At 39.1% G+C, this 72,089-nt stretch overlaps 1 non-coding gene across 1 annotated transcript; it reads left to right on the plus strand.

Moving 5' to 3' along the window:
• The first annotated feature begins 54,133 nt into the window (after positions 1–54,133).
• Positions 54,134–54,269, plus strand: LOC128116136 (small nucleolar RNA SNORA16B/SNORA16A family). The gene has a single exon (XR_008220392.1). It is a non-coding gene; the product is annotated as a small nucleolar RNA SNORA16B/SNORA16A family (small nucleolar RNA).
• The last annotated feature ends 17,820 nt before the right edge of the window (positions 54,270–72,089 follow it).

The following is a 72,089-nucleotide window of genomic DNA, read 5'->3' on the forward strand; positions in this document are numbered from 1 at the left end:
AATAGCACAACAGTCTAGAAAACACTCCCGATGAAGTCTGTACCTCTAGACAAATTCTGTACCTGATCATCAAGCTTGTAAATGTAGGTACAGTACCTTGATAAACACATGCTTAGAGACAGCTCCTGATAGCCAGGGTACTAGGCATGGAAAGTCACACACAATAATTTTTAAAAACTAAGATAATTAGCATTTAAATGTCCAAAGCAACAGTGAATTAGACACAAATTGCTACAGGGCACAGCTTACTTACCACAAAATTAACAGCCAAAAAAGTGACCCATGATGTCTCACACCCTCCAGCATACACTCTTAATTAATGGAAGCTTATTTGCCTCTTTCCTTCATATCCAGAAGAGAGGGAATAATATTTTCTTAAGCAGTTCTATTTATTTTTGTCAAAACTGATACAGGCAAGAGAAATTAACAGCTAGCTTGGACAATAATTTATTCACAGTGAGGAAAATATCCCAAGTAATCATTTTGGAATTCCTACTATGTTATCAAAAAAAAAAAAGGAGAAAAATTCAGTTCCATTCCTCTTTACAAATCCATTTATCTGTGGCACTAAGGAAAACAATGAAGTGCTCTATTAAGGCGGATAAATCTGGGTGTCCCTTGGAGATAATAGAGCCTCAAGGGGAAATAAAACTGGGCAAGAAAATGGGATCACTTTTATATCCAAATTTTAAAATGGCTGGCTAAAGGGTAACCAGTGGTTATAATGCAATGATTCTCTGTAAAGCCTATTGAGGCAATCTTCAATGTCTCGGGGAGTTAATCTGAGCTGTGGGCATCTCATTAATAGGAAGATAAGAAGGTATCCACCGAGCAACGTGCCTGTCTACTTGTCAGGCAAAGTGATGCCACTAGAAACTTTACCTAATAGACACATATACTCATAGCACATAGACACTGGGAAATATTGGGGGTTGGAAAAGAAGTGATTGGAGACTATGATGTACAGAACACAGAAGGCAGGCCAGCTCTTCCCAGAGAATACTAAGGCAAAAAATAACATGGTATGATTAAGATAAATCTTGCCTTTGTGTAGTTGGGAATCCCAGTAATAAGACAAGAAGATACCGGGCAGCATGTAGTCTTTTTATTTAGTGTGCACACGAGCTCACGTGTGTGTGTTTGTGTGTGTATGTGTGTGTCTGTTATAACAACACATGCAATCCTATATATACACATACACATAACATATACATATGCTATATAGTATATATTACACAAGGTATGAATAGGAAGAAGAGGCATGAGATTTACCAGCAGGTTAAGTATTAGGTTATGTTTACGGACACATGTTGATTCTCTCCTACCTGGCATTCCATCCTCTTACCTGACTGGTAGTCTACCTCCATCATATTAAAGCACAGAATGCTGATGATGTGAGCTATACATGACCCACCTTATTGTTATCTTGATAAAAGTATAGTGAAATCACTCTCGAGATTAAGAATATAGGCCTAAATGTATGTTTCTGTATGTATGCATGAGAGTGCATGTGCACATGTGAATGTATCCACAAACATGAGTAATCAAGACAAACATTTGTAAGGATGACCGATTCATGGGTGATCAGGAGACAAATGTGCATGACGATCTTTCAAGTAATTTTGTTCCACGGTTCCTCCAAATATATGTACTCCATCCATTAAAATGGTTCATTTTTGCATTGTACAGGCTGAAGTAAGGTTAAGAGTTTGGCTAACACTATTAGGCAGGAGGTTAGCTTTGGGATAGAGCTACCAATGCCTACTACACCAAAGCAGGACATAAAGAACAGGAGGTGACAATGGTCTACCATAGCTGAATCAGTTCAATCCAGCTTTACGTACAAGGAAGCATGGATGAGGAGTTTTCACCCATCCCTCTAGTGAATGCTTCATACATAAATGCCACTGCATAACCTTGCATCTTATGTATAAGCTTGTAATAGATCAATTTAGAGTAAAATAGGCTCCCAAGAAAAGCACATCCCCTTCTTGGAAGGGCTAGTCTGGAAACACCTCATGGAAAGGACAAAGTGAGTAACAGAGACTTAATTCCATGCCTCCTGGGAGGAGGCCCTTTAAGGCCTGGGTTGGCCCTCTCTTTGTCTAACGTGTATGTGTTCTTCCTTTCTTGCACTAATGGAACTCCTGGTTGCTTGCTCTGCTCCCATGCACTATCTGTATTCTTCTCTTTCAAGAACACCCAAACCAAAACTGTGGCTGAATCAGGACTAGATTAAATGGGAGACCTTATCATAACAATAATAGTTACTCAGAGAGAATATCTTCCCTGTTAAGGAGGCAGGGAGGATCACAGGGAGTGCAGCCCCATAACTGGGAGCTGCAGGGTTCTTTATCAGCAGCCAAGTCGAATTAATTTTGTAATATATACTTTTATAAGCACATTATGAAGTAATTTACAAAATGTTCCATGCATCCATCTTCTTTATCACATTTAATCCTCAGAGCATATTTATAAGTGTGGTTTTATTCATTTTGCAGACAAAGAAAGAAAACCTCAAAATATAGGGTATCACTTTAAATCCTTATCCAACTTATTAATGATAAAAACAAAAAATGGGACGGTGCTATTTTGATTTTTAATCTGTTTATTTCTGGTAATCCTAAAAATATTGATCAGGAGGTATACATGCTGGCTTTGAATTTGACTCTGGATCACTGCTTAGCTTTAAATCAGCCATGAACCCATTCCTTGATTCTTTCTATTTTGAAAAAGTGAAACAGGAAGTTGATAAACTGTTCATGTTTGCTTGGCTTTCAAGTATGCATTCGGAACGCTATGTCCTAACAAATAGAATAATAATAATCATTATAATAACAATAACCAAACCTTCAAATCTGACATTTCACTTTCTATTTTGTTCAGAAGCAATGTACATTCTCTGATACAAACCCATGGCTAAAATGAAGGATATTAAGCTCCAATGGGTAGTTGCAAGACACTACTAGTTGGCTAAGGATTAAACAGTCAATATCAACTTTTAATTAAGCTCATGCAACTTGAAAAATGTCACGAGTCCCTGTCTCTCCAGCTCAGATAAGCATGGAATGCAGACATCCTTATATATGGTGTTGAGCTCACTTTCTGGTTGTTCTCAACAAGTTATTTTGTCAATGAGAAAACAGTAGAAATAGGATTAAGGAGAAGAGAAAATAATGACATGTATTCTTTCCTTTCTTCCTTCCTTCCTTTCTTTCTTTTTCTTTTTTCTTTTCTTTTTTTTCAGACAGGGTTTCTCTGTATAGTTTTGGTGCCTGTCCTGGAACTCACTCTGTAGACCAGGCTGACCTTGAACTCACATAGATCCACCTGCCTCTGCCTCCTGACTGCTGGGACTGAAGGTGTGCACCACTACCACCCAGCTCGACACCTATTCTTAGATGGTAAATTTTTATGATATATAAGACATGGGTGTGTTTAAAAAGCTTTTAGGATGAGTACTGATCAAAAATAGTTTTTCTATTGATCTGAAGTCAGTTTGTCAGGAAAGACTAACAAACTTCTAAAACAGAGTAGAAATAATCCAGTACATTAGTTGTAAGTGTTTAAAGTTCTTGGAATTTATTTTTAAGAAGACCAAGGAGCTAGGAAATGGGCATTTATAAACAAATGACTATTGAGTAATGTCACGTTGCAGGGCAAAGAATTCTTCCCTTTTAGAGTCAGGCACCTCTCTAAAGTTATCCCTAGAAACACATTTTTTTCCAGTCCAGATGGCTCTGGGAATTTCTGTATGCTGTGACTCTGTGGCTTTTCTTGGTGTGTCTACCCACACTCTTTCTGGGCCTTCAAAAGGATGACACATGAGAAGTCCCTTAAGAGATGAAGAATTGCTAATGCTTCATATTGAGGTTATAAGCTATGTATAAGCCATGCTGGAAAACGTATTTTAATTTACTTCTTTATATTTTCTGCCAATTAAGGCTTTAATCATGAATATCTAAATTTCTTCAACGATCATGGTGCCGGAAGACTCATGGACCACAAATGGTCAGGGGCTATAAGCCCGCAAGAATTAGGGATGGGAGACTGAGCGCGTTCCAGGATACTGTTGACCTCAGTATCATCATCTGTGTCCATCATAGGTTTAGAACATGGTTGTGTTTGACACAGAGTCCCCATTCTACATGAGGGCTAATCTCTTGAAAGTCCTTCTCAGGGAAATTTCTTCAAAGTTTTTTCAGTCTCTATCTGGTTTCCTCCCCTTCCACTTTCTGCTTGGTGACCTTTGTCAGAAATGGTCTCAGCACACCACCGATGTCCTCACTGCTAAAGTTACGAACTTCTAAACCTTCTAAACCTTCTACCTTACTAGACCCATTTGTTCCACTCAAGAGTGTATTGTTCTTATTTTGCTCTATGATAATGACAAGGATGAACTAATAGCTCATACCTGTCCTAATATAATAGATTCTATGTAATTCCTGGTGAAATATTATGGAATTGGAGTTAAGTTGGATCCCTTTGCACAGAGAGACCCCATTCTAGATATGCTCTGTTATAGTTGCTTACTGACCTCACATCCCATCTGTGCTGGTGTTGAGGCGGAAAGGCTTTGGAGTGGCACAGAATCTCCAGATATCATTCTCAAAGAAGCAAAGACAAATTCATCAGGCCACAAGGTATGGACATTCCATTATGCTTCTCTAAGTTGAAATATGTGCAGAGGCCTCCCACCTGCCTTCCTCAGCTTCTTCTTAGAATGCTGCATAACCACACATGGAAAGCAGATACAGCCAAGGCCACCAAGGCACTGCATTCCACACACCTCTCTTCAATTCTGGGGAGTAAATGCCAGGGAGGTTGGCCTGGAATGACTTAATGAAGCTCAAGGAAAACGAGAAACTGTTCATTTTGCTGATGTTGAGGAGCCCTCCACAGAAAAGAATATAATAATGGATCCATTATCAAAGCAAAACAACTGTGTTGCTTGGTCTAGAAAATGCTAACAGCCAGAGCTCTAGCTTAGAAAGTCATACTGTCTCCACACACACAGTTCCAAGGATGCTCTGGGGCCTCCCTAGATCATTAGGGAGGTTTCTTTGTACTTTTCATTAGCACGGGTAATTACTTGCTAATGTGTCTGTTATAGTATGTTTCAATTGGCTTCACATTTTCTCTTCATCTCCAATGGCATTTACTGGAAATACCTTCAAGTCCAAGGGAAGGAAAGTTTCACCGTATCTATTTCTTTTTCAAGGCATCACTTATCCAGGATTTTATTATATAGCGCCTCTACATTCCCACAGCAATGTGGGCATGTGATTTTCTTCCTCAGTCCTTTCCTCATCTCTTGCTTCCTATGTGTGTGTGGTGTATGTACTTGTTAGTGTGTGTGTACATGTGTGTGGGTAAGAGTGCAGGGGTGTGTAGATTGACTGTGCCTATCTATTCTATCCTTGATCATTATACAATTTTTAGTTTTGGAGACAGAGTTTCTCAGTAAACTAGAAGCTCATCAATTTGGCTACATCGGCTGGCCAATGATCCTCAGGGGTCATCGTGTTTATGCACTCTCCTGTGGTTGATATATTGTGTACCCCAATAAACTTGTCTGGGGGTCAGAGAACAGAACAACCATAATATTAAAAATAGAGGTTAGGCAGTGGTAGCACATGCCTTTAATCCTGGCATTCCAGAGGCAGAGATCCATCTGGATCTCTGTGAGTTCAAGGCCACACTGGAAACAGCCAGGCATGGTGACTCATGCCTTTAATCCCAGGAAGTGATGGCAGGAAGCAGAAAGGTATGTGAGGCATGAGGACCAGGAACTAGAGCTGGTTAAGCTTTTAGGCTTTTAGCAGCAGTTCAGCTGAGATCCATTTGGATGAGGACACAGAGGTTTCCAGGCTGAGGAAACAGGTTCAGCTGAGGAACTGACAAGGTGAGGTAGCTGTGGCTTGTTCTGTCTCTCTGATCTTTCAGAATTTACCCCAATACCTGGGTTTGTTTTTATTAATAAGATCTTTTAAGATTCGTGCTACACTCCCCCACTGTCCACAATGCAGGGATTACAAGCATGCACCTCCAGGCCTGGACTTTTAATTCTGGGTTTAAATTTCAGGTCCTCAGGTTTGCATGATCGGTAATATACTGACTGAATCATCTTGTCTACCAATTAAAATTTTATATTTACTTGTTTATTGGGGGACACACATGTGTCATGGTACCACATGGCAGTCAGAGGGCAGCTTGTAGGAGTTAGTTCTCTCCTTCTACCATGCAGGTGCTGAGGGTTGAAGTCATTTGGTCAGGCTAAGGAGCAAGAACCTGTACTTATTGGACCATCTCTCTGAGCCAGGCTTTACCTTTTTTTTTTTTTTAAGAAAAAAATTATTCAGTGAAAATCATTTTGCTTAAGTCATCACGCATATCACTTTTGGGTTATCAGATAGGTATTTTGAGAGATTTATCCACTAAAGAGTTAATATTCTGGCCCAGAACACATATGACAGTAACGTGTCCAGTAATGCTCAGCTCTCAAAATACTCAATTCGGACAACCATAAAAACTTCATTTGATCACACAGGCAGTCGCATGGCCTGTTCTAGGGCCTTTATGAGTATTTACCCTATTGATTTTTTTACAAGAATGTGGCCAGATTAATATTATCACCTCTTTTTCACAAATAATAATATGGGGTCAGAGATGTTCAATTTTTCCCCAAGACCCTATAGTTAATAATAGAAAATGAACATATTTAGGTATGTCTAACTGAAAAGTCTTCGCCTTTTTTTTTTTTCTTTTTCCTGTGAGAGATCATTTCCACCTCCACACCTCTCTGGCTGATGTGTGAACTGAGGGGCTCACTGTTCATCTGGAGGGCAGTAGTAGGGGGCAGGGTACAAGGTGAGGTGAGATGCTAATAAACAAGAAGTAAGAACTCTGGATACACAGTTCAGGGCAGTTAAAAAAAATCTGATGAGTTCAAAGAAATAAGAGAATTTTGAGGTCTAAGGTAGCCAAAAATGAAGAGCTGGGGGTGGAGGGAAGTGTTGAGCATATTTGGCTTTGTGATAAAGATAAAGGTGAACATGTTGAATGCACTCATGAAAGAATAATAATGGAGAAATACTTTCTCATGCCAATTGTTTACCAAACCTTTGATCTTTCTAAAAATGACTGCAGAATTACCTTCAGGCACGGATAAAAAATGTTTATCAGTGCATGGTGGTTTGAATGTGATGCCCCAACCCCCCCCCCCCAATAATTTAGGGCATTTGAACACTTGATCCCCAACTGATGGCTGTTTTGGAGGCTTAGGAGGTGTGGTTTTGGAGGAGGTATGTCACTAGGGGAGGCCTCTGAGGCTTTAAAAGCCCCTTGCCATCTCCAGGGCCTCTCTCTGCTTCCTGTTTGTGGCTTGAGATAGGAAGGCTCTACCACGGCTCTAGTTGCCTACCTAGTACCTCTGCCCCTCTATCATGGACCCTACAAGTGTAAACCTAGTGGGAATTCTAGAACCATAAACCCAAAATGAACCCTCCTTATGATAAATGGCTCCAGTCATGGTGTTTTATTATAGCTATAGAAAAGTAACTAAGATGTGGTGTTAGGAATAATTACTCCATGATTGTCTTTGTATCTCATTCTCTAAACATGATTGCATTCTGGAATCACTCTGGAGGTTTTAAATAGTTTTTTGTTTAACCCTGAACACAATATATAAGATTCTCTAAAGTGGGCATGGTGGTGACACATGGCTGTTCATCCCAGCACTAGGGAGGTAGAGGAAGGAGGATCAAGAATTGAAGACAGTCTTCTACATAGTAAGTTTGAGGCCAACTTGGGCTCCATGAGACCCTGTTTCAAAACCATCAATAACCACCAATATAAAGTGTAGGAGTGGGAACCTAGCCCCAAGCATCAGGAATCCTAAAGCACCCCTGTTGACTCCAATGTAAGATAATACTTTGAGATGCAGTGATGCTCGCTCTTCAGCACAACAGCATGAGGGCCCTGTGGCTCAGGCTATACCATGCTACGAAGAACACAATTACTTTAAAAGGAAAGTTGGCTTTTATGCAAACTATACTCTATGAATCATAAGTACTACAATATATTAGAATGGAGTGTCAAAACAACTGGTCCCATTGACAAAGAAACATAAAATGCTGAGTCAATATCCTATGCCGTTTTTGTAATCATTTTTTAAATTTAGGTTTTTCAGCATCTTTAAAGTTCTTGTGTGCTGAATTATAGCTCTCAAAAATTCTAGTGTGAAATAATAATGCTTTCTAAATTTATTTTGCTATATGCATTTCAAATAGTGATTTCCTGATTTTCTTTATGAGAGTTCACACCTACATACAAGGAAATCTAAATGTATCCATTCCCATTTCCCCCTCCAATTTCCCACATATCTCCTCTAAAAAGGCCCTCTGCAAACATGTATTTTAAAAAAAAATAACATCCATAAGTCCAAATAGTATTGCCTATATGTGCATAGTTCTGGGGCCACCACTGGTCAATATAACTTTTAAATATTTATATTTGTACCCATATACCTAGGCATATACCTAGGCTACTCTCAACTTTGCTCAGCAAATTCTCTTTTTGAAGTCTGTAACAGTCGATACTGAAACACAGAACTTGTCCAAGAGCTAAGATAAACAGCAGGAGAGTTCAGCCCTGAATGGGGCCATCTTTATTATCCCCTCAACCAAGGCTCAGAGAATGATGATGAAGAGAAGGTAGAAAGAATGTAAGAGCCAGAAAAATCACAACACTTCTACAAGAGTGTTGTGAATCGCTGTCTTCTGGTCCTAAAGAGGCTAGAGCATTCAGGAACTCATAACTTGTGTGGTTACCTACATCCCATCAAGCCAGCCAAACTTCCTGCAGAGAGGGGGAGCTTCTCGCCAGGCCTCATACCTTACCTAGGAGCTATTCAGACTTGAGAGCAGCTGGGAGAGAGCCAATCACTCTTTTAAGCGTGGGGCTACTAGTTCCTATGAACTAGTGTTTAATAGAATGCATTCTAAGTTATAATCATTCGAAGGATTTTAAGGTCGTCTATGAGATTGTTGGAATGCATCAAAAATTTTTAAAATTTTTTTCCACACAAAATACTATGGTTTTATCGTAGGGAAAATTATTATTTGTAGTGCTTAATTTTCTTAAACATGTAGTAATTGAGAAGGCTACAAATCAAATCAAGTCTTATGAGTCTGATACACACACACACACACACACACGCACACACACACACACACACACACACACACACACATACACGGTATAGCATCTTCTGTGGATTTTTATGATAAACTGCCCTGACACTCTCAGGTCATCCTATGGAGTAGTTATTATCCTGTAGCAGTATGGACCATTGCCAAGGTCTTTGATTCTTTGAGGCTGGTAAATCTTGGGACTATGTTTTGCCATTTAAAAATTATCTAAAGGCTAGAAAGGTGACTCAGCAGTTAAGAGCACTTGCTGATATTTAAAGAGTACTAGAGTGTGGCTCATGATACTACAGCTCACAATTTCCTGTAACCAGCTCCGGGGGATCTGACACCCTCTTTGAGCCTCTGTGGGCACTTGCCCACATTCCCATACACCAACAGACATGCACACACATACACATGCATAAAGTAAATTCAAAAATTAAGAAAAAACTAACATGCCTACATTTAAGGTACACTTAAATCAGTGGTTCCCAACCTGTGGGTGTCGCATATTGGATATCCTGCATATCAGATATTCACGTTACGATTTATAACAGTAGCAACATTTCAGTTGTGAAGTAGCAATGAAACAATTTTATGCAACACGAGGAACCATATTAAAGGGTCACAGCATTAGGAAGGCTGAGAACCACTGGCTCAGTATGTGCCTCACAGAAGAATCGCCTCCAAGTGCCCTCCTTTCAGACCCTCTTTCCTTCTCCTAAGGAGCTCTCACGTCTACCCTTTCTTCACGTTTCCTGCATCTTTTCCCATGCTTTAGGTAGTATAATCGGAGGGGACCAACTCTGGTGACAGCGACTCCTTCTCTTTATTTTTGAATGATTGAGTGGCTGTGCAGGGTTCTGTGGGGATATGCATGAAAGCTTAATTATATTTCCTGCCTTGCTGAGTGAATGTTGCATAGAGAGATGGCTCTGCCTGTGGTGTAAAACATCATAGCGATCGCATCACTTCCCCCTGCATTTGCACAGGGCTGATAATCAGCTCTCCACACAAACAGGCAGTCAGATGAAGCCAGTTATCTGCGAAGGTGTCCCTGTCCTGTTAGCATCTGTATCTATCTTGACTTCGCGCTCTCATAGCAAACTGAGAAACAGTCTGAGTAAACTCCAGTTTCTCCCTGATGGGGAAAAAGCAAGGATTCTGCCTCCAAGTACTCGGTAGTGCAACTATATCATTTTTCAAGAGTCAGGAAAGATCCGGCTACTCCTAGGAGCAGCTCTGGGAGATAAGTCGAACTTATGCTTTTAAATGCCCAGGCTATAAGCATATTCCCAATTTTTTATTTTCAGTTTGAAAACCCTTAATATGCACGAAGTGCTTCCTTCCTTCGGACAATACTCATTCACTGAGCACTGTTTCCCCGCACGGTGACAATCACTGCAGACAGAAAATGGGCGTATGAAAGTTGCCGTTATGTGAACAAGCTGGAGTACTGCTGTTAGATAAAGCGTAGATTTTTAATGAGCAAGGTTGCTTGCTTGTATTCTGCATATGAAGTAGAGAAGGAGAGATTTCTGCCCACCCCGCTCTGGTTCTCACCTCTGGTACTGATCAGGGGAAGCTAATGGATAAGTGACCCTGAGTTTGAAAATAAAAGAATGGTGTTTTAAAAGTATGCTCCCTTTCATTCTACAAACATTTACCAAGCAGTAAACCTCTGCGTTTTATGTATTTCATGTCTGATACTATGCTAAATAAAACAAAATACCTTTCTTTTAAGAGTAGAAACACAGCTAATCAGATCCTGATAGAAGCTATTCAGAGGGCAGCGGGACCATCAGAAGTAGATCCACATTCAAATACTCATATGTTTATGCAATTTCCAGGTATTCCATAGGGGGAGAGTGGTACATTGCACATGGAATCAAATTAAGGGCGGTGGGGGGGGGAATGAAAGCCCTCTGATCTGCTGCTACTTAAATTAGTGCGGCTTCTTCTATCACAGAAGGAACTGCCATCATTTCTATTCAGTTGTGTGCTCTCCAGCCTCCTTAATACAGCTTCAGGGATTAAATGTTTCCCAGTAGACAATGCAGGTGTCACTTCTGAGAAACGTGCACACTCTGTTAGCACTAAAGGTGGCAGGCAATTCTGAAACTATAATTGGAGCTTTTCTTCTCCATTCCAGTTGCATGATTTCTCTTTCTCTTCAGTGACTTCCCTAAGTTTATAAATGAATACAAAGGCTCAGCCTCATGCTGTAGCAAGGATATTTGCTTAATCCCTTTAGCTGTCTGTAAAGCAGGAATAATACACTCTATCAACTCATCAGTTCTCTCTCTCTCTCTCTCTCTCTCTCTCTCTCTCTCTCTCTCTGTGTGTGTGTGTGTGTGTGTGTGTGTGCACGTGTGTGCGTGTCTGTTCACACACTTGTATGAGCATAATACAGAAAATACATCCTAAAAGCACACTCTTATTCAGTTAAGATATAAATAATCCAACAGACTCCTTGGGGCTGGTTAGTCCCACTGCCTGTGTGCATGCGCACGTGGCCTCTTCCCCTTTGTCGTTTTAGGTTTACGGAGGTTTATACTTAAGAAAGTATGTGATATGCGATTCTAGAATCTGCCTTAACCCAATTCAAATTCTGGGTGGTGTTAGCTCATTTGTTTCTCATTAAGTTCTTTATTAACAGCCAAATCCCTTGATTATTACACTTCTCTGAACTTTCTTGTTAATCTTACTTACAAGTCACATAATGCCTGAATACATTTCTGTGAAATGTTGTTGAGATAAAAGAGCTGGCAGTGACAGTAATTAACTTCTAAATAAATATTAAAATGAGAGGCCATGGTGAATATCTCTCAGTGCAAGGGAGACACGACTAAGTTCCTGGGATAGCAAGCGGCCAGCTGGACACCGTTGGAGCTGAGGACAGCCCCGTCCCCGATTTAGAAGATGCGCCTTTATATGCTAGTTAGCCTGTGCAATCGCTTCTCTTCGTTCTCAGTTTTAGCTAAAACACATATTTTATACTTTGATTTTCACACATTTGGCCACTTAGCCATATGTTCTCCTGTCCCATTCGCCACAGTTGTCTTGCATCTAGAAATTCTTTTTAAGGTGGGGAAGAAATCTGCAGGCTCCTTCTTCCCACCTCCCACCTCATCATGGTAGATCCTTGCACACAGCCGGCTGCAAACCGAAAACCCAATTGGTGCTCCACATGTCTGTGTTGAGTGGAGGTTCATTTGCTCACAGGATATTCATCTCCAATCTGTCAGATCAAAACTGTGAAAGCGCCGTGTGATTGGCTGAGACGGTGCCACGAGAACGCAAAAATCACACCAGCACAAGTGTGAAGTCTAGCATCCTACTGACAGGGTTGAAATATTAACTCTGACCCTGATTAAAAATGACTTTGGGCACACAGTCTCTTCGTCTGAATGCCTAACACATGAAATATGCAAAATGAAGTGCTCCTGTGATGGGGACATTTCCCTTATTAAATGGCATAATACAAATAACTCCCTTTCCTGGTAGAGTTTGACAGCTGGTCAACTACACACAGCTCCAATAATCCTCATGAGTAATCCAGGCATTCAGATAACAACTTTCCAAGTTGTGACACATCAGGGAAAATAAGAGCAACTTCTAGAAGGTTGATTGACCACAATGTCAGCTTGATTCTCTGCTAGCAATGTCAAGAGTTAAAAGCCTAAAGTTGTTTTTCGAGGGCACCTTCGTTTAGCCCCACAAGAGTCAGTGAGCTGTTTTTCTTCAGCTCTCCTAATACCCTCTGCTTACCTCCCAAAGACATATATGGAAGATGGCTTGCTATCAACCTGCTTGTCATTGGTTTTATTACTCAGGTGATAACCGGGGGTGTCAGGGAGTAAACGCCAGAATTCTGTGACAGAGGACGTCCATTCAAACACAAAACAAAACAACAAACAAACAACACCAGCTTCTCTTGCATAGGTCCGATCAAGAATACTGAGCATATATGAAAACAAAATGTCAAGCTTAAAGACACTGTAAATATGGATAAGAGATAGAGGGGACGAAGGTCAGGTGGAGCACATGACTCCCTAGATGCACTGTAGAAATGTCTGTTTGGTGACATTGTTATGTTTGCTTGTTCGATCCTACAGGTGGTGGAGAATAAGGCAAGAGTGTTTATAGCAGAAGTCTGTCTTCTTCCTGATGTATTGTTTGGACCTTACATGTCAGGTGGTTTAAGAAAAATCTGCCTATAAAGCTGAACTCGCTCAAATTGTGCGTGTGTGTGTGTGTGTGTGTGCGCGCGCGCGTGTGTGTGTGTGTGTGTGTGTGTGTTATTTAACGCTGTAGTACTGAATATCAGGCAAATAGCATTGGCCAAGGGTCACAGGGCTTCCTCTGTCGTATTGAGTAATAGCTTAATTAATTTAAACAGGGAGACCCTGAAGCAAGTAAGCACATAGATTGATGAGTGTACCGAGCTCATCGCATGTTGGGGCAACGGGGCACACTGCTATGGAGAGGACATTGTGCTGGCTGTGAGGTCACCCCAGATTCAGTCCTGGAAGTGCCACTCAGCACTGGAAGGCAGAACAGGAGATCTCAAAGGGTGCCCTGGCGCAGCAGCCTCTGTGTCTCCTGGGAATATCTTAGAAACACAGATTTCCAGGCCTCATTCGAGACCAGCAAGTTAAGGCACGCTGAAGATGGGGCCCAGAAAATTGTTTCAAAGCTTGCTACATGATTCTGATACACAATTCAGCTTGAAAATCCACAGGAGGATGAGGACACTAGGGAGTTGACACAGAATGCTCTGGGGTTGCATGGTCTTTGCAGACCCTTGTGTGTTCCACCAAGTTAGAGATTTTCAGCCACAGGGAACCCATCCTTAATATTTACCTCCCAGCCTTGCATGTCTTTGCATTTAAATACAGCCCCACAAAGTGACAGGCAATCAGAGGTGAGCAGGTTTTATGGAGCACCTTCTGAGATCCTAGGGAACAACATGTTTATCCTGGTGACACCATTGTTGAGGTGTCTGGTGTTAGCACATTCTGGAAGATAGCAAGGCTTTTTTCTTTTCTTTTTTTCGGGAAGGCGTCAAGGAGCGACTGTCCAAGCTCACTATAAAAATAAAGGTGCTGATGTTGTTACGGCTGTTCTTCTCCTACCTGGCTTACAAATCTATAGTTTTGGGACCTTAAATGAATCCTGATAGTAACTAGTCTCCCAGAGACTCAAATGGTCCCACAAGGAGACTTAACCGTATTTGAACCCTTTGTACTTCGGCAAAGAGAAGGGCATACTTTAAATGCAGAAGTCACTTAGTTTGGAAGCCAGTACTGAGGTGAAAGAGCCAGGAAGCGTCTCTCCACTCCGCCATGTCATCTTCAGTGAGACGCCTTTGTGGGGTAGTGTAGCAACCAGCCTCCTGCACCGACACCTTCCACCTCACAGCTCTGCTCTGCCCTTGTCTGGGATTTCTTTCTCCATTCCCTTTCCAATCTTGTTTCTCTAAATTCAAATACTTCCCCCGTCCTAACCTGCAATTTTTATGTGCAACCGTTTATAATTTTTCATTTTCCTCCCAACATTTGTCTTTCATTTGTGTCACAGTCCTTACCTTCCCTCATTTTCTTGACCACAATTTCCTTTAATCTTGTTTATCATTTATTCTGTAAATGTGCCTTGCCATCACCTTATATAAGATATCATTTCTGTGATGGCAGCAGGACAATCATTCAGAAAATATTGCTTCTTCATCTCTTTCACCATCCTCCACGTATTATTCCATCATAATGCTGATTAATCTGAACTCAGCACTATTAAAAGCAGCACTCCATCTATAGAATGGGAAAAAATGCTATTTGTAGATCATTTGGCAGTGACACACACTCTTAAAATAAAGAATTAAATGTGCTCGAAATTGAATTAGAGAGGTGCCTTTCAATGGAGTAACATTTTATTTTTAGGTTCTTTGTAATTTTTCTCATTTTTCATGGTCTGCTCACTCCATCCTTCAATTTCACCAAATAAGTCTGTATAGATGGTAAAAGAGTCCATTGTGCTCTGTACAAATAATTAAAATTCATTCATTCTGCAAGCTCTTGTGTTATGCTTTCTGCTAAGTGATGGGCTACTAACAGAGTGACAGACCAGGGCAAAAAAAGAAAGAAGTTTCCTGATGCCCTCTATCATTAACCTCTTCTTGTTCTCTATCTGTCTCTCTCTCTCCTCTGTCTGTCTGTCTTACTTGGTTTATTGCATATATTACAGAACACAGTGTGATGTTTCAATAAAATTATACAAAGTGAATTGATGACAGCAATCAATCACAGAAATTGACATATCCTTTTCAAGTGTGTGAAGTGTGTGTGAGAGAGAGAGAGAGAGAGAGAGAGAGAGAGAGAGAGAGAGAGAGAGAGATAAGTAGCTGGAAGTAAGCTGTAAAAATAAAACCAGCAAACTTCTAGAACATTATCCAACATCCTAAACTTTGGGCTTTTCTATTGTTAGACTTATCTTCCAGCACTGTGTGACTTTCAGCCAGCACTTCCCAAATCTATCCTAGTCACTACCATTCATCTCCAAGTTTCCATGTATTCAAATTTTACAGATTTTGTATATAAATAAGATTATGTTGTGTTTCCCTTTCAATGCTTGACAAAGTGTTTCCCTAGCACAGCCATGTTAACTTACTTATCTATGTCTATTAATATCAGTAATAATGTGTGTGTGTGTGTGTTGTTGTTGACAAACATTGGAATGTCCTCTATATAGAGATTGTGGGTAAAATGGCAATAAAATAAGGGCAAAAACATGTGTTTGAATTACCTGTTTTATTTTCTTTGTTTATATACTCAGATTACTATATAACTGGATCGCATTATGATGTTTCCACTTTCCCTTCACTGTCTGGGTGAACATGGATGGCAACTGACCTCCAGAGATCTCAGTTTGGTTCTTTAAATGTTATCTATCAATCTCTGGACACAAATAGCATAAAACATAAGCTATGGCACTTGTGTTAAGGTTTTATGTCAATTCCCTATTAAAAATGGCCACGTGGAGACAAGAAATCCCCCTTAGCATGTACTGTGTCCTCCTCATTTGCTCCCTAGCTCGCTCACTATGTGTTTTTCAGTGCATTGTACTACTTAAAGCAGCTCAGATGCAATCCAGGGCTCTTTAATTTCCATCAACAATCACATCCAGTCAGTCGATAACTCCTATGGATCCTGCTACTTACCTTTTCCACTAATCTATTTCTTCTTTTTCATTATAGCTGTAATTACTTTAGTTGCCTAATCCTTCTATATACAAGATTACCAAGGTGGCTTCTTAATCCTTGTCTCACCTTCAGTCCTGCAAAAATCCAATCCGTTTACGTTCACAAAATAAACAGGATGCAGTATGATCGTTTGGTGTGGCAAGTATGAAATTTTCATTTCCCCTTCCAGTCATTCAGTAGCTCCCTTTTCTTGCTTTCAAAATCAAATCTGAAGATGTTAAGAAAAGTCTATGGAGACCTTTCTTACTAATTGCTATTTACATGATACTTTGGTGCCCTCTGAATCTATCTGCCATGTTTCATCCCACTTCTGGCACTTCATTTTCTCCCTCTGTCTTTTTGAAGTACCTTCTCCCATTCTCCTTCTTCCTATTCCTGGTTTACTGTGCTAGGCTGTACTCATTGCAGATTGACTGTTACATTCCATGGGGATGATCTCTAAGACACCCTCCCTCCTGCGGATGTTATTGCTGTGGCAGCTGCCGCTTGTTGTGTTCCTACTAATATGGGGGTCTAGATACTCATGGAAACACCCTTCTCCTTGACTCTGAACTCCATCTGGTCCTGTCCATCATTGTCTCTTGAGTGTCTGTCATCATCCCTGAAAACATCTGTTTTATACATGGATTATTTACAATCATCTAAATGAAAGTGAGACATGGTTTTGTCTTTAAGGAGCTTAAGATAAATAATGTTGACAAACCATTGTGGAGTGAGGCTCAGTGTTCTTTAAATAGTTCTGCCTCAAAAGTGAGCAAGTAGGAGGCCCTTTATGTATGAGTTCAATCCATTATCATATCAAACATTAGAGATTGTTTCATATAATACAAAGATAATATAAAAGCTGAAACTGAAGCCGGGCTGTGGTGGCACACACCTTTAATCCCAGCACTTGGGAGGCAGGGCAAGGCAGATCTCTGTGAGTTCGAGGCCAGCCACCAAAATTACACAGAGAAACCCTGTCTCAAAAAACAAAACAACAACAACAACAACAACAACAAAAACTGAAACAGGTTTAAACTCTGGGGTAGTTCTTTGGTTTTTCCTTATGATCAATATCCATACATAAGGTTCAATATTCAGACTCTAAACAGTGGTTCTACAGTTTATGTACAATATATGGTTAATATCTATTCGTTGGAGAAAGGAGATGAGAAAGGAAGGGAAAGTAGAAGAAATGAAACAAGGATGGGAAAGGGAAGACAGAAGAGGAGTGCTATGCAAGTAAGAATTCATGTCTTGCACAGGGAATATGGGTGATGGGTTAAGTTTTGGCTTACAAGGCTGGTAGACAGTATATTCCTGGGAAGAAACTAGGATGGACAAGGAGAAACCTAAAAGACTCATAGTAAAAAAAACAGTTGATTGGTTTTCTTATCTACTCCATACTTTTCCTTTGAATTCCAAATAACATCAAGAAAATGGTCAGGTACCCCTTTCTTGATGTTTCATGAACACGGTCTTAACATATTCAAGCCCCATCTTTCCCCAACCCTTAAGTCTTTTTTGGGTTGCAGTCTACCTAACTTACTGTCCATTTCATCTTCCTAGTTTATCAGGACATTGACTCAGAAATCATTAACTTCTCTCTTAATTTCACAACACATATTCCATCCTTCACAAAAACAAAAAAAAAAAAAACCCAACTATTTTTGTTTTTAAGTGTAATATAAAGTTGTAGTCTCCCCACCCCTTTCTAAATTCCCAGTGCTGCCTCCAACTCTGAATAAAGGAGCCATCCCTGAGGTACCCTCTCAATTCATAGCCAGGAGAAAATCACGAAACATGTAAGTCATACCTCCTCCATCCACTATCCAGAACCTTTCACAGACTCCGACCTCATGAAGACCAATTATCGACATCCATACTGTAGTCTATATGACTTGGCATGATCTGAGCCCCAGTAGTTCAGAGTTTTCATTGCATGTCACCTTTTGTGGTGGTTTGAATGAGAACGTCCCTCATTTATTTGAATACTTTGGTCCAGTTGGAAGAACTCCTTCAGAAGGAGGTGTGGCCTTGTTGGAGGAGATACATCACTGAGGACAGGATTTGAGATTTCAAAAGCCCTTGACATTCCCAGTGTCTTGGTGTTTGCTTACACGTGAAGATGCAAACAGTCATCTCTGAATCTAGTGCCATGCTGCGTGAGTGCTGCCAAGCTTCCTGCAATGATGGTCATGGACCTTAACCCTCTAAAAACTCGAAGCCTCAATTAGATGCCTTGATCAGCATGTCTTATCCTAGGAACAGAAAATGAACTAAGACACCCTTAGGCTACATTTGACTGTTACACTGCCCTCCTTACCCATGTCAAGCACATTGGCTATTCCAGACTGCTTATTCTGAGCCTTCCCTTCAACTCAGTAATTGCATTTTGTTGTCAGGCTTTTTTGAGAACATGTCTCCTGTCCCTGGAGTCTTTGCTCAGATTTCATATTAATGAGACCCCCACTAGTCATCCTAGGTAATGTTGCCTTCCATAGTTCCTAGACACCTTCAGCCTTCTATGCCTTTTCTTTTTCCTTTTTTTTTTTTTTTTCCGAGACAGGGTTTCTCTGTAACTTTGCGTCTTTCCTGGAACTCACAGAGATCTGCCTGGCTCTGCCTCCCGAGTGCTGGGACTAAAGGCATGCGCCACCACCGCCTGGCCCTTTTCTTTTTCTTAGTACATTGTATTTACAATATGCCACCTCCTTCTTCTACAATTATGTCCATTATTTATTTTCTGCCCACTATAGGTAGGATAGAAGATATTCCTCACCAGGGAGACAGTTTCCCAGTGGCATGTGCTAAGGTTACACATGGAATTCTGATGTCAGAAGAGCCTGAATGTGAATTTTAGGATACTTAGCACTTTGAGGTGTGGGTGGCAGGGAGGTTATTTGTTTTATACCTTTTTGTTCCATTAGTTTTGTTGGTAGTGGTGATAGGGTTACACATGAGTGTGTGTGTGTGTGTCTGTCTGTCTGTCTGAACACTGTTAGATAGATGTGTATCAGACACAAACAGCATATCACTTTACTTCAAATTTCTTGAGCCATAGAAGAGGAGACTATTTTGAGGTGGATATGCAAGTTTGTTTTTAAAATACATTTAATTGGTTTTAATAATTGTAATCAATAAGACAGTTGTGAAATCTGGCCAAAATGATTAGGATAAATACTTGACAGTGGTAAGGGAAAGTGTGTTTGGAGAAAAATGAGACAGACTGTTGTTTGTGCCTCCACTAGAGCTGATGGACAAGTTTGAAATGTTGATTCACATTGTGGGCATGCTTCACCTGGGGACAAGGCAGGAGTCATGTCAAGTGCCTGAGGAGGAAAAAAAATGAATGAAAACAGAGACAAACTGAAAAATGTATAGACTTATAATGAGAAAGACAAGAGAAAATAAAAACTATGAGGAAAAAGAGATGAGTGCCTGCACACCTAGGAAAGGGAGCTGTGTGCGAATTTGCAGCATGTATTCTGCATGTTTCTGAAATGAAGAACATTAAGCTTTCAGTGTGGGGCTTGTGTAGGACACTAGCTATAGCCTAAAGCTAGAGGATGCAAGACATGTCTCCCTTTTATCCAACAGCTCTTTTTCAGATACTTAAGGATTACATACGTTAAAACATAAATGCTATGGTGGTGGCATCTAAATTATTAAGACATCTTTGATAAAATTGTGGTTCACAAGTGTGTAATACAACATAGGCCTAAGATCGTCATGAGAGACAGCTCTCCTTTTCCACAGCAGGGGCTAGAGAGGGATTAGTAGCTAGAACAAGAAGAGGGTTAGAGACCATGGTTCACTACATACTTATACCCCCAAACTGCACACCATATAAATGTATCGTGTTTTCTCTAATGTCTAATATTAACATTTGCTTAATGTTCGATTTTCTAACTAGAAGCTCTTTAGGGATGTTGATGTCATGTTCCTGAGCTGTCCCATCTGAAGAAGAAGTCAGACAAATTAAGATGAGTACCTGCTGGTTATGGTTATGGATATTCCCCTACAGTGCCTACTGGGAACCCTGTTACTCTTCCCATGCTCCCTCTAGATCAGTAACTGTACTGACATTTGATTCATTAAGACTTTGGTAGCGTCCCTCTGTCACGTCACAGATCCCCCCCTCCCAGACCATTCCTTTACCCCCCAATACCAAAATATCTTCTCCAGGACAGATACTGCAGGCAAGGGATGTTGAGATCATGATGGGAGGACGTGCAGAGATGACCAGCAACACTAGTGGAAGCCCATAAACTGTGGACTGATGACTGTGGAGCCCCCATGGGACTGGACTAGGCCCTCTGGATACAGAAGATGGTTGTTCGGCTCGAACTGTTTGGGGGGGGGGCACCAAGGCAGGGGGATCAGGATCTGTCCCTGGTCTATGGGGAGGCTTCTGGAACCCGGTGCCTGCGGTGTGATGCCTTGCACACCCTTTCTACAGTGGGAAGGGCCTTGGACCTGCCTAGGCTCAGTGCTCTGGGCTCTGCTGACTACCCATGGGAGACCTCAATTTGGGGGACATGGGGTGGCTTGGGAAAGAGGGCTAGGGGGGATCTGTGGATAGTATGTGGAGTGAGTAGAAAATTTCTTAATAAAGAAAAATGAAAGAAAAAAAATCTCTTCTCCAGACTATTAAGATGCAAGAGAACCCAGAGCATAACTGGAGTAAGTTTGGTGCAGTAAGATAACAAGTTCAGTTAAGGATAACATAGAAACAGACCATACACCAGTAATAAATAAAAGGCAATGTTAACCGATGTAGAGGCAAACCCCCAGTGGTAAGGCCTATTTCTATAACGCTATTTCTCACAAATGTTAGCATGGAGGTTGGTCAACAGAAACAGACTAGAACAACAGACAAATATGCATATTTTACATGATTTCTGAACAGACCAAAATCTTATAAGGACCAAGAATGAGCTTAATTTTATTTGAGGAACGTTAAGGGACTTTGTATGAATCAAAGAGAATGGGCTAACTCAACCTCTGGTAACAAATATCAATGACCCGTGAGTGCCATGGAGTCTTATCCTAAGTCACTTCTATCTTAAAAATTAAAAAGATGTTTGAGAACTCTATGAATCCTATAAATGAAAGCTCCACTCATACCCAAAGTTTCCTCATTACCTAAAGGTGTCAAGAGTTTCTAAGCTGCATAACAGTTATTTAAATGTTATATTTAACAGTATTAAATCCATTTCTTCAGTTAAGGTAAGTTTTTTTTAACTATTTGCACAGTAGAAAATGCCATTTAAAATGTCAATGAAAGAAAAATCACAAGAAAAAAGATCAATATAAGTTTCAGAATAAAAACAAGTATCAACATTGTTAAGCTTTTATAACAATTTGAAAGAAGTTGTGATTTTATAAAGAGTATTTTAAGTATATTTAATGCAAAAGCAATGCAGAATTCATTTTATAAATAAACACCTCAGAATAAAATTAAATGCCATTTCACACAAAGTAAGTCAATCTCAACAAATCTCAAAGGGAGTTTTATGGAGATTTGACAAGATGTTTCTAAAATAATGTGATAGGAAAATGCATATGGATGACCAAAACTCAAAGGAAAACAAAATATCTCTAAACTCTACCAGACACCAAAAACACATCATTACTCACAAAGGCTATTTCTCACAAATGCTAGCATGGGGGTTTGTCAATGGAACCAGAGTAGGAGGACAATCCAACAAAAAACAAATATGCATGATTGCTGAATTTACCCAAAATAAAACCTTGGCCCAAAGGCTGTGAGAGACATTTTACATAAATGAAAAGTTAACAAGTTTATAGAAAGCATTTAACATCCTAAGGAATAGACAGAACAAATATTTAATGAAATCTTGTCTTAATGTGCCAACAGTTTCAGACTACTAAAATAATATATTAAATTAGTTGGTATACATAATTATTAAATGAAATAAACACAGCAATTCATAAATATAAAAAAGAAATATAGATTGGCTAAAAGAGCTTTGCTGAAAATTAACTTTATGGTACCTAGCATGAGCTTATTTAATGTTAAGATAATATTTTTACTAATTCTTTGAAAATTCCATACAATGTTTTTAATCATATTCATTCACTCCTGTTACCATACTGTACATATCAAACAACATCAGAGTGAAGGAATTTATAAATATTCCTATTACTTTGGGTAGATGGGGCTCAACTGGAGAGTTATAGTTTCGACTCAGGGCTATGATGTTAGTGTCGACGTCATCTTCCGAGTACACCTGGCCGTATGCCATGATCACTGACCCAGATGCTGGTATATGATGTTATTCGGAATGAAGACAGCACCCTGAGCTCTCCAAATGGAATAGTCATTATAGTATTACTCGTTTAGACACTTGTCTAGGATTGAACACTTGGCATTGGACAAACTATGCAGGAGTAGGCCCTGGAGAAAAGTGATTTTCTCTTTCATGTCAGCCATTGTCTAGGGGTGGAACCTTGTGGAATCTCTACCATTCACACTGGCTTTTCAACTGGTGATGCCATCATGTGGCTACTGTTCAGGCAAGCATATTGTTGAGATTTGTGGGTAAAGCAGGATGTACATACATGTATAGGTATATCCATCCATACATATGTATGTGTATATGCTAATATAAACTTTTAGTTTATATTAGCATATACACATACATATGTGTATATGAGTGGTGTAGACACAATGTTCATATATGACATTCTCATATATACATACATATACACATATAATTTTTTTGCGGGGGGCGGGGGGGGGGGGGGGGAGATGAGAAGTCAAATGATAGACTTCTCCTAAGTGGATGTCTGCTGTTCCAAGATACCTATACAGAACCATAAATGTATTTGTGGACTCAACCTTGGGAATTTAGAACATTTTCTCATGACTATTGCCAACCAAGTTACAAAGTGGAAACCCACTCCAGGGGGCTTGTTGGCAGAGACTGATCTAGAATCCCATTCGTGGGGAATGAGAAAAGCAATAGATGATGAGCATTTTGAAGAGAAGCTGACATATTATCCACTTACAGTCCGTGAGCTCAACCCCAGGCTCTTGATAGACTTACTCTGTAGCATTTATTCTGACAGGCAGCTGATTATGTCAAGTCTATCTCCAACCACACTATTAAAGTCTGGCCCTGCCACAGTATCCAGGTCAGAGAACAACCATGGACAAGTTAAAACAAAACAAATTTCTCTTTCTAATCATATATATTCACATGTTAATTATATGGGGATAATTAAAATATGATCAAAGACATGATTCTTAAAGTCACTGTTTCTTTTTCTTTGTGTTCCCTTCCTCTCTCCCTCCCCTCCTGCCCACCCTCCTCCTTCCTTCCCACCCTCCTCTCCCCTTCTTCACGCTGACCAATTTTCTTACATTTATTAGGATGCATTTTAATACCGCTGGGTGAAAGTTGATAAAGAAATATTGACAGACTTACCTGACCTTTTATTAACTTCTCTTTTTGTTTTTCCACAGAATTCTATGAAAACATGAACAATTTTCTCTGTGGCACATTTTCCTTCCTGATTCCCAGCTTGTGGTGAGATTGTGGTGGGCATGCATGGGCTCAGCTGGATTAGTTTTTAAATAATATATCAAAGGAACTTAAATATTTAAACATGATTTTTAAGCCTATTGTCTTTCTGAAATAATTTTATTTTATTCTCCTAGAATTATGTCCCTCCCTTTACCTATATTTTATGGTAGAAGACTGAGACTGTACTAAAATAGGAAATGTTAATAATAAATAGTAGAATGCAAGCAAGTATTCTAAGCAGTAACACAGAGTGACACACCCACTTGAAACAGAAAATTTAAAATGGTTTCTGGTAAATAACAAAAAAAAAATTGAGATGCTAATTACATACTCAGGAGTATAATAGTCCATTGTTTGCCATGGAGTGATACATAATGGCTTTTAAAAATAGTGTCTAGTCTATTTCACTCTTTTCATCTCCCTTCATTTATACCTCTAAGTTCTACCTCTTAATTACAGGTAATTCCTATTGCTCAGTATTTGTTCTCATCCAGTGTAAACCAACTCACTTTCGTGATATCAAATACCAAGTCTCTAAAGAAGTTCTGAAAACCCAGTCTGCACTCTGCTCTCCTGGCCTTCAGACTTTGTCTATGTTTCTGCAACTTTTCTTACAAAAAAAAAAAAATCCATCTCCCTGGACAACTTGTGCCAAACCAAAGCTATCATCTTTCCATCAAGACTGGTATTTCTTTGTTCTTTTCCCATTTCTCTTGATAATAATCTATTTTCCCCCATTTCTCAGGAAGGATGATCTGTAATAGTTTTTGGCTCACCCACTCTTGCTCGTATCTTTAATATCTGCATCTAAGTCACAAAGAGTGTTTGCCTCAAACTCTCAGCCATTCCTTGTCTTTTTCTTAACAATAGATTTTTTTCTTTGTAGTGTCAGGTGTTTCAAAGTCCAAATCATGAAAATTTTAAATTAAAAACAGTAATTTACTTTTCCTTGCCTAAGATGAGTTACAACTGCTCATGTCTTGGAATTCCTTCCCTAAGTTCCATGGGGGATGTGAGCCAATTAGTATTCTATAACTGTTTTTCATTCTTTAACAGTGACTTAAAGGGAGGATTCCTTCCTATGTCTGTACTGAGGTGGGAGGAGCTTAAAAGATGTGTGGAAAACTAGTCAACTTATTTATTTTCTACATTAATTAAGAGTGTTATTATCCAAATATTTAGCTGTTTTAAGTAAAGGGTAATTAATGCAAAATTTAAAAAAGTAAAGGACTATAGCAATGAAAGTAATTTTCCATTTCCTTTATTATTATTACTATTATTATTATTATTATTATTATTATTATTATTATTTCATTTTATGTGTAAAAGCTTTTTACATGGACGTCTCTGCACCAAGTGCATGACTGGTGTATGGAAGTCAGAAGAAGGTACTGGGTCCCCAGAACTGAAGTTACAAATAATTGTGAGGAGCTACCATTTGGGTACTGGACATCAAATCAGGGTCTTCAACAAGAGCTGTCTGTGCTCTTAACCCCTGAGCTATCTCTCCAGCCCCACAAGGAATGTTTTATCTCAAGTTTGATGATTGGTTGAGCTGCATTCCCCTGACTACTCCTATCTTTCCAAATGGATCCCATTATGTCTCATAGGAAAGGTCTAGACATCACCTTTCTCTACATCTACTCTGGTCCCTCCCTAATGCACCGAGATTGACATTTATCAGAACTCCTTCTTTTGAGCCATCTAGCTTGCTAAGGGCGTCAACTTTGTGTATCTTCACTACAAAAAGAGAAAAGAAGGTAAGTTTTACAGATAATGGATTTATTGGCTTGACTTTGACAAATATGTCATGATGTATTTAGAGGAAATCATCATTTTGCACTTGAACCTGTGTGTTTGTTAACTTTTGTGTAAAATTTTATGACTGAGAATATAAAGAAAGAATTTGAGTCAATTGCCATTGGTATTTGGTTGGTAAGTATCGAATCACGAGCCCTGAAAAAATAAAAGACTGAATAGAATATGCTTTACCATTATGTTTGGAAATTTTAGAAATAATATTTACCCTATTCTGCTCAACAAAGGAAATAAACTAAGCCAGGCTTGTGACATTTGTAATCCTAGCACTTAGAAAGCTGAGGCAGGAGGATTGTTGAATCCAAGGCAAGAATGACCGAAATAGTGAACATAAGATCCACCAGCGATATAAAACTATGTCCCACCTCAAAAATCAATAACTCCCAAAGCAAAAAGAAACTCTACAAAGTATACATGTGTTCATGCAACAAAATGCTAACATTTTTCCCAATTATATTTTACAATACCAATTCTATAAAACTTGAAACAGATTAGGACTGGGAGATGTCTAACTCAGTAAAGAGCTGGCTGTATGAGCATGAGGACCTGAGTTTGGAGTCCCAGCACCCACATGAACAGCTTGACTCAGCTGGGATTTGGAAGGGGTTGCAGAGCCAGGGCGTTCTATGAGATGTGCTGGCCAGCCAGTCTAGCTGATCAGCGAGCTTCAGGTTCATTCACAGACCTTGCTCAAAAATAAGGTGTCAGGACATAATTAAGCTACTTCAAACACCATCCCACACTGTACACACACAACAACAAACCAAAAACAAACAACCCCAAATCACAAAGCTCCTGTACTAAATATTTCATTGAAAAGTAAACTACAACTATAATAAAACTGAAAAGCATATCAGCACCATGTCACATTTTATATCAGAACTCTTTGCAAAAAATAAAGATAAATCTAGAAGAAATTGTATATCTCTGTATATTTTTTACACCTTATACAATCATTAAATTTAAATAAGGTTGTAAGTAAGCCCATTAAATCTTATAAATCTAGAAGGGAAATTTATACAACTACAATTAGTATAAGCAGCAGAAGAAATCAGAGTATATGTGATATGTTCAATAATTACATTTTTAAAAAAGATACACTGAGTGTTACACTTGTTTCTGGAGTAACAAGACTGTAGTAGACTGTATCTCATAAATTAAGTACTCAAACAAGCCTTAAAGACCTTAATATCATTGTTTTGAAATCCCATGAAATGATTGTGGAGACAGAGAAATAGAAAAATAATAGAAGCTGCAAAGCCTTTCATTAAAAAGAAGAAACTTCTACTCTTGACTTTGAGGGAAACCTCTCATATGAAGGGCAAATCAATGCAACATCAATCAAGCTCACACCTGACCATGGATCAGTTGCTGGGGCAGCATAGTGCAAGATGTCCAGAAGCCTCAGCACTGGCAGGTGTGAACCACACTGCTGGCTCGTTTGCAGATGCCCCCATAGATCATGTGGGTAGTGTATATCAAAAGTCAAAAGCAAGAGGATATCAGTGCTTGAAGAGTCCCTCCTTTGACTTTAAGAGGGACATGCATAGATTGCCATGGGAAGGGAAATAGGTAAGATCTCCTAGGTAAACTGGGAAGGGGATGGGGGAATGAGAACATCAGGGGACAGGGTGGTCACATAGGGGGAAGGACAGAGAGGGAGAGCAATCCAAGAGTTATCTTGATAGAGGGAGCCATTATAGGGGTTAGGGAGAAACCTGGTGCTAGGGAAACTCCCAAGAATGTACAAGGATGTCTCCAGCTAAGACTCCTAGCATTAGTGGAAAGGGTGCCTGAACTGGCCTTACCCTGTAATCAGATGGGTGACTACCCTAAGTGTCATCCCAGAGTCTTCATCCAGTGACTGATGGAAGCAGATGCAGAGATCCACAGCTAGGCACTAGGCCAAGCTCCTGAACTCCAGTCAAAGAGAGAGAGGAGGGATGGTGTGAGTGGTGGGGGTAGGGGGGAGGGTGTCAAGATCATGATGGGGAAACCCCACAGAGATAGTTGAATCAAGTTAGTAAGAGCTCATGGGCTCTGGACTGATGGCTGGGGAACCTGCATGGGACCAAAGAAGGACCTCTGAATGTTGACAACAGTTGTGTGGCTTGGTCTGTTTGTGGGACCCCTGGCAGTGGGACCAGTATTTATCCCTGGTGCATTAACTGGCTTTTTGGAGCACATTCTTTATGGTGGAATACCTTGCTTGGCCTTGATGTAGGGGGAAAGGGCTTAGTTCTACCTCAACTTGATGTTTCAGAATTTGTTGACTCCCAATGGGAGACCTTACTCTCTCTGAGCAGTGGATAGCAGGCAGTAGGGTAGGGATGGGGGGTGGGTCAGAGGAGGGGAGGGAGAACTATGGTTGGTATGTAAAATTAAAAAAAAAAAAATTAAAAAAAGAGTCCCTCCTTTTCCTGAACAATTAGGCATTCCAAGGGAGTTGAGTGACTAGTGCCCACCATGAGCTCTGTGGGATTGTGGGTAAAGGAGGAGTAGGACACATAAGAATACTATGATGAGGAAAGGAAGCCAAGTCACAAGCTAGGAGTGTAGACAGATGGCCCTCCAGAGGTACAGGCAGGATGGAGACCCTTGCATGGTGGCTTCTCTGGCTTCAGCATAAACAAAATGGCCAAAGCAGTTTTCTCACATTTGTGACACATAATACTTTTCTTCGGGCAAAGCAATAATTTTAGAATCAGGACTTTGAAAGCAATGCTGTGAAGAATTAAGGGTGTATGTGCCTCACACCTTAAAGCCAAACAAATATTTTTCTCAAAACCTTTCAGTGGAATGGTACTGACTTTTAAGACAACATTTGGGAAAATGCATGAATATAAAACAGTATGTGACTGGTGAAAAATTGTGGCACATTCACTGGTATCAAACTACATAAATTCATTAAGTTTGCTCATAAAAATATATATGTAACATAGAAAAAATGTGCAATGCAAAACTTACTGTACTCACGCAGCCATACTGCTCTGTATTGACAGTTGAAAACACAAAAGCTAGCACACAAGTGTTTATGCAACAGGTTTATTAATAATTGCCGAGATATGTAGGCAACCAAAATGTACTTCTAGTGGTGAATGTATAAACTGCGGTATATCCAAATACAAAAATACTATCTACCACTTAAAAATAATGACGTTTTAACCCGTGGAAGTGACAGAAGGACCCCCAGTTAGCATTACTTACTAAAAAGTCAATCTGAAAGGCTGAGTAGTTCATAACTAACCATACAAAACCTGGAAAAGTTGAGCAACGGCAAGGAAGGCCACTGATTGCCTTGGTTGGGTAGGAGAAGGACTGAAAAGGTAAAGCAGTGAAGAACTGAGACTTTTAAAATACTCTGTATGATAAAATAAGGGCAGTGCCTTTGTAATTTTTACAAACTTGGACTCTGTAAGATCAGGAGTGAAGTGGAATAAAAAAGTAGCCTTTCCCACTGTATGATATGTCGATATAGGTTCAACCATTTTAACATATGTTATCATTCCGGGCAGAAAATGGGGAAGAGGAGCACTGTGCACAGATTGGAGAAAAGATAAGTGGGAAATATGTATGTTCCTCTCAGTCCAGCTTTGGACCCCCAAACTGCAGTAAAGCAATTGAAGTAAATATTAATTAAAAATTACAAAGTTTGATACCTTGAAAACACCAATATAATAACCAATGAACTCAAATGATATAACTTAAAAACCTAACAGAAATTATTGCTTGTCTTTTATTTTCTACAATAAATTTGTGTGGTTTGTATAATTAAAAACAACATTTCAAACAATAAATGAAAGGAACCATTATACTAAAGATGAAGGTACAAAGAAAAGGGCTGATACATCAAATCATACACTACTGATGTATGGTTCCACATTGCCCAATGTATTAATATTATCCTTACAAATATTTTGAAGAACAAAATTATGACGAAAATGAAATTAGAGGCTAAAAGACACTTTATAATCTATTAGTGAGTAATTATTTGAGGAAAAAAACTCTTTCAAATTACACATTAAGTAATAGATTCCATAAAATTAAAACCATAAAAGACAATAAAAATAAGAACAAAAATGGCATAATATTGAAGATAGGTGTGTTTTCTAAGCATGAAACCAAATATTCAGGAAGCCTTGTTATGTTTTTATTTAACAGAATCTCAAGTAGCTTATGCTAGCCTGGAATTTATTAAGTGGCAGAGGATAACCTTGGACTTTTTATTCTTTGCTCTCTTGTTCTGAAAGTGCTAGGATACCCACGATATCTGATTTATAATAAAAATTTGAGTTAAAACTGTAGTCAGATCTACTTAGATTTTCAAGCTGTCAAAGATTTAAATGAAAGATAATAATTTCTGGTGAGAGCTTAGAGAAATTGATCGTCTCAGTCCCCGATGGGGCAATGTAAATTGGAAAAATCTTTCTAGGGAGTGATTGAGAACAGAATAAGTAAAAAAAAAAAAAATCCTTAAAATATGCATATCCTTTGATCCAGCCATTTCACTGTTAAGAACTGATTTTGTGCTGGAGGTGTGTTTGCAAAGATAAAAATTAATATATCTTTGTTGTTCGTAGCATTAAAAAAAATCTGAAAACAAACTGTTTACTAGAAAGAGAACCATGTCGTTACCTTTTGATATATACCTTTGAAACAGTGTTACGAAGCTATTAAAATCATCTGTTGTAAATAGCTTTATTCTTAGCCAAACATACACAGCAAACAAATTCTAAGCAAACAAAACAGGAGGCTGTTGCCAAGGTTGGCTCTCAACCCTGCCTCTTCCATATCTTATTTGAGGAAGGTCTTCACCTTTACCATTCTGACTTTTCTCATCTGACACAGAGGGGATACTAACTCTTCCATCAAATTGTTCTAAGAAATGAACTGCTTGAAAAATTTAAAGAATGCTACCTAGATATCAATTGACAAAAAATAGTCTTAGAAGAGACATATATTTGTTCTAGTGGATTATTTTTATCATCATAGTATTTCCTATTAAGGACATTAGGTGATTCTTAAATGTACCAATCTGAGCATATTTATTTTGCAGATATTCATACCCACTATACACCAGAGATTCCTGGTGTATAAGCTCAGATGGTGATCACCTGCCCCCCTGCATTAGGATACCTTTCCTGGGTACTTTTGCTGGGCTAACTTTAAGTCATGTTTGGGTTATGTCCTCAAATTGTTCTCATTTCCACAGTACTATATAACCTTCTACTTGTCTAGACCACAACTAGTCATCACCACTCATGAATAAAGCTTCCATTGTAATCTTCCCCATTCTAGACCATGTGAAAAATAGAGCAATGATAGACAGGTAGCTTGTTAGCTAACTCGATACATGATGACAAACAAATAGATGCATAATAATTTATAGATATGTGATAAATATATAGACGAATGGATGGATTCCTAGATAGATGATAGATATGACATTGAATTCTGTAGAAGATTTTTTTCTAGATTTTTTATTTACTATATGTGAGTATATTTACTATATACTTTTCTAATTATATGACTATCTAGTTACTCAGTGAGGGTAACTACATAGTCATATAATTAGAAAGGTAGACACAATGTGCTCTCTCTTATGAATGCTCTTAACACTCAGTATGAATTATTTACATACAAATTTACCATGCATTTACCAAATGAATGTAAAACACTATTGAATCCATGTGCATTCATGACTATAGTATTGATGGTACAACTGCAGGTTTATGAGTGTCTCAAAAGACTTCTACACCAATTCTTATAGACATGAAGAGCCTCGACTCATAAGGTACCAAGAATCAATTGGAAATTTGTGAAATAAGACATGTCCCTAAGATCTGTCACAAAGCTCCTGTCTCAACACAGTCTTACTCTATTTCTCAACTGTACTTTCATTCTTGTACCAAGAGCTAAGGTGGAGAACATTTCAGAAAGATGTGAGCAGTCGCATTAGTTCTCAGAGTGTCTCAGGGTTTAGAAAGTCAGAAAACAGTCTCAGAATAATCAAACTTTTTTTCGTCATCATTCCTTCAGATAATTTGATGTCCTGTGTCATTGTGGAGACTCTGGGGACACCAGAGTTTGGCAAAACCCAATCAACACTCCAAAAAGAGCCCCGATACACCTCTCAGAGTAACTGCAAAAACTTCCCATTTATCTGAACCAGGTGAACACTATCAGAGCACATTATGTTCATTTAGGACACAATGGAAAGGTAACACTTTAGCTCTGAATTAGAAAGCTGGTCACAAGTCTAATATTTTCTAAAGCTGTATCATTTTTGAGGAAGTGAAGAAAAATTGCATGTTTTTTTTTTCTTCCTTTCAAAAGAATTGAACGGTGTTTTTTCACTGTGATTTTTAGGTAATGAATGTGGTTATGGTGTTGAAGAACAAATGAAGTGCATGTGGTTGAGAAGCCATGGGGCAGGTTTCAAACAGGAGAGGTGAGGATGTCACTACCCTCTTTTATGATGTAAGGAGGGAAATCTATGTAGAGCAAACAAACGAACAAATACAATTAAAGAAAGGAGTGGTGTAAACTGTGGTCCCTGTGGACTGTGATTAGGGACCAATGAATGTGTCCATGTGTGCATGCATCCATCAATCTGCTTACTCATTCTTAAAAATGTATTTTATGGAGACCCCAGTGGTCAAGGTTATTAAGGCAAAATAAAGAAGGCTAATACGTGGCCCCGCAGTTTACAGAACTTGATACCTTGCAAACTAAGGGGTTTGTCATATAGCATCATTCATTTATTAGGAACTAAGAAGGAAGCACTAGGCCTACCTAGTTTGGTGATATTTGGGAAAACGCAAAAAGTTTTTGTCTTCCCCTAGACCACTCCCATTTTTCTATCTAAGAACTTATTTTATCTCCCATGGAGAATGAGAGCACCTCCAGGACCGCTCTCACATGTCATCTTACCATGTCTTACAAGGCAAAAACAGCTGAACTCACATGACAGTGCTGTGTGTGCTGTATCCGCCATAGTAGATGTGCACTATACATTTTAACGGAAGGCTGTATTGATTTATGTCTTCCTTGAACCCATCCCATTGGCTTTGTATTCTTACAAGTTTTTGTTTAAAGTTTTTTGATTTGAATATATTAATTATACACAATAATTGGTTTCATTGTGGCATTTTCTACACCTGTATATTGTATTTTGATCATAACGCTCCCATATTCTCCTTTCTGATCTCCCCCTGACTCCTTCTGCACCCCTTCCTCTTCCCAGCCAGTCCCCTAACAGTAGTATCTGTTTCAATCAGTTTCTTTGCCAGGTGGTGGTGGCGCATGCCTTTAATCCCAGCACTTGGGAGGCAAGTGGATTTCTGTGAGTTCGAGGCCAGCCTAGTCTACATAGTGAGTCCCAGGGCAGTCAAGGCTACCCAGAGAAACCCAGTCTCAAAAACAAACAAACACATCCATTATTTTCATTAAGGTTGATTATTATAAGAGCATGAATGAGTGGTTATTTACACAGGACCATGGGAACCTTGACTGTGGTTAAACCCCCAAAGAAAGTAGAAAATGTCTCTCCTGCTCCAGTAACCGTGGTAACCATTAACTATTTATAAATCCTCAGAGAGAGGAGGACCTCCTGAGTTCCTTGCTCTTCCATGACACAGTTTTAACTGGCCCGTTCTTACCAGATTGTGTGCAGTTCAGCATAAACAGTGAGTACTCAAGTGTACAACATCCATGTCGTGATGAGAAGGCAGTTTCACGACACTCAACTCCTTGCTCTTGCTCTTATGGTCTTTCCACCCTCTCTTCCATAATGGGCCCCATGGCTCTGCTTTTTAACCCCTCATTTTCCAGATTTTAAGCTCTGACTCCCGTACTAGCCTCTGTTTCCCCATTTCCACTGTCTCCTTTTATTCCTTGACTGTATGACCACAAGTAATCCCTTCTTGCTTCTCTGTTACTTCAGCCTCCCTGCAATTTACATGTCCTGTGTTCCACATGAATTCGCTTGACTCTGTTTCCCTCTGTTGTGTTTAACAATCTAATTAATTATTAATTAATTAGCCTAATCCCAACATTCAAGAGGCTGAGATAAGAGGATTTCTGAGAGTTGTAAGTCATCCTGGGCTACATAGAGGGAGCAGGGAGTCTGAGGCTAGCCTGTGTCATAGAAATCCTGTCCACAAAGAATTTTACCAGCACAGTCTGTACAGACAAAAACACATATGTTTTTCATTAACTTTGATTTCCAGGCCGTTAGAGATTTATCAAGCTACAAACACTCCTCTATCAGACTCTGTTACATGGAGATGTTTTCTGACATGCATTGGACTACTTCTCTCCTGAAGAACCCTTGATCCTCACCTTCTAAACTTATTCTGGGGTTAGGATTTCAGGTAGAAATCCTGGACAGTCACTCAAACAGCTAGCTGGGAGTACTTTTTTGGTACCCATTGGTGATATGGCATATTAATTTTGACAAGTGATTAAGTACCTATTCTGTATTTCTCTTTCAGATATTAAAAAATTAAAACCTCACTCAAAGGGAGCCATACAGGAAGAACAGCTCTCTCAGAATTATATAATTCACAAAATTTGGTAAATAATTATACTTACCCATTGAATAGCTAGCTAATGATCTTCAGAGCTCGGCAAGGTAAAATTAAAGAAAAATAATCTACAAAATGCACGTTCCTTTTCCATCATGGATTAGAGAATATTATCCCAAGAGTTAACAACTACATAAAAATATTGAAATAGCTTACACTATAAACTTGTACTCATTTTAAAGAGATAATCTGACTCCATCACTCCACTGTGGCAAGCCGAGGAAATCTCACAATCAATCCTGGTTTCTAAGTAAAGACATGCTTACACACAATTCAAAACAATGGAAGGGGCAATGCAAGAAGAAGAGATAAAGGCATCCAGGTTGGCCGCTAACCAAGCTATTTCAGTCTCCTCATGGCTCTAGTGCTTTGCTCTTCTCATTCTACATTTCAAGTTTTCTCAAATTAACATAAGAGAATCCCTACTATTTCTCCTTGAAAATTTTCACTGTTTACATTCCTGTGAAAATGTACCCTATAGCTTTCTCTTTCCCAGGATTTGCTTAAAACTTTTTACCCATGTCTAGTACACACATAAAGGATGTTTCTGCACTAAATTCCCTTCTTTATGACATTCTTGGGGTGATTTTTATATCCTTCACAAGGTCTCGGGATGATATCTGTAGTAAATGAATGAATGTATCAATCTGATGAAGAACTGAGCTTGGATAAAATTGTGAAGCTCTGGGCTAGAGACAGTTTTCAGTGGTAAAGAGCACTGATTGATTTTGCAGAGAATCTGGGTTTGGGTTCTACCTTCCACGTCATGTGGCTCACAACTACCTTTAACTAAAGATTCAGGGGATCTAATACCTTCTGGCCCTTGTAAGCACCTGCATTCTCATGGTGCACATAAACTCATGCACATGCTATATGTGTGTGTGTGTGTGTGTGTGTGTGTGTGTGTGTGTATATATATATATATATATATATATATATATATATATATATATATATGAGGCTTTCTTTGAGGTTTCTGAACAATGTCCTTTCTACCTGAACCACATGAAAACATCATTCACATGCTTCAGATGTAAGTTCCAGATACCATGTGGCCCAGAAGCCAGGGTATCTACATACTGACCCCTAATTGTACCTTCTTAGATTGATTCCTGGGACACAGCTTCTCTCAAAGGTCACTTTTTGTCATTGCCTTGATTCACTTTACTTCTGTGCCTATGAGCAATGTGGCTTTTACATGGCCCTGAGACACCAAGTTTAAAGGGGACACAAGTGATGTGCCCTCTAAATGATAGCTGTGCTAAAAGCATGGCTGGCTGATTTCAGAGGATGTGCCACAGTTTTCCCATGTATCATCACTGGCCTGATCTGCCCTGTCACATTATTTTTCATAATATGGTAGTGTTATATTATGTCATGCCATCTGAGCTAACAATGAGACAAACTATTTCCATAGCAGTAGACACAGATCGTCACAAATGCAATACCCCTTGGTTCTAAGACAGTCTTAGACACACCAGATGGATCTTACAGCACTGAGTCCCAAAGCCACCAGCCACCAACTACAATATAATGTACTCTTCCTTGATTTTCCGAAATTGTGAGCTAACATCTAGAGAAAATGACCCCATCAAAACCAAATTTTGAACTGCAGTGGTCTGTCAAGGCAGCCTCCCTCAACATTTGGCTCCTTACTGCTAGCAGGAGGGGTTGTCTTGGATCATGCCTTGACACTTTCACACCAGCCAAGATTGCAGGAGTATCTTTATAGCTTTGACAAAAAGTTCTTACATTTAAAAAGACAAGCCTGTCTGGGGCTTGCCACCTTCATCCATATTTAGAACCAGAAAAAGTTTCTCTTTTGGTTGCCTGTGGAAGACTTACTTGCTCTTCCCTCAATGTCTAGAATTGCTAAATCAATTTTTTTTCTGACCTCATTTAAATGTCTAGACATGTGTGGGTTACTGAATCTAAATGATGTGAAGCATCTAGCTAATGTCTTCCTCAAACCTAATTCATCCCATAGATTAAGGATGATGTCACGAATTATGAAAGCAAAGCCTCTGCACCATGAATGCTGGAGAGGAACCGGGAAGTGCAAGAGCTATAATTACTAACACAACTGTCCAACAGATGGAGCAGGGAACAGACATGGTGCACAAGAGAACAGCTGCTGACCAATTTATCCTGCTGCTATTTAGGGCCACGAGGACACAAAGAAAGCATGGAGTGAGAGAAAGCGATCACAATATTGAAAAGCTCTAATTACGCCTCTTCTCACGGAACATTTATTTACATGAAAATATTTTACATTCACAGGTACTTATCAATTTTCCATCATTTGAAATTCAGGATGTTTTGAGAATGTTTGACTCTATTAGCAACTCTTATTAAATGATATTTTAAAAGAAATTTTTGTGAGACCACCGCCCATGGGAGGAGGCAGTGTCTGCAAAAGTGGAACTAGAGAGAAAGCTTCCTTCTTCCCTTTGCTCCTTGCAAGAGCAAATTAGTGGAAGGATTGTCTGGTGGGATAGATCTTTTCCAGGGGTGAGGGTCTGAGCCTGCTAGAAGCCTTTGCAAATTATTTGCTGTTCTTTTAATAAGTATCCTCCTTAGTCATGGGAAAGGGAGGGAAAAAAAAAAGCCCATTCCCTTCCAGCCCATATTTAACCATCGTATTTGTGCATATTATTGCAGCTTTTCTGAAAGGGCTCAGAGTGAGCTGCCATGCTGCCAGGGATTGAATCGAAAGCCCCCTAACAGTTAAAGTGTCCATTAGCTGCTCCTCAGTTATCATCCATCAGAAAGAAGAAGGGATGGGAGCCCCGGGCAGATTTCTAACTAGCCTAATGAGGAGCGAGATTCTGGGAGCAGAAAAAGTTCATTTGCTGCATTTCCAGCAAGGAGTCACTTCAATATTGCTTCTAGGAAACACTGACAGGCTTTGTTGGTAAGAAATCATTATGCCGAGAAAGAAATGGGATATTGTTATATGAGGTTTTTAAAGAAAATTCATTTTGATAGATGTCTAACTGTGCATTCAATTAAATTCCCTTCTCTCTCTTAAAAAGTAGATGTCAGGTAATTGTACTCAAGTTCTGTAAGCTGAAAAGTGTTATCCCTTCCTTCTGGTTATTAAAATTTCTTTATCAATATGTGTCTTTCTTGTCTTTATCTTTTGACTGTGGGGGGCCCTCAGTAAAAATACTCACAATCCTCTCCTCCTTGCCCATGAATGTGAGTCTGCCTCCCAGAGAGATGACTGAGGACTTTGGCTATGCTGGGTAGGAATTGGCTTCTATGTTTAAATTATGGAAACTCTGCTCTGAGCTCTTCTGTTTTTTTTTCTTCCTTAGAAATAATCTACCTATGTGACTACTTTTATCTTGGTGGGCCAGGTGATGATGTGTGTAGGTCAACATATACATGTGTATGTGCAGGTATGCAGAGGCCAGAAGACAACCCTGGACATCATTTCTCCAGAATGTCCACTTAGTCTGCTTGGCTCTTTTTCCCCACCCAGAGTTCACTTCATTTATTTCTTTTAAATCTGGTGCATTGATGAATGCATATCGCATTTATATCCACTCACTTTCTATTTCTGGCTTGCCCAGGCCCACCCATGACCGTAGTTCTCTGTCTTTTGAAATGAGGCCTCTCACTGGTCTGTAGCTGGCTAGACAGTGAGCCTCAGGGATGAGTCTGTCTCTTCCTCCCCAGCACTGGCATCCCCAGTGCGTCACACTGCACCTGGCCATACCATACACCTGCCCCACTGATTTCTATTTATCCTAACATTTCATCAAATTTCTAAAAACTCACCCTTACTCACATAGGTTTGTCAATTAAAGTATTCCATTTAAAAACAATACAACGTCACCTCTAAAACACCTAGGCATCCAAATGGTTGTGGCGGCTCATACTAATCAGCTACTCTTAGTACTTATTCAGTTTCCAGTAATTGTGTCCAAATATTTATTTCTTCCTTTAAAAAGATTCATTTTTAACTGAGCGTGTGTGTGTGTGTGTGTGTGTGTGTGTGTGTGTGTGTGTGTGTGTGTGTTGTGTTATAAGAGCAGTGTCTGCAAAGGCCAGAAGAGGGCATTAGATCCTTTGGGGCTGTAGCTGGAGGCAGTTGTGATAGGCCAGATGTTGCTGGGAACTGAATTTGAGTCTTCTGCAAGAGCAACCCTCCTTGTTAAGCATTGTGCCTTCTTTCTGCCTCTGTACCCAAGTGTTTCTAATTAATCAGACACATCGTTTTAGAGTCATAATCATTCATTATTCCACTTTCACTCACATTCATCAGAGCAGCCCAAAGTATTCCAAGTCACACTTGCCACGCCATGAAGAGTTCTTCCTCACGACATTGCAATATTGATCTGATCCTCCCCCTCCCTCTTTGTCATCTAATTTATCCTGTCTTATCTAACTCATCAGTGCTTTATGGGCTTTCCTTAATACCTATGTGTGTCCAGATCAGATAAATCCAGGCCTGGAAGCCCTGTTCATTTTGTTAAGATAAACCTAAATGACATTACTGTCATAAAACTAGAAATTCTGACAACAACACTGACTACTTGCTCTAACAAATCTCTTAGCCATAAAGCTATCTAAAACATAGTCAATGTCTATGTTCCAGGAGTTGGCACACTTTTCTGTCAGCATATACCAACTTCCCACTTGTTCTATCTATCCAGCACTATTTTTATGGGCCAAACTGCTTTATTTGTCTTCCTCAATGCAAATTCTCTACTGCAAATGGAACATTCTCATTCTCAACTATTTGCTCCATCAAGATCTTAATCTGCTTTTAGACTTCTTTTTAAATTCCAGTCACACTGTGTAGCCTTTCTGATTCTCCAACCAACCATGATCTCTCACTTCTCTGAGAGGTAGAACTTAATAGCACTTGATGGGCATGTCAAGTAGAGTAAAATGAAGAGTAATAGTGGGTCTCAATTTCCACACCAGTGCGTCTCCCAAAACCCTTCTTTCCAGTTCTCACCCTTTGTGAACAAAAGGTCTTTGGAGTAATCATGGTTAGAAGGAGAAAATAAAGCACAGTTTGAGAATGTCTTAACTCGTGGGAATGAGATTTCAAAAAGGCCCTAGTGCTGCTCTGCGAGGCAGTTCATGCCAGTGACCAGATCATGATCACCTGGTACACCCCTCTCCCGCTCTGCAGTATGGTCTCCCAGAGGAACTGATAGGTACAGGAAAGCTTCCATTTAGTAAAGCAAGGACACTGTGCTTTAAACGGGTTAAGTGGGTGGTGTTCTGAGTTAGCTTTCAGTCATTTTGGATTTTGCCATGTAAAAATAGAAGCTTTGCGACTGGGGTTGGGAAGACAGTTCCAAGAAGATCCCATGTACTGCTCTTGCAGAGGACCCAAGTTCAAGGTGACTTACACATTCCAACTCCAGGGGATCCAGTGCCCTCTTCTGGAATCCACATACAACTGCACTCACACATGCACAGATATACAAATATGCACATAGTTTAAAAAAACACATATAAATCTTAAAAAATAAGCTTTGCTACCAAAGCATACTTTTGAATTTCCTATTTGTCCATCCTCTGCTTAAGGATTTCTGGGTGAGCCAATCCTGTGGATTGTGACTAATGCTCCTCTTCATGCCCAGTCTTCAGGAAGAGACAGAGAGGAGTTTGATACATATTTACTGAATTCAAGTCTCCACTGCCAAGTCAATTCTTACATGTCTAATATTAAATCTTAATAACCCCTCATCAACAAAGCACAGCACTCTTTGTAAACACCATTGGGCTTTCTTTCCTTTCAAGGTAACTACAAAAAAAATCACAGCATGACATCCACTGCTAAGGCTTAAGATGTAGAATTATCCTTATACTGTTATTATAATATATGCCTCCAAGGACAGTGGGACATACTTAACATCAGACAGATGGACACTCTCAAGAAAGCTTGTTGGATGTTTGAAGATAGTTTGCATTATTATTGTACTTTCAGATTAACAGAATGAACACATAAGAGGATGATACGGATTGACACATGTGGAAAAGGTCAGCATAAACAATCTAAGCACTCCAGCTCCTTCTCATTTGGATCAAGGGAAACTGCAACTCTTGTTCATCCCCAAGATCAAGGACAAGTAAAGTTTGAAGAAGTTTGTACTCTGAAAGGCTCTGGCTGCCATTGCACCATGAATCTTTACAACCTAACAAATGTCCCATTACCATCTTGTTACCTTAATTTCTGAAAATATTGCATGATGAGTTTACTGTAATTATTTTTTCTATTGGCTCTCTCTCTCTCTCTCTCTCTCTCTCTCTCTCTCTCTCTCTCTCTCTCTCTCTCTCTCATATGTATGTGTTTATGCCTGTGAATGATATGTGTATATTATGTATTTATACCTAAATATATGCACATGTACATGTGTAGTGGGCATGCACATGCCATGGCACAGGGGTGGAGGTCAGAGGTTCCTTCTCAACCTTTAGTTCCCCACAGGCACTCTGGGATTACTACTACTGCATCTGGCTTTGATGTAGAATTTGTGTGGGTTCTATGGACCTTAACTTCTTCAGTTTGATTAACAGGCACTTTACCCAAGAGCATTACCCCTTCCCTCTATTGTTTCCCTTTCGTATAGGGTAAGACACAGGAAGTCAGGTGTCAGTGATGTCAGGTGCTTCCTCCCTTTGTCAGCTCTGATGCTTTTTTAATGCAATGTCTCTCATATTTCTATCTACCAACAAACCCCACATTAGCTGCCTATCTAGATTTTGCTATTTTTAACAAAACGCTTTAAGTTGCATAGGAGACTGTTTCCAGAAACACAAGCCCCTGGATACCCGGCATCTGTGTTTCCAGAGGGAAATATATTAAGTCTACACAAATGTATAAACAGCCTTTATCCTAAAAGGCTATCCACTGCAGTTGTAGGGAGCTCCTTCATGCAGTTCATATAGTAAGATTGGCTGGTCGACTCAAACCCTTTTCAGACTTCCTCTACTAAGCAATTTATTTAAAACCCAGAGAGATCTAAGGACTTGGCAGATAGGTGACTACCAGCCTCAGATCTCCAATATTCCTCGGGATTTTAAAGTTCATAAAGCACTACTGCTTTTAATCTTTGAACTCCTTCATGCTACAGGCTTTTACTGGGGTTAAAGATAAGCTGCTCTTGGATGCATTTCCAGGATGTCTGGGACCTCTGTGTCTTGTTGAGTATTTGTTTCAGCTTTGACTCTCCAACGTGTTTCTCAGTTCCTAGAAGTGTTCTGTGATGTCAGGTATTCCTAGCAGAGAGAGATTCCAGTTCTGCACTGTACACTCAAGAGAGCTCTGCCAACTCCCATTAAACCCTTCACTTATATCTTTCAGTCAACATATCCAGCATCCTCTGGATGCTATTCTTGTTAGAGATTTTAATCATCTTGATTAGATGATTGCTTCTATTGCAAAGTAAAATATGAGTTAATTAGAATCACACAGAAACAATCACAACCTTATGTGTTTGTGCATTTTGGAGGCCCTGAAGTTGTCTAACGTATCAGCTATTTGTTCATCAAGACAACCACGTGAGATGCTGCAGCAATCAGGACGAAGAGGGACAAAGAACACTAAAGAACTTTCTTTAGAGGCGTATATAGTAAGTGACATTTAAGATTTAACATTTAGAGGTTTCTGTATGGTGCTTTAGTAAAATAAAAAACACAGAAAACATTATGAAATAAAATGTAAAAATTGTCAAGGTTAGTTTAATTGGAACTATTGGTATATCTGGATTGAATCTTTTGAGATCAGCCATGTTTACATTTACATTTATATAGGAGGGAAGAAAAAGGAAAATTATTTTTGACTAGAATAAAAAAACCTAAGAGAAAGGACCTATAGTATCTCCTTATAGTTACTTTCTAGATCAAATAGTATATTTTAAAAAATATCTTTAAACTTTTATTTTATTTATATAAATGTTTGCCTTTATGTATGTTTGTGCAACACATGCACATACTGGCCACAGAAGCCAGAAAATGGCATTGAATACCCTGGAACTGGAGTTACAGATGAGAACCTGGGTCCTCTGGATGAGCAATAAGTATTTTTAACTACTAAACCTCTCCAGCCCCCTCAACACGTACATTAATTCCTCTTGCATTTTATAGCAAGATAACATTCTTCAATTATTACAAATACATAGGTTTTATTTATTTTACGCTGACCATGTTTAGATAATGAGTAATTATTAAGAAAATTGTTTATGGAAACAATTTCTGGGTCTGATTGCGAAGACATTGGAATTTTGAACTAGAAAAAGCATGTGACATAGAGATCATGCGTTATTAAAAATATAAAATACATCTCAGTATCTCAGGGAATGGCTGGTTTCATCAGTCTGTGTCAGGGAATTAATTTTCAGTCGTACACCCCTGCTGATACATCTGAAACCTGAGAAAGTCCAATTTCCTTCCTTCATATGTGTCTAATAGAGTATGAATAGTTCAAGTGTCTGAGCAAAGTCAGAGTGTGAGCTGCAGACTCACTTCCTAGGAACACGGAGGAGGACAGTGACTTCCACCTGCTGCTGGCAGAAGGGCTGACGTCTTCCTCTCTTCAGGAGAAGTTTTCACACCTGACTGAGGTGCAAATTGCAGTCAGAACAGAAGGGCCCAGTGGAAATAGTATGGACTACTGGGCATAGAGTAGCTCTCTACACACTCTCACCTCTGCACACCTCAGAAATGACAAAAAAATAAAAATAAAACACCCTGGGTTTCTGGGGAGAGGATCCTGCAGCTATAGCATCAGCTTGACTGATCTCTCCCTCTTTTCACTCTTGGCAAAGCTCCAGGTTACAAACTGTTCCAAAGGTGGAAAACATCCATTTAGAACTTTCAAAGGAAACAGGAGAGAGGACATGCACAGTTTGTGAGCCACCACAAGTTTGGTCCCCGAATAAACAAACAGGGAGAGCAGGGAGAGAGCTGTACCCAAAGCATGGCTTTCTCCTGGCTATTCAGATTATAAAAAAAAACAAAAAAAAAAAAAACAAAACTCACTCATCAAAGACTCTTAAGTTGGTATTCACTGTGTATCCTACCCAGAACTTGTGTATCCCAGAAATCATAGAGATTATGTGTTATGAAAAATCGATGGAGTAAATGATATCTTGACTGAGTAAAACCTTAGCTCTGATACTTCTAACAAATCGAGTTCTGCTGTAACTTGAAAATATTTTATACCAGGAGTTGAGGAAAGGAGACTAGCAAGTAGATTTAAGAGAGAACCAATGAGAATCTCATAGGAATCATTACCAGATAATTCTGAAAGAGTAAGTCAAGATTATTGGACCACACTGATGTACTGAACAAGGTCTAGTCTATTGCCCCATACTATATATAACTCATTCAGCTCCCTAAACCTCCTATATGTACTTTGAAGTGGGGTGCTTACTTTAGTATTGAGAAAGGCTAGTCTGTTCAATGCTCTGCCATTTTGAAATTCAAACTAGGTGTCTGTGGTTCGCCACTGAGTCCAGCTGAACACATTTATTTTCTAAACTCGGTACTAGCATGAAGTATACTAGGGGACATGGTATCTAAAGGCAATGATGATAATACATCTTTTTTTCCCCATTCTTTGGTATCCCACAACCTAGTCATGCTATTCTTGGCCTGCCTGTGGTGATTAAGTGTGAGCTTCATGTCCATAGCCACTATAATTTCCCCAGTTTAGGGCACTCTTCTGTGGAACTCCAGCCATGAATGATAATGAAAGGGCTTTTGTCACTTTGTGCATGGGTAGTGTAGACTTCCTCTTATACTGTGGTTCATTTGTGTGTCCTCCCATTATCTACTTAGGAGTATGTTCAGAGAAATGAGGAAGTCTATAGTAAATGACTTGGCAGTTGTCATTCTATGACATTCATAATCCAGTCTATGACCACAATATTCCCCTTAAAATACAAGAAAATATAGGGCAGCATATAACATCCAAAAGGCACATCTTTGTTTGGAGGAATGTCTGAGCATTGTGGAGTGGTGGGTAACCCTGAAAGAGTCTTGTGTGAGGTGTCCATAATATGAACCACAGTAAAGTGTGATAATTCTGCCTTGTAGATGGACCTGGAATATAATTGGTAGTCAACCCCATGTATAAACCTTAAAAATCACAATATTAACTGGACCAGCAAGAAATTCACAATGATGCAGTAGTGGCATTTGTATCTTGGGGGTGACAAACAGCTGTCTAACTGGCTTGTAGAATTCTAACAAAAAATATCAGAAAGTGTTTCCAAGAGAACCCTTTGGATAAGTGTCCAACAACATATTCTTGAAAGGACATGAGGTGAACTGGAATGATATAGAAAGTAAAAGCATACATCTTTAGGAGCTTTATGAGTTCAAGTCACAGAATAACAACAAAATAGCATTTTAATTTGAACAACATTATCCATAGTTATAGCTTGCTGAGGTCAATGACTAATCTTAGGAATTCTTACATTTGTATTAACTTGATTATAGTAAGCACTGAAAATGTTTAGAAAAATAAGTAAAAATTTACCTTCTCTTAAGTATGCACTTCTGTATGAGAAATATATAAGGCTATTGGATTTTCTTCAAATCTAAACAAGGTGTGGAATTAGAAACATATTTTCTTCCTCTGACTTTGTAGACCTCAAGTTGAGAGAGACAGACAGACAGAAATTCTGTCATTCAAATACAAACCCATCAACTCCCCTTTCTTTAGAAATACTATTAACTAAAGACATTATATAAAATACCACCCCAGTCTCAGACAGATACAGATGGCACAGTTCCCAGCTTGATATTACTTGGGAAAAGAGGCTAGAAATATGCCAACAGACTATTAGCAGTAGAAATACTGAGAGCCCAGTGTGAAAATAATATCCACAGATAAAAGAAATGCCAAGGAGAGGAAGTTCTAATGACTTGGAGGATCACAGTACATTTTTTGATCTTAGTAACAGGATTCAAAAGTTAGTGATGAGGAATCATTGGCAGCAGGGTCTAACATACCCTGATAGATACATGCATGTGTATTTGAAAATGGCATCCTTTTAAAAACAAATTGTTAATAAGCTGTGAAAATATTATATGTTAATCTGAAAGTGATAAATTTTGCTAATTTATATTGTTAATGTGTGCCACGATATACCCTACTAAAGAAACAATGTCACCAGAATCTTCTCTAACGTATAGAAATAACCTAGTATTTTTCAAATCAGATGATTATAAAGCTATACACACATAACTTCTCCAAATGTTTGACTCTTTGGTCAGATATTTAGGAAGTATTAGACATTATACTGAAACCATATACAAATCCCCTCCCATAGGGATTATCTCTTTGTCTCTCATACTTAATATCATTTAATCGCTGATAGTGACCAAATGTGGGTTGATCATCCTAGCTCAGCATACTCATCTGCTATTTGAGGCTCCTAATCACTGAGCATGCAGTACCCTAGGGAACACGCATTCAGCAGGAGGAGCAAACCATAACCAGGGATACTGTGGCTCAATTGAAAATGCTAGTTTGTTGTTCTTCATTATGTGCGTTGGATACTGTGTCTTTACCTAAGGGATTATGTGAGGTTTGTAATATTTATAAAGAGAACAGCGACTCATCTCAGGGCCATTTCAAGACTATGTATTATTTATTTCTTGATCTACCCCCTCCAATGTTCAATATCTTTTAAGAAATGTGATTAATAAAACATTCCAATTTGAACAGTGTGAGTTCCAGCCACAAAACACGGTTATTTGGCCCTGTTCTGTGCAGGCATCAACAGGGAGAGTACTTATTACTGGAAACCAAAGAATCAACATCAGATATTTCGAATGAAAGATTTGAGGGGAAGGGGTTCATTACATTCTTCACTTCTTTCCTAAGTGGGGATTTTCAATTAAGCATAAGGAGGTTGGGAGAGTGGACCCACCCATGAAAAAAATTGTGTGTCAAGCTTAGTTAGAACACTAGTTAAAGCCTTTCTTTCAAGATCTGTCAGGAAATCATTATCATCCCTTTTCCCTCTTTTTCTCTGAGTTTTTTTTGTGACTGAGGTTTAATGTATTATTAATAAAAGAAAAGGAATGAGAAACATGCGACAGTTATTGTATAGCTGCAGCAAAGCCAGGTTTAGGCGGAAGCACTGGAAAGTACTTCATCCATCTTTAATCAACATAGGTGCTGGAGAGTAGAGTTGTCGATAATATGAGCTGAGCAGGATGTGGGAGACTGTCTTCAGAGCGATTCACTTAGCCCCATTGCATATAAGAGAGAAGATGGGCTTCATGAAAATATCAGACATGAAATGGGCTTTTGTGTTTTGTTTGGGGACAGAACTGAAATAAAGCAAGTTAGTTGACAGGAGGCTGTAGGTTACCATATACCCTTCTCTGTCCTCTTAATTTTTTTTCAAGAGATGAAACCTTTCTGTCCTCACCATGGCTATCACCATCATCATCTGGAGAAAGGGGTGACTGGGAGACAACCATGTCCATGAGCACTTGTACTACCACCACCACCACCATCACTAATAGATGATGGAATACAAAGTCAGTATGAAAGTAAAAGATATTGTCTCATTTTGTCATATTAAAAATCATTCTTAAAAACAGTCTTGAATTCTTTTTGCAGATTTCAATAGCTGAGTCTAGGACTGTGGTTCTCAACCTACGGGTGGCAACTGCTTTACAAGTTGCGTATCAGATATTTACATTGCATTTCATAACAGTTGCAAATTTACAGTCATGGATTATCAATGAAAATAATTTCAGAGTTGATGGTCACCACAACGTGAGGAACTGAATTAAAGGGTCACAGCATTAAGATGGTTGAAAACCACTGGTCTAGGATATGAGTCCCCAAATCTACCATCACTCCTGATGAGTCTTAAAACAACTTAAATTCCTTTTATCCCCCCAGATGCATATTTGTTTTGTTTCATTTTTGCTAGTCCATCAAATTCTATTGCTTCACCTTCTATTATATATGACACTTTGCACTGGATATTTGACAAATGAGGATCTATGCCATTTTTGGAACTCTAAGCTTTATCTGAGAGTTTATAGGTTTTCAAAAACATAATTTAAAGTTTATTATTTACAAAAATAATTTGAAAGTTTGTCCTATAAAACATTTCCTCTAATGTAAAGAACTGTAGTCACCGCACTGCATTCTGGAACACTCAACTTTCTCTTTCTATGTAGATGTATTTTAGTATCCATTGTCTAAAGTTGTAAAATATAATTTTAAGATGTGTTACATTTGTTTATTCTGTGGAACATTTGTTTAATGATGCACAGATGTATTGTATTCTTTTATGGTGCATTTGTCTAACTCTGTGAAGCTGTGTTACTTTTGATGTCTAAAATACCTGGTGGTCTAATGAAGAGCTGAACAGCCAATAGTGAGGCAAGGGAAAGGATAGGCACGGCTGGCAGGCAGAGAGAATAAATAGAAGGAGAAATCTGGGAAGATAGTTCAAGGAGAAAGAAAAGAGGGTCACCCAGCAACCCAGCCAGCCAGCCACAGAGTAAGAGTGGAAGTAAGATATACAGAAGAAAAGGAAAGAGCCCAGAGGCAAAAGGTAGATGGGATAATTTAAAGTTAAGAAAAGCTGGCAAGAAATAAGCTAGGCATTTATAAGTAACAAAAAGTCTCCATGTGTGATTGTTTGGGAATTGGGAGGCAGTCCCCCCCCCAAAGAGCAAAAAGACTGATTAATAACATCTGATACTTCCTAGCGATCACGAGAACATGACTGAGGACCAGGAGTCCTGCAGGCATAATATAGACACTATTAGAAGGCAAGTCTTAGACTTTAAAGTGCTTCTGTGTTAGACCACCAGATTGCAGGCAAGTCAACCTCAATTTAAACCATAATCCACAGCACATTATTGATAGCAGATAAAACTCATACTAGGTTTTTTCTTGTGAAAAAATTCTTACATTGTGATGGGGTATTACCATGTAATAAAGGCAGGCCTGGAACTCCTTAGCTATATGTAGCTTAGCTCAGTTCTGAACTTACCATCCTCTTGTTCCTGGTCACATGTTAGTAGTACAAGTGCTCATGGACATGGTTGTCTCCCAGTCACCCCTTTCTCCAGGAAATGCTCATGGGACATTGCGAAGACACTGCATTTCCTTCTCTTCCAAGCTTCTCATGAATGGTACCCTCTGCCCTCAGTCCCTATTTGTGTCTGCCTCTTTATTTCCACCATCTTAAAAAAAAACCCACACATTTGTTCACAGCCTCCACTGTCAGTGAATATAGACAGACCTTTTAGGTTAGTGAGGAAGCAGTGATCAAATATTCCCTTGTTTACAAGGATTTTCATTTTATTAACTATTATTTGTGATCCAGAGGTGATTTTAGACACAGGCTATGATATTGATAGATTATTCATAAGTGCAATGCCATTTTAATCGGGAATTTAGAAATCTGTGGATTTTCCTATTCATGTGCATAAATAGGGTCAGAGAACAGATGCTCTGTGGGAACTCTCTTGAGAGAAAAAGAGATCTCCCCTGACTCTCTGACCTTCTACTGAATCCTCCTGGCTGGCTTGCTCCCAACAGAAGCAAGTGAGAAGCTAGGGGAACCTGGTTAAAACAGTCTTTAAACATCCCCCACCCCCACACCACAGTTCAGATCAGCATGAGTAAGAGTCAAGACGGGCAAACAGAATACAAAACACACAGAGCCTAATGGTGTTTGGGAGTCTGGACTAAACCATGATACTTTATATGCACCAGTTCACCTTTGTGGTTGAGGACCTGGAATCCCAACCCTGGAGCTTTCCTATTCAGCCTTCATGCAGATGGTTTCATCCACCCCCTTGGCTGTAAATGGTACCCACACTCTAATGACGCCTAGTGTTCCACACTTTTGAATTAATTTTCAAACCTACATCTAGAAATATATTCCAAGGTTGTGTCTTCCCTCCTATATGATTACTTCCCTCCTATAATAATTATATAAGTACAATTAAAATAGTCCACTCCCCCATCCTGAAAAATGGCACCAAACTCCTCTTTCTAATCCTTATTCCTACCTACATGCACAGTTAACCAATTCACAAACAGTAGTTATTAATTTCTCTTAATGATTCTACTGGCATCCCATCAGATTTAGAACACATCACAAAGTACTTTTTCTAGGACTATGTAAATCATCCTGCTTTGTCCTATCTCTTAGATCTCATCTTTCAGCTTATCGTTCACTCACTTTACTTCTACCTTAGTAGGTTTCCTATAATTTTTCAACAACCCCATTGTGATTGTAGTGTTGACATTGCCATTTTTTTTTGTTCTCTTTCAGATCACCAGAAGTCCACCATACCCTCTCATTCATACTTTATCTCAAAAGTTACCTCCAGTCTTGCTTATCATTCTCCATCCAAACATCTTTTCTCACATGGCATTTTAACAGTATGCACTATGAATTGAAATTACACCATGTTACATGATTTATTTTAGTGCCCATTTCTCAGTAAAGTACAAGCTCAACCAAGGAATTATTTTTTCACATTCTGTGAAGAAGCCACATTTGTTCAGACATATAGCTACTGTAATATTTTGTTCAGTGTTCTTAGTGAAACTGTTTTTTTATAAATGCTTACTCATAAGGCACTTCTCATCTATAGTCTTTAACTCAGTTTCAATATGGCCTTGGCCTTTAACATAGATGCATAAAGTGACTAGAAAAACAAGTAACAAGCCTATTACTTTCTAGAAATATGCTTTCTCTTTCCTTTGTAATTTAATGACCAACTCTGTAAGAGTAAACTATTACCCTAAAAATCAGATCATTTTCTTATTTTAATTTGAGTTTTACTATAACAATGAACAGTACATTATACAGTTGTAGTCATAGTAAAAATGTCAAAATTTGCTATATATGTGTGATCATATGGGGTGAAGAAAAGAGAACTATGGACTTTGGCCGACATTTGAAGGATCTGTGGGCAATTCCAAGGAGGTGACACACGCGAGATGGTGCAGCAGCCTTCGCCAATGCTACCGTGAAGACGTAGTCCTGGTGGGGATGCAGTGTAAGCACCTGAGCTGATGGACCTAGGAAGGACTCAAAGGTTCAACTTTGCTAATGACACTGCCTGTAAGCATGCCTTTCCCACTAACCACAGAACTCCCAAGGTGCCACTGGACACTTTCACATTGAGACTTTGGATGAGTTTTCTTTGGCAGGCAATAGGCAGCAGGTCAGCCTCATAATCTTTTCCATTTTCGCTGTATCTTCTTTACAACCTTTTTAATGGCTTCTATTATATGTAAATATTGTCCGAGTTCCATGTGGCCCTCTTTGACTCAACTAACCAAGATTCATCTGATTGATGTTTCTCAACACTGTCAAAGACATGGTCTGACTCACAGTAAATGTTCAAAAAATGTTTTGTTAAATAGATGAATGTTTGCAGGGGAAATACTTTTCTCAGTAAAAGTTAATAAGCATTGGGTGTCTAACTAAAAGACAAAGACATCAGACTCACAGAGGCAAATTTCTCATCCATGTCTCTTTAATTTAAGGGGGAGGCTGGAGGGGTGGGAGGAGAGAAGGGGGGTCTTTGACTGGTGTGTAAAATGAATGAAGAAAAATTCTAAAGAAAACAATTCAAGATTTACTTTCAGAAGCAAAGATAAGGATACTCCACTCAGCAAAATGTATTCTATCTAGGTCCAGCAGAGTACTCAGCCTTTTGATTAACCCCCAACTTTTTGAGGTCTCCATGTATACACAAGGTCATCAATATTTTAAGCATTTGAAGGCAATAATTAATGCCTTAGCTCTAACCACACCAGTTCTTTGAATCTGATTACTTTTCTTATTCTCTTTACAGCTTACTTTCCGTATCTGTAAAATGAAGGTGGACTCTTAAATCCCAAGGGCTCTGCATGGAATAAATGAAGAAGGACGTACGAAATTCTTTTCATAAGCTATGAGATAGACCACCCAAATATTAAGAATTATTAGAGTATGTGGCTGTTTTTCTTCTACCCAGAACTATTGTCTCTTTCTTTAATAAAATAAATACATTCCTCCATTCAATACCCAGAATTTTCTCCAATCTGCCATGGCAGTTTAACTTCCCATTGGACTCAGGGATAGGCCAAAGATCCTCCCTAAGACTTTTGCAGACAAAATTGAAATACAGTGAGTTTTGCCTTGATTGTCTGACACAAAGGTATTGCAACTATGAGGTTTTATAATGATCCATTCTTTCCCCATGTAAACTAAGGAGCAAGAAAAAAAAAAAAACACTGATCACAGAGAAGGAATAAGTTGAAAACGAGAGTAACTAGCTTAGAAAAAGTGAAGCAGGAATGAACATACCTAGGATTTCACATTTATCCCGGCCCCAATTCCTGGAAAGACCTACATCTTCTTCTTACCCTTTTTTTCTTTGTATTTTTTAATGTATATATCATCATCTATTTATAGAGGCCATAGCAATACTTAACAGAGAACTATCATTGGCATCATTTCTATTCAGGAAAGTGTCAAACAAGACAAAACACTGGGTCTTCTGGCGTCCCCCCAGCTCTTGCCTTCTGGGCTCTTAGGCCAGGGTACAAGAAATATTTAGAAGAACTAAAGTATAAAATACTATAAAAATATTTTTGCCAGGGTACCTATTTATTCTAGATGCTTCATCATAAGTTGGTGGATAATTGAGTGAATATAAATGTAATTAGGGATTATGCATAAAGTGAGATGAATACACAAAGAAGAGAATTCCTGGAAGAATTACAGGAATCCCTGGGAGAATTCTAGGAAGGTTTCTGAGAGCAAGCAATACTCAAGCCATATATCAAAGATGAAACAGTTAATTAGGTTGAAAGACATACCTATGAAGCAGAAATGCATTTAGGGTATTAGAAGAGACTGCCTAGGATGTTGAAGCCATGAACAGGATGCGGCAACAGCACAGACCCCATGTTAAAGAGTGAAATGGGACAAGATGAGGGAGACATATGTGCCTAAAGAAAGGTCACTGAATGATCATAAATGTCAAAGAGGAACTTTAAGCTCTTCATCTTTAATCACGTCCTGATAGGTATTTAAGGGAAGGACGTCTGAATTTGACACAAGGGGTGTTATGAGGAAGGATGCTCAAGCCAGAGATGATTCTTTAGAGACTATGTCAGAACTAATAAAAATTACAATGAAATCCTGGACTTGGAGTTTATTAGGGATGATGGTACAGATTCAAGAAAAATGTGCAGTGCTGCAGGATATGAGACTTGTTCGATTTCATTTGGGGGGTGAGCAAGATGAAAAACAAGAGATGATTACCAGGATTTGAGCTGAGAGGTGGGGTGAATAATAATTCCATTCAGTGAGTCCTGGAACACCATGAAAATACACCACAGGGTCCACAATAAGGTTAATTTAACATACACAATTTTGTAGGTTATGTGACATATTTGATGAGAAATATTTATCAGAAATTTACATACTCAAATCTAAAACCCAGAAGACAAATTGTGGCAAACAATATAGATTTAAGTACCATTAATCATAGAAGTGGTGACATGAATCGTAAGAATGGATTTGATTCCTGAAAAAGTGTGGAATGACCAGGTCTATGCACCCAGAGTTACCACACTTATGGTAATAGCATATAAGGTACAGGGTAGAAAATAGGCACTAATGACAAGGACTGGTCAAAATTGTCGTCTATCAGTGTTAATTAATAAAATAAGAAGTTAATGGGATATATTATTCATAGAGGACACAGAAATGTTAATAATCGGCTTTAAAGGAAGAGGGTACAGAACACCGAGCCATGGGCAGCAGTGTAGTAAAGTTATTGGAGGATTTACTGTGTCCTCCAAATATACACTATGATTCAAAGGGTTGTTTCTAGCCAGCAGTCTATTGTTCTCTATTTTTGACCTTTATATCTCGCCACATGGTTTTGAGTTTGCCACAATAGGTAAAGCACAAATATTAGGACCATTTCCCATTAGGTGCTGTGGCTCAGAATTAAAATATGTCAGTTCTGCATATGTTTTTTTGAATAAAGCTAATCACTAAGTTCCTGATAGGTGCAAAAAAGGGTTGAGTAATATGGGGAGCTCATGATATACCTCATGATATGATAGTCCTTTCTATGATATTATTGAGAGTGAACTATGACTTAGAAAGTTTAGAAAATAGAGAAAACTATCTGGGATTGTATACAACTCCTCCTCTGTTGTTTCATAAACAATACATGCCTGACTCTATGTTGGGTACAAATGATGAAAATGATGAACAAGTTTCTTTCTTAAGGGAGTTAACACCAGACAAAGCCTAGAAATGATACAGATAAAAGGAATCTACTTTATTTATTGATATGGTTGCATCTTACTTTTTTAACATCTAGAATATGAAACCAACAGCTTCTTATTAATGGTTGATATGTCTCCTTAAGATTTCCTGAAATATTTTCTACTCTGTGAAAGACCCCCTGAATATCTGCTTCAAGCTTCTCAACTCTTTGTTACAACTAATATTTTCTAAAACTAGCTTATACTATATTCACTAAATATTTGTCTAGTGTCTTTTGGCCAAAATAGTTTCTATGCTGAAATACAACCAAACAACTTTTCCAACTCACTGAATTACCATAGACTACACAAGCATGCATTAAGTAAGGTAGTCTTAATAAGTATTCAGTAAACTACATGGGCAGAGATAATAATCAAAATGTAAAAGGGGAGCAATGAGCTAAATGGTTTTAAAAGGGAACATTGGTGGCCCTTATCGAAGCTGCAGCTGCTTCTACATAGCTGCTGTGGTCAAAAAGGAGGCCCAGAGAAACAGTTTTCCTTGATGGTCACGGTTCTGTTTACTGTAACTGATCTGCAACATTTTGGGAAAAAAAAAAGGGAACATTGATTTCAAGGCATGGAATTTGATGGAATTTTGAATGGATGAACTGGGTATTAGATACACAGGTGTACACAGAGGCTTCCTATGAAAAACAGAAGAGCTACTGAAAGCGTAGCATTAGCTTGAGTATGAGCAAGCTTTTGGTTACTAAGAGGTGAATGGATACAGGATAATTATTCTGTGACCCTTGTGACTACAACATTTGCTCCAAGGCTTTCCAATGTGACATAAAATGATGTGTCATCTCTGCACTGCAAATGCTTCTCAGAGGGCATCTCTGTTGTTGCTCCTGTTGCTGTGAGAAAATACCCTGATGAAAGAAACTCAAGAAAGGAAAGGTTTCCCTTGGATCAGAGTTGAGGAAGGGTACAGTTCTCCATTATAGAGGTATCAAAAAGGAAGAACCCGAACCACTGGCCACATCTTATTTTTACTCACGAAGGAGAGAGAAGCGAGTACCTATGTTCCCATAGCTTCCTCCATTTTCTGAAGCCCAGGACTAGAGCTTCAGAAGGATCACTTCCTTCCTCTATAGTGGATCTTCTCATGTTCATTCTTTTCTTATCAGGATAAACACTCATAGACAGACCCAGCGGCTAACCTGATTTAAACATTCCCTCTCAGGCATGTCTGAATGATTGTCTCCTAGGTGACTCCAAAGCTTGAAAAGGAGACAATCAACATTAATCATCGCAGAGAGTGAATCACTCAGCACTGGGAAGCAGGTTACAAAGGTGAGTTTGGTGATGGTGGCTATTTATTTGCTTTTGCATGAGAGGCCTTAGTTGAATAAGTCAGGTGTATTAACAACACAACAATAAGGTAGCTGCAGATAAGAAATCTGAAGCATCTGAGTGCAGAGGAAGGCCAGTTCAAGCACCCTCTCCATCAGTACTATGAGTCTTAGCTGGGGACAATCTTGTGAGTTCCTGCAGTTTTCCATAGCTGCAGATTTCTCCTCATCCCTTAATGGTACACTCTGCCAAGATATCTCTTTCATTGCTCTCCCTCCCTGTCTCTCCCCCAACTTGGTCATCTTGAGACCTCATGTTCCCACCTTCCATCCCTTCCTCTATTCCCTTCTCCCAGTTTACCCAGGAGATCTTAAACCTTTCCCCTTTTGGGGGCAATCCATGTGTGTGTCTCTCTTAGTGTCCTCTTTGCCCAGCTTCTCTAGAGTTCTGGATTGTCATCATAGGACCTATACCCAGTAACTGATGGAAATAGATGCAGAGAACCACAGCCAAGCACTTGGCCAAGATCCTGGAGTTCAGTTGAAGAGAGTGTGGAAGGACTATAAGAGCAATGGGGGTCAGAATCATGATGGGAAAAAAAAACACAGTGATAGCTGACCCACGCTAGTAGGAGCTCATGGACCCTAGACTGAGAGCCAAGGAGCATGCAGAAACCAAACTAGGCCCTCTGAATGTGGATGAAAGCTGCATAGCTTGATGTGTTTGTGAGTTTCCTGGCAATGGGACCAGGACTTACAAAGGGTACACACTGGCTTCTTAGAGTCCATTCCCTATGATGCGATGCCTTACTCAGCCTTGAAGCAGTGTGGGAGGGCCTAGGTCCAGTTCCAACTTGGTATTTCAGCCTGTGTTGAATACCCAAGAGAGGCCTTACCCCCATGAGAAGGGGATGTGGGTAGGATGGGGTTAGGTCGGCGGAGCAGGATAAGGGGAAGGAGAGAGAACAGGGGTTGGTATGTAATAGGAAGAAATTTTTTTTAAATAAAAAAAATTATAAAAAAAAAAAGAAATCTGAAGCATCCCTCAAAAGTCCACTGAATCTACATCCTTTAAAAACTTCTACTCTCTTGGGGACTGGAGAGATGGCTCAGAGGTTAAGAACACTGACTGTTCTTCCAGAGGTCCTGAGTTCAGTTCCCAACTACACATGGTGGTACACAACCATCTGTAATGAGATCTGGTGCCCTCTTTTGGCATAAAGGCATACATGCAGACAGAACACTGTATATGTAATAAATAAATAAATCGTTTAAAAAAAGTTAAGATATTGTTTAAAAAAATAAAAACTTCTACTCTCTATCTTTTCTATAACCAAGCTTATTTGGGGTATAGATGAGTTTGTCTGTCATGCATCAACTAACTGAATATTTAATAAGAAAAGTGTCTTAGGGTTTCTGTTGCTGTGAAGAGACACTATGACTATGGTAACTCTTATAAAGGAAAACATTTAATTGGGACTAGCTTATAGTTTCAGAAGTGGAGTCCATTATCATCATGGCAGGACATGGTGGCGTGCAGGCAGACATGGTGCTGGAGAAGGAGCTGAGAGTTCTACGTTTTGATGGGCAGACAAGAGGAAGTGAACTGTGTGCCACACTGAGCATAGCTTGAGCAAAGGAGACCTCAAAGCCCAACCCCACAGTGACACAGTTCCTCCAACAAGGCCACATCTCATAATGGTACCACTCCCTTTAGGGGTCTTTTTCTTTCAAACCACCACAAAAAGGGGGAACCATTCTGCTGAAAAGACAGACACCCCACTTGTAATATGCACCAAGAATATGCAGTTGTGCTCACAGGTTTTAGTCATTGTTCTGCTTTTTGTGACCAACATAGAGTGACCATTGAGTAAGTATTCATTGGCTGAAGTCTTAAGTGTGAATATCTTGGCCAAGTATCTTCATCATTGACTCCCCTGGAAGTAATTTTCCTCACTCAGAAACCTGGACACAAGCATTCTACAGGATAGTATTATTAATTAATGGATACTATGTTGTATATTCATTTCTCATTTCTAAGGCAGTCTATATGCATTAACGGGTTTTCATTTTTATGCTACGATTAGGGGCCCTTTGTGCAAGATGGAGAAGTTAATAGGCAGCTCACTCACTTTGATGAGCATGTTGGGTGTGCTTGAGAGATGTAGGGCTTGTACATTACCACATTTTTTGATAGATTTTTGTCTCAACTAGTTTACATACACATTGTTATTACAAGCCAGCAGGATTTGTTACCTCTGCCCTGTGTAGATGATGAGGTGGAAATTCGTGCTTGCTCAGTCTCCACCAACGATGTTAATAACAATGCATATGCAGCGTGTGTTTTTTCACATCACAGCAAAGAAAGGAGGACCCCAGAGAGCCCACACAACTACCAGAGCATTTCCTGTGAAACTAGAACAAAGTGCTGTAATTTCAAAGATGCTGTCAAAGGTATCATACCTTACAGAGAGGCACTGAAGAGCACACCCATTAGACATGCACTTGTGTTAGAACTGTTGCAGGGGAGCTCCTCCCTGATGGAGGTCAAATAATACTGCTTTCCAGTAATTATACTTACTCCTCAAGGCACTTACCACAGGTTTGCCAAATCCTAAGGAACTTGGTGTCCAGTGGGCATACCTATCTTGATTCTGACACACTCAGCTCATTTCTGTCCCAACCCCAAGGCAAACTGAAGACCAAGAGAAGCCAATCCTCCATTTAGGTCTGACATTAACTCACATTTTTAACATCTGGAATTAACAATGTGTGAAATTTGGAGAATACTGAAGTCCCAGGGAGTTCATATGATATGGGAACTCTAGCAAATGTTTTACATTTCAAGAAGTAGTCTTTCCATTTATGGATGTTCATTATTCAGTTCTTCCTATGGACTGATGAACTAACATGTAATAAATAGTATTTACATTAGTACAAGTTAATCATAAAGCTTAACAAAATGTAATCATCTTGGCTTGTCATGGCTATCCTGTGAATTGTCTTTGATCATAAACCCCAGGTGAGTTATCTGTCAGCCTGTCTTGACACCAACCATTTCTATTCTGGGGGATATCAAAGCTCTGATCTAAGAGTTCCCTACTTCTCCACTATGAGACAAAATGCTTCTATGCTTGCAATTATGTACAGAATCCCCATCTTTCTTGAGGTTCTCCAAGAGATCAGAGCTGGCTGCAAACGCTGACCTATGCTGTGTAGTCCAGGTAGTTATGCTAATATGAGTGAGGACATGCACTAAACAACTCCCAATATCTTCCTTTTCAGCGCAGTGTCAGGCACAAAATTCAAGGAAAATAGACTCCAGTTCTCTGGTGTATTAACATAGAACTACAGTACCAATTACCTTCCCTCCTGCTTTAAAGAACTTCCCCAATAAATGAACTAAATTGCATGGTGGTTAATTGACTAGTTAAAATCCACATGCTCACTTTCCACAATCTCATTCTGCTTTTAGAACCCCATGGAACCTTCTATGCTGCATAGTTTCTGCCCTGCATATCACTAGGTGCCACGAAGTTTACCTTATTATCCATCATTCCAAGTGACCTGAACCGTATGTTTAAACTTCCCTGAGCAGAAGCACTATGTAATATTGGAACTTGAAATCTTAGGCATCTTTTTTTTTTAATTCAATTATAGTGTAACTGGAAAGAATAACATCAATTAGAAAAGTAACATATAAAAGTGATTAATAACCATGAGTACCAACTAGCCCTGCGAAAGGCCAGTCTTCGCCCCTACTCTGTCTGAGCTCCCACCAGACCCTCGATCTTACTTATTATATTTCTCTAAATTCCAAATCTGCAAGCATATCACTTGTGGTTTGATTTATTATCCTAAGCCCAAGCTCTGCTGAGCCCCTCTGGTTCATTATTAATATGGTACCTGTGAGGTCACCATCAAATCTCAACAAGATACAAGACTCCAGAGTGACACGAAGGAAAAAAAAGAAAACTTGGCACACATACAAAAACAATTCTCTTCCAGTTTTGAGCCTACTGCACTTGGGAAAGAAAAAATAAGCAAACAAACAAACAATAAATTACATCAACAGCTTTGTACACAGATTATTATATCTTAGAGTTTTCATTTTAATGCAACTGAAAAATTATGTCATAATGAGTGAAAATCTTTGTTAATAAGTAGCCATCTGCTTTCTAGTCAAATCCCAGGGTTGACACTCATTATTAGGGGGGATAAAGGTCATTGTAAATTAATGGACTTCTTTTTACTGGTACTAGAGAGCGATGATTAAGGTTGGAGATTCACAATTTGACAAGAGGAAATGAAAGACCAGATGTGTAAGGGTGGCTCCTACATCCGTGTCAAAACCAAGAGGTTGCTTTTGATTGGACCAACTTTGTTAACATATGGCTGGCTTTCAGGAACACCTCACTGAAACCCCTTAATTTCTATGAACATCTCTCTATGGATCAAAGATTTTGGTGTTTCACTGAGAGGAAAAAAAATTATTCCCAGAACTCACTGTCCAAAAGTTTTCAGTTTAGTTGGGAAACAATCAAATAAAGAGAGATGTCTGGACAGAAGCTCCTCACTAAGTGGCATCAGGTACCTTTCTCAGGCACTTAATACAGGTACTCAATACAAAGGGACCTGTATTAAGTGCCTGAGAAAGGTACCTGATATTAAGAACCTGAGAAGGGTGGAAGTTTTTAGGACAGGTGTTTTGAAGAAGATGACGTTTGAACTCTGTGTGGAAGTTAAGCATGTAGGAATTAGGGACACACATACTCTAGTTGGGTGTGGAAATGAAAGGAATAAAGACGGTGATGGGGAAGAAGAGGGGGACATATGAAAAATGTGACTAGTTCAAAGGCTACAAATTTCTGAGTTATTTAAAACACAAATGAACACCATGAATGGTGATGCATGTGTTTATTTGGACAGACAGCATGCCCAAGAGTTGGTATGGAGTAGAAGCTAAAGTATACACGATGAATGGATACATGGATGAATGAACCATTAAATGGGAAGATGATTTTTCAGCCTGTAATTAGTCATGTTACCCTCTCTTTAGATGATCACTACTACATGAGCAGGATCCATGATACTCGAGATCTATGATTTGACATAAAGAACAATTTAAGGGATCTGGCTGATCAAAGATTTATTTCCAAATTGTCTGCTTACCAGCTAGTTGGCCTTGTGCAATTGAATACACCTACGGTGTTAGCTTTGCTTTTCACATCTTGAAGATAAATAATATCATAACCTTACTATATCACTGTGAATACTGTATCAGACAGGCCTGGCATCTACTTCAATATTGAGACATTATAACTTGTTATTAATATTAGAGATACCAAGAAAGATAATTGACCTAGGAATAATGTCTCTCCACAAGTGAGTTCATTGATGAAGTGGATTCCTTTTAGTTATATGGATTCTTGTCTATGGGAATGATCACTATAGCATTATGATGGGTATCCCTGAGAGGGATGCAAAAAGGTGTTTTCAGCATTAAGTTCTTCAGATAGCAGGACTTCTGCTAGCATTTTGATAATCATATCTAAACACACAGAATAATAGTAAAGACCACTTAAGCTTCATTTTTTTGAGAATTCTCATTTATTTCTATGCATATTTTGTTTTGTTTTGTTTTGTTTTTTTTGAAACACAATCTTATGTGGCCCTGGCTGGCCTTGAACTCTCCACATAGCCTAGGATGGTTTTAAACTTCTGCTTTTCCTGCTTCTACCTCCCAAGTGTTTGGATTACAGGTGTGCACCACTATGTGTGGTTTGCTCTTACATATTTCACAGTGAACCTGGAACAGTGGCACTTTTATGGGATAATGAGTTTTACTATCTGAAATAATAAGTATTGAGGAAAAACTATCAAATCAACTTAGGTTAGAAGCAGGGTTTTGCTCAAAAGTTTCAAATATTCAGCTTAATGCAAACCAGGAATGTTCTACACTCATTGTCAAATCCACGGGTATCAGAGTTCAAGATCGTTACTGTGTTTGTTACACTCAGTTTGACACAAGGCGTGGGATTAACTCCCGAAGGTCAGATCTTATCACTAACTTTCAGTGATGTCACATCAGAGAAGAAATGGCCTGTATTAAGTAAGAAGTTCTTCCTTTCTGTTCCTTTCCCTTTCCTTCCTCTCCCTCTTCTTCTCTATCCTTCACTCCCCTTGGGATTCCTTCTTTGAACTTCCCCTCTCTGACCCTGCCTATCTTCCCCATTTTCATTCTTTTCTTCGCTCCCTTCTCCTTTCAGTATGTATTAATCCATACTCTGCTATATATCAGTTTTGTTTGTTTGCATTTATAGAATAAACCCTTTGGATGAAAAGGGTGTACGTATAAATAGGGCTGACCACCTGGGATTGGAAAACATGTCACGGAGCCCATTCCTGGAGAAAACACTTCACTCTTAACATCAATGGATTGAATATAACTCTTCATTGAACTGTGTTGGAGGGTGCTTTGAAATGTTAGCAAAACTAAATGGATTCAAGAGGTTTGTGTCTATATATACACACACACACACAGAGAGAGAGAGAGAGAGAGAGAGAGAGAGAGAGAGAGAGAGAGAGAGAGAGAGAGAGAGACACAGACAGATAGGGACAGAGACAGAGAGAGAGGAAGGGAGAGAGACATCAAGAATTTAAGAGAAAATTGGAGAGTGTGAAAGGAGTTAGAGGGGAAAGAGAAGGGCCTGGAAAGGATGTAAATACTGTACTCATGTATTTGTCATTCAAAAGGATAGCTTTAAATGCAGATTCTTCATGATAGCTTGAGAACCAGTTATCTGACATTTGGTCAACTATCACTATGGGTACAACTGAGATGGTGTTGCTAGGTGAGATTCACATTAGAATAGGGAGACTAAGAGGTCAGGTAGCCAAGTGTGCATTATGCAGTTGGTCAGGTACTTGAACTGCCTTCCTGTAAGTAGAGGGGGAGTTGTACTCAGCTACCTGAAGCCAAAACATCAATTGTCTAATGCTTTCAGATGTAAAACAATCACTGCTTGACAAAATTTCTGGGGATCCCGTGGTCCAGTCAAGTTGATATATAAAATTCGCCATCAAGAATTTAAAGATGCAAAGTAACCATTCTGTAGTCAGTGACTCCAATGCTTCAAACAGGGAGGAATATATGCCAATCACTCAGAGTATGTTTTGTGCCAATACACTGAGAGGTGTTTCCTTAGGTCCACTTTCTTGTAAAAGATGTCATCTTTAAAACCAAATTTTTATTACACCCATCCCTTCACAAGTGTGGCTTGGATATAGAGAGTCAGTCCAAAACATCCAATTTTCACATCTTGTGTCTTATTAATCTTTTGCTGACCACACAGCGCCGATTCTGAGGCTCCAGTGGAGATAACAAAACCACTCTCAGCAGTAGCTCATTAAAGGCCAAAGAGAAATATCTACAAACTGCTATGTGAACACTTCATCTATCATGCTCCACGCCGGAGCGCTGCTTCAAGGTTTGCTGCTGCTGCTGCATTTGCCAGTCTCATGTTGGAGCCAGCGGGTGATATGTCTAGGCATATCTATTGTCATCTTCTTGATTCCTTTCCCAAAGCTCTTTTATTCCCTATTAGCAACACAAGAGATGGTAGAATACTCTTCTGAAGTCCCTTGAACCTTCCCCCTGCCCCAGGAACACAGGATGATGACACAAATATTAGGAAGGCAAAATGCAATTCAGCAGCTAGAGCTTTGATCTTTATAATGCTGCATAGTTGATTTGACTGATTTCTCAATTGGCCAAATCAGCTGTGTGTGTGTCGTGGATGCTGCATTCTCCCATGTGAAGTTCATTTCCTCATTCAATACATGATTATTTGTTCATGTAACTATTTAAAGTTCTGAGGCAGGTATTTTCGGTATAACTCAGTCTGGCTTCAACCTTATGGTCCTCTTGACTTATCTTCGTGAGAGCTGAGGTCACATGCACTCACCACTGGACCTGGTAACTTAAAAATTGCTTTTGAAGTATTGGGATCGATTCCAGAATTTCAGTATGGTTGGCAAATATTCTACCATTGAGCCACATCCCCAGCTTCACACACACACACACACACACACACACACACACACACACACACACACACACACACACACAGAGAGAGAGAGAGAGAGAGAGAGAGAGAGAGAGAGAGAGAGAGAGAGAGATTCTTTAGAATTATTTTTCATGATATATTGCTTAACACAATGATGTGACACCAATAATACAGTGAATTTCCTCCTCCTGGTAATAATGTATCAGGAAGAAACGAAGCCAAAATCCAGAAGGAAGGGTTGCCACATTGGAAGTCTTCCCTTCTTGACTTCCTCTAATAGGCTGTGATAGAGGTTTGATATTTTGAATCCTATACTAATGCTTGGTGTGAATACAAACGATATGACCATTCTTTGTAACTGATAGGACATTTTAAAACTCTTTGATTCACACATACTATCCACATTTTCCTGTAGACATTGCATGTTGCAACTGTTATACTGCAGCTTCTTAATGTCAGTGAGTCTTGACTTATGCAATAGCACAGCACCGATATGATCTTAGATCACACATTTCTAAAATTCTCAAACTTACACAGTGATGTTTATTACATTTGCATTTACTTCCTATTCTTACATTGATTTTCACAAAACCTTGTCCAGAAATGAGCTCTGTTGAAGTCAGCAGTACACAACTAAGACAGAAATATGTGACCCCCTGTAAGTGAGAAAGATTAGCTTGAAAAGAATGCCATGAAAATATTACTATCATAACTACCTAGTTATAGAAGCTTAAATATCTGTTGTTTATTTATTCAAAAGTATGTTTTCTTTTGCTTCTCTGCTCACTTATCTCCCCCTACCTTCCCAGTTGTAAGTTGCAACAGATTAGGAATTCTGTCTTTCGTACTCCTTTTAAACAGTTTCCAAATCTTGAATATTAAAGGGGATAAAACATGTTTTTTGGAAAAAAATAATATATACTGGGTTGTTTGAATAAAAACATCCAAACACCTGAAAATATATTTATGAGTACTTGAGGTTAAAGAAAAACGAAATACAAGTAGATTTATCTTGAGAGAGAAAAGGGTCAATTGACCCAAGTGCATCCACAGCAAAGGGAGAATTGTTTCTATGGGCACACAGTGCTATGCTGAGGGATGGTCTGTGTGTCAAATGTGTTGCTGATTGGTCAATAAATAAATCACTGATTGGCCAGTGGCCAGGCAGGACGTGTAGGCGGGACTAACAGAGAGGAGTGAGAGAACAGGAAGGCGGAAGGAAGGCACTGCCAGCCACCACCATGACAAGCAGCATGTGAAGATGCCGGTAAGCCACGAGCCACATGGCAAGGTATAGATTTATGGAAATGGATTAGTTTAAGATATAAGAACAGTTAGCAAGAAGCCTGCCACGGCCATAAAGTTTGTAACCAATATAAGTCTCTGTGTTTACTTGGTTGGGTCTGAGCGGCTGTGGGACTGGCAGGTGGTAGAGATTTGTTCTGACTGTGGGCCAGGCAGCAAAACTCTAGTTACGGTGCTATCCACCCCATTTATGCTCTCAAGTTGCAAGGGACAGAATCCAAGATGGAGCCACGACACAGTGACAAGGGAAAGTCTAATGACTTACAGAAGCTCCTCAGATGCATGGCAGGCCTAACTCAACTATAGCTTTAAGGATATTTGACTAGAACCAAAGAGCAAATTAATTATATGGCGAGATTCAAATGTATTAGGAGCAAAGGAATGATGGAAGAGAGACCATCAGCTAAAAGTAGCAGCTCCCTGCTTCCTTATATAGAGGAAAGAAGGCTAGACTTCTCATCCAGCAAAGCAGTAAGTTCTTGGTCAGCCTAGGGTTCATTTTAGGATTTAGTATCAGAAAACATAAGCTGAATAAAATAAAACAGAAGTGATTAAAGTTGTAAGAGGGAGCATGAGTGAGCAGATAAAAATGCCTGAGAGGAAGTATTTGGCTACAAAATCAAGGAATAAAAATGATAAAACGTATCCTCAAGGAGAAAGGGCTCCTCATCTCTGAACCTTGAAAGAGAAATGTAAAGATAATTTTAAAGTTATACCGAATTTTATCTTTTTGAGAGAGGAGGTATTTACAGAAACTGCACACTCTTCAAGAAAATGGAAAACAAATTTTTCTAGTGAGAATAAAATAGTGCACTTGAACAACAGTCATTTAAAAAAAAAACGAAGGTATAAAATTACTGTTGAGTCTCCCCCAAGATCCAGCTATACCACTCTTGGGCATATACCCAAGAAATGCTCAACCACACCATAAGAGCACTTTGTTCAGCTATGTTCATATCAGCATTGTTTGTAATAGCCAGAACATGGAAACAACCCAGATGCCCTTCCACTGAAGAATGGATAAACAAAATGTGGTACATATACACAATGGAATACTACTCAGCAGAGAAAAACAATGACATCATGAGGTTTGCAGACAAATGGATGGATCTAGAAAAATTCATCCTGAGTGAGGTAACCCAGACTCAGAAAGACAAACATGGTATGTACTCACTCATAGCAGGATACTACACATGAAACAAGGATGACTTGTCTGCTACTCACATCACCAGGGAGGCTACCTGGAAAACAGGACCCCAAGAAAGACACAGGGATCGCCCAATGACAGAGAAATGGAATGAGATCTACATGAACAGCCTGGACATGAGTGGGGGTAATGAAAGGCGAGGGTTGAGGGAAAGAGAGCTTGAGGGAGCGGGAGATCCCAGCTGGATCAACAACAGAGAGGGAGAACAAGGAATAGGAGACCATGGTAAATGAAGACCACATGAGAATAGGAAGAAGCAAAGTGCTAGAGAGGCCCACAGAAATCCACAAAGATACCCACACAACAGACTGCTGGCAATGGTCGAGAGACAGCCCGAACTGACCTACTCTGGTGATGGGATGGCCAAACACCCTAATTGTTGTGCTAGAAACCTCATCCAACTACTGAGGGATCTGGATGCAGAGATCCATGACTAGGCCCCGGGTGGATCTCTGGGAGTCCAATTAGCGAGAATGAGGAGGGTTTATATGAGTGAGAATTGTTGAGACCAAGGTTGGATAAAGCACAGGGACAAATAGCCAAATGAATGGAAACACATGAACTATGAACCAATGGCTGAGGGGTCCCCACTGGATCAGGCCCTCCGAATGGGTGAGACAGTTGATTGGCTTGATCTGTTTGGGAGGCATCCAGGCAGTGGGACCAGATCTTGTGCTCATTGCATGAGTTGGCTGTTTGAAACCTGGGGCCTATGCAGGATTGTTTGGCTCGGCCTGGGAGGAGGGGACTAGACCTACCTGGACTGAGTCTACCAGGTTGACCTCAGTCTGTGGGGGAAGGCTTTGCCCTGGAGGAGATGGGAATGGGGGGGGGGGGGGGTTGGGGGGAAGGTGAGGGGGACGGGAGGGGGGAGAACAAGGGAATCCGTGGCTGATATGTAGAACTGAATTGTATTGCAAAATAAATTAAAATAAATTAAAAAAAATTACTGTTGACAAGAATTAGAGAAGTCCCACCTGGAAATAAAAACAATTTGGGTGATGCTGAGGTCCTCAGACCAGCAGGTAAATACAACTATACTGCACCATCTGCCATCATGGTGGTGTTTTACTTGACCTGTCACTCAAGCCTGTGGATGGAACCTGGGCAGTGTGTCACCCAGCTAAGACTGGTGCGTCAGGAGGAGGTAATAGATAGGAAGGTGGTTAGAAGTTCTTATGAGGCAACAGCTCAAAGATATTTCTTCCCTCAATTGGTGGTACACATATACTTGTTCTTCAGTTCTTTTCACTTCAAATCATTCATTTGCAGTGATCTGCCCCAAACCAAACCATTCCTCACATTCTCTTGCCACCTCAGTAACAACAAGATAATTTCAAGCACTTTTTTTTTGTTTACTATGTCCCTTTCAAGGTCTGAAGAGCCCACTCAACCTTTCTCGTTACCTGCTCTCCTTTGCCAATTCTTTTTAAGGTTTTGTGAATCTTTCTTGAATGGGAACAATTTCTACATCACAAATGATCACCTAGATGACCCATTAGAAACTTTTGGTCCTCTTGGTTTCACACAATCCATCTGCATCTCCCGGTCATCACTGCATATTATATCTACTGCTTTGCTTTGGCTTTCTAATTTCAATTAGTTTTGCCTCATTCAATCCAAGCTACTTTATAGGCATTCTATAACCCACCCTTATTTCAAGCATTACATTATGGCAATTACACACCTAAGTAATGTTTCCAATTGTAGTGGGTAGCTGTTCCAGCTTTGACCTGGAAGTACTACCCCTAGTGAGGCTTCTGGTAACTGCTGCACCTACCTATGATGTACCCCTGGGGTGGGGCCGAGACAGGAGCCCTTAAGACCCAAGATCAGGATGTGGCAGTTCTCTTGGTTCCTTGTGATCCTGGATGCTGGATGGTAGACCGAGGAGAGTTCAGAGAACATTGCTGGACTGTGCTTCACCTATCCCAGATCTTATAACCAACCCCTTTACTGGCTGTATATTACCCCCAAATAAACCTCCTTTTTAACTACACTGAATTGCCTTAATAAATCCCCCAGTATCCAATAGCTTATGTTCCTTTTGTAAACGATGACCTTGTGGTACCTTGTTTTATGCTCCAAACACAAGAATGTTTAGAAGGTCTTATGCTATTCCCATGGCAAACACTGGGCAGAAGACAAATGGCTGTACAGACAGACATCTGGGACAATGAGGATTCAAATACAGAAGGGGAACCAAGAGGACAGCTATAAAAGAAAGTGATGCAAAGACGAGATTAAGAGCTTAGGTGACTGTCCAGATAAGATACAGAATGTTGAAGATATCAGGTGAATTCTATTGCACAAAACTCTTAACAACTAGACAGAAGTCCAGTGAACTATAGTTGTAAACTACAAATATATTGGTTATCAGACCTTTTTATCTCTTTTATTTAAAATAACATTGTTTAAGAGAAACAATTACTTAATGATATCACAAATAAACTAAGGTGTTTAAGAGTTCTTCCTTTACTCTGACCATCTGTAAAACTATATTTTCTCCATTTACTTATTGAGCTCTAAATTGATTGAATTATTCAAACAGCTGACCATTCTAAAATACCTAGCAAGACAAATTTCCAAATTATCAAAGCCAAGCCCCCAAAGGGAACATTTTTTGTAAGTGAGGTTGTGCAGAGTAAGGAAACACAAGGACACACTCATTTACAAAGTTTGGATTCAGGGGAGTAACTATACTAGGGTGTTATGGGGCTGGATGCAAGCAAAGATAGCTTCTAAGCTTCAAGAATGTTTTCTCATTTCTGTGATTTGGATGCCAGCTGCAGATGTGAGCAGATTGTGAACATTCCTCAAACTGTACCTTCCTCTGAATATATATTACTTTAATAAAACACATTTTAGCATTATATATGTGAGGCTGGGAGAAAACATTCAGAAAAATATACACGAAAATTTTACTATGGTTAACACAAACATAGCTCAACAAATTCACTCAAAAAAAAAAAGAAAGAAAAAGAAAAAAAATCCAGGAGACGAAGGAGCAAAGATATTAATTAACAGACAAATCATAGAATACAGACAAAATACATTGGTTTAGTGTCATCATAGATCTTGAAGCTGAAAATTTCAGGAAGTAGCTACAGTTCTGCATCTAAACCAAGTAGTAACTGTTAAGATTCATAAGGCCACAATAAGAATCTTCAGTTGAATATAAACTGTGTGACCAAATGCTTCTAAATTTTTACTTTTCTTTCTAATCCTTATTAGACCTACAATCTCCTTTTTATCTCCATTTAACAGAAAATATTAGTAGTTAGCTTACATTGTAAATGGCAGGCTCAAATATACTAGCAGCTTATTTCTGAGGCTTATTATTGAACAACCATTCTCTGTTATTGCCTTTAAAATCCTTCATATAACTAAACCCACCCTTCCTCCCCTACAAACACAGACCAGTATCATGGGACAAGGATGGGAACTGTAAAAAAATCTACGTATTCTCTTAGGATAATCATTGAAATTGCTACTTTAGTAGACTTTTTTTTTCCCCTGGGGGACTCAGTACAAACATCTGAGAATTAAAGAAATTCTTCACAAGCCATTTCTAAACCATTGCCTCACTGGAAATTAAAACCAGGTCTGCAGTCAAATGTCATCAAACTAATTTAATTATGCAACTGGGGTATAACAAGTGTAGGGATTGTGGTCACAGAAAGAATATTAAGCACTTAGAATGTTAGAATGCTAACACTAAGCAAATGTTGGGAAGTAGCACTGATGATAATTCCTTTATCACTTATCACCAAAAGTCAATTAAAGTGAGATGGCTTAAAAGAATGGGAGAGAGAAGAAATGAAATGTAAATTTGTATTATTGATTAATAGATATTGCTTATAAAACAAGAGCTATTTATAGAAAGTTACAGTTTCTTTTAGGTAACCAGTAGAAACAACTCAGAAAACCTTTATAATTATGACAACACTCAAAGGAAAAAACACATCATTAAGAAGCAGACAAAAAATATAGGAAAATCATGAAACATCTGAGAGAAGCATATACTTCTTATATGTGTATGTGTAGAGGAGTTTTAAAAAAATACCAGGCGACGAAGCTTTATCAGTTGCTCCAGAAATCAAACCCTATAGGCTCTACCTACACATATGGTTAAACTCAAGTGAGTTAGTAAACTGTCTTTTACCCACATAGTCAGAAATATCAGAAATTGGCATGGTGTGAGGGAGTAGAGAAGGATCATGAGACTCTAATTTACTTCTAACCTACATGAAGAATTTAGGTAAGAATATAAAGAGGTTGGATGGGGAGAGGGCTGCCAGGATAAGAGCATGAAGCCAGAGTTTGGATCTCTAGTACCCACATAAACAAAGCCTGACCATATACACCTTTAGCCCCACTACTGGGGGATAAAAACAGAAGGATCATTATGGCCTGTGCAATGACTTTCTAGATACAACTTGCCAAGCTCCAGGTTAAGTGAGAAATCCTTTCTCAAGAGTGTAAGGTGAGATGCTGTAGAGAAGAATATCCTATGACCTGAGCTGGTTGATCCAGGCTCAGGTATGTGCACCCCTACATACATGTGTGTAAAACACATCCACTTTATTCCCCCAAAGACTACAAATGAGACACAAGAGTGTTCTCTTTGTTAATGTTGAAGTAGGGACATATAACTTGGCTTTCCCTTTAATCTGCATGTTTAATTTAGCAACCAGGAAAGACAGCTGGAGAACCATAGACCTTTCAGAGGTCATAGCCTTCTGAACCCACCACCAAGCAGTAGAAGTGAAAACTGCTTTACTAGAAGACCACATGTATCTGGAGATGAGTGAGAAGGGTGATGAGATTTAAGTGGCAGAATCAGAAACAGAAGATAAATATGCACGTGTTCACACTTATGAGCAAGAGTTCTTGGTTGCTTATTAAATATAAACACTAATGTCTTCTAAGCAATTTATGGGTGACTGGCATGATTTATCACAGACAGGAAATAATGGACAAAAGTGTAGAGAATCACTAAATTCTTACTATGTACAGTTTTTCACACCCTACTGGTATGTAAGTTTGGAAGCAAAAGAAGAGTTCACAGTTTCTCCTACTTGCTCTTTTCTCACTGTACAGATTTTGTTAGTCCTTTCCTTGCTGTGCATGAGGGTGAAAACACCATTTCTGCCAGTGTTATTTCTTTGTAGTGCAGTCCGTACTCAGCATCATGCATTTCATTATGGTTTCCTCATTCCTACTATTTCTTCTGAGTATTCTGTATCCAAAACGGTGTAAATGACATCAGATATACTTCCTGGCCAAGTATTCATTATTTATTTACTATTGGTATACTTCATGTTCTTCCCATGATTGTCTTACAGATGAAATGGGTTCCTGAGCTTATCACTGTTTGTAGACAACTTCTAACTTAATCATGAAAGATAAAGTTATTTTCTTGTATGTTGGCATTATACCATTTCCTACTGTTTATGTTCATACAAATCTGCTTGTAAAAACTCAGAATTCTTCCAACAAGAATAATACCTGAATATATATGTACAGCTGTAATTACTAGAAAACCCAAGAAACAGTATGTTAGTATAGTATATGATTATATTTTTCTTTCTTCCCATTCTTAAGAAATCTATAGAATCAATATTCCAGACACCACAAGAGAAGTTCAGAAAGAGGAGAAAACTTTACCCCTTTGAGGATGTTGCTAGACTTAAGAATGCTCCCTGCTAACGTCTCACTGGTCAGAAGTTAGTCACACAGTCAGTCATGACTGGAAAATGTATCGTCATCATTGTAATCACACTCCTTCAAACAAAAAAGAAGGTGGTTTATATGAATTCTCCTTGTTTCTTTCACACTCCATATCATTCACTTACTCCTCTAAGCTACTGTTGGTATACACTGCCTATTTTATCTCTTTGGTATCCTAATTGACATACAAAGAAAAAGGATGAAGGAATAAGAAAGGTTCAGTTAGAGCTAACTTCTTCTTGGAAACCATGGGCCACAAACAATCTTCTGAGGTCATTCTTCCTCCTAAGAAATTCATCCTCTGCCAAGAATACCTCTGAGCACCAATACAAGTAAGACCCAGAGTTTTCATCAAAGATGACCAAATATTCTTTCCCCTAACCATTAACACTCCAAAAGTCATTTCCACCATGCTACCAAGGAGTACAAGAGGAGACATATGGAAGTCTATGGAGAAATGCAGACCATTTTTCTGTGTTTAATAATTCACACACAGAGCTGGGTGAATTTCCCAAGCTTTTTAAAACCTGCAGAATCTATGTGAGAAAAACTGAACAACCTTACCAGGATCTTTAAGAAAAAACTTGAATAAAGAACACAAAAAGAACATTAAGAATTGAGGCCCCAAAATGTGATTTTAACAATAAAAGAAAAGAAAAATAAATGAAGAAAGAGAAGACCTCCAAGAGTAAATTTACAAATAAAATAGAAGTTAATTTTTACTTAATTAATTGGTTATAATTATTAAGTTAATACATGATTTTCTTAA

The sequence above is a fragment of the Peromyscus californicus genome, unplaced genomic scaffold (assembly GCF_007827085.1).
Source record: "Peromyscus californicus insignis strain IS unplaced genomic scaffold, ASM782708v3 Scaffold_1__1_contigs__length_55948999, whole genome shotgun sequence".
NCBI classification, from domain to species: domain Eukaryota; kingdom Metazoa; phylum Chordata; class Mammalia; order Rodentia; family Cricetidae; genus Peromyscus; species Peromyscus californicus.